Source organism: Trichomycterus rosablanca, chromosome 1 (assembly GCF_030014385.1).
Source record: "Trichomycterus rosablanca isolate fTriRos1 chromosome 1, fTriRos1.hap1, whole genome shotgun sequence".
In the NCBI taxonomy this organism is placed as follows: domain Eukaryota; kingdom Metazoa; phylum Chordata; class Actinopteri; order Siluriformes; family Trichomycteridae; genus Trichomycterus; species Trichomycterus rosablanca.
Genome location: NC_085988.1, coordinates 10,002,914 through 10,075,002, shown reverse-complemented (window position 1 = coordinate 10,075,002; position 72,089 = coordinate 10,002,914). Strand labels below are relative to the sequence as shown.

The 72,089-nt window shown below is 38.9% G+C and overlaps 1 protein-coding gene and 1 long non-coding RNA gene across 5 annotated transcripts; one reads left to right on the top strand and one right to left on the bottom strand.

The window, feature by feature from the left end:
• Positions 1-1,727: 1,727 nt before the first annotated feature.
• LOC134334542 (butyrophilin-like protein 2) lies at positions 1,728-20,652 on the bottom strand. Of its 4 annotated transcripts, XM_063017021.1 has the most exons (9): positions 20,402-20,652; positions 19,604-19,663; positions 19,461-19,501; positions 19,175-19,379; positions 16,840-17,181; positions 14,307-14,351; positions 11,819-12,145; positions 8,908-9,246; positions 7,936-8,153 (listed from the first exon to the last, which is right to left on the bottom strand). In XM_063017021.1, the coding sequence occupies exons 2-9, from the start codon at positions 19,647-19,649 to the stop codon at positions 7,999-8,001; spliced, it is 1,500 nt and encodes a 499-aa protein (XP_062873091.1). In that variant the 5' UTR covers positions 19,650-19,663; positions 20,402-20,652; the 3' UTR covers positions 7,936-7,998. The 4 variants fall into 4 exon arrangements, with proteins under 4 accessions (XP_062873165.1, XP_062873091.1, XP_062873006.1 ...); XM_063017095.1 differs by lacking the exon at positions 7,936-8,153 and adding an exon at positions 1,728-2,583 and having other exon boundaries at positions 19,175-19,501; XM_063016936.1 differs by having other exon boundaries at positions 19,175-19,501.
• Positions 20,653-22,147: 1,495 nt separating this feature from the next.
• Positions 22,148-41,049, top strand: LOC134318748 (uncharacterized). Its single transcript, XR_010013424.1, has 3 exons — positions 22,148-22,273; positions 39,985-40,031; positions 40,768-41,049. It is a non-coding gene; the product is annotated as an uncharacterized LOC134318748 (long non-coding RNA).
• Positions 41,050-72,089: the final 31,040 nt, after the last annotated feature.

Sequence of the window (72,089 nt, the reverse complement as noted above, 5' to 3'; positions counted from 1 at the left end):
TCTTAAAGTTACCCAGCCATGAGCAGACATCAGAGAAAGTGTTTAATGAACTATGTCCCAGTCCAGTTAGCAAATTTATCAGGGCAGCCTTTAAAATGAAGCCTAAAACTTTACTTGCTGAACTGTTCCTGGTTAAAGATGTGTCTGAGACTCTCGTGGAGAGGGACCTGAGTGGTAATAAGTCACAAACTAGAACCAGTCACTAGACGACTAAATCAAAGCTGTGCTGAGTGCTTACTCCATGTCCCCCAGTGTAGATACTGATCCAGACTCACTTCAGTGGTGGAACCAGTACACAGGCTCGTGTTCCTTTCAAGAAACCTGTAAAGAACTTTTTGTGGTTTTGCACTTTTCTTAATGTAAGGAGGTTTTGCTACACATTACTTAAAGTGAGTTTGTGAGCTATGCTTAAAAAAGGATATACCTAATTAAGATTTCTATTTAGTTTTATTTATTGTTAATTATTGTTATATCGTTATTGTTATTAAGTTTAAGTCCCTTGAAAGGATGAGTATAGGTCGTGCTATTAATACTTTTGCATTTCTGCAGTCTTTTAAATTAAAATGCAAAGAAATTGAAAGAACAAACAAACAAAAAAGTCAAATCGCCCCAAGAAATGTGTTGAAATGTGTTGAGTACGAGTCTCTGATAACTATAGGACACTATCCATAAGTCATCCCACCAAGCTCTCTTCATCTGCGATAACCAGTACCAGTTTCTTGCCTTGCCACTGTTCACACTGGTGCAGCTTTTGCCAAAATTACTTAAACACTGATCATGCCATAAATAACACAATCATGTGTATAAAGTGGCGTAAAATCTAAATGAAATAATTGGGTTGTTTTTTACATGTACTGAGAATAACACACAAGTAATTAAAAAATCACTGAAATACAACTGAAAACAGTTAAAATCAATAAAAAATACAATAAAACCTGCACTTTAGTTTAACTTCTTCATTGTTTTCCTCCTAATTGTTGAGATAATTGATCTTGGAACACTGTATTCCTTACCAAGTTCAGTACCGGCGACTGTGCTGTTATTTTCTATGAAGTGTGACGGCGTTGCACAAAACTTAACATGACTTATTATACTAATACAGCGAGTGAGGAATTTTATTAGTGGAGAGACTTATGAACAGTAATAATGAAGAGAAGTTTAGTGCTACTGTCTCCTTCTTTTACTACATTAACCCACATTAAGTTTTATTTTGAACCAGAAGCGTTTTAGACTCTGGGAGAAGCTGATTCTGATTCTCACAGTTACTCAGAAGCTCGAGCTGTAACACAAGTTTAACAGTTTACTGCTTGGCTGTCAGGCCTGTTTTTGTGTGTTTTCTACCTGAAGGAAATGCCGAGTTTTTAAGGCTTTTCATTTAGAGAGTTTATAAGATAAGAGAAAATGTATAGTTTAATATAGTATCAGAAAACAGCTAAATGCCTTGAGGATATTTTACCATGCTTAAATTATTTTAAAAAAAAACTATGAAAAAAATATGTGATAGTTTCAGTGAGTGTAAGTAGGAATGCAGATCTGTAATGTCATTACCAACACACTGTATTTCTGTTGCAAATGTTGTTTACATTTACCATTATAAATTTTTACTAATTCTGATCTGTATTGATTCAAGTTGGAGAGAAAAGAGTCCATGTTGGTCTCCAAAGCTTTCCAACACAAAATAAACAGATTATACTGCAGCCAAAATACGTAAAATGTAATTGTTTGTATTTTATTGTGTCATTATTTAATACATTTGTGCCTTTTTGGCTGTAAAGCTCTGTCCACACACACAAGAAGTTTAAGGGAAACGTCAAGTTTAATGCTACACATTTTTCAATGCAGGGCGAAGTCGAATGTTCTTGAAATTTGGTGTCTTGAGTGGGAAAAAAGTTTAGAAAATTTGTTTAAAAAACAAATGTAAATGCCTTTTTAAAAACTTCACTTTCATGCTACCCTGTGTAGGACCAGAGAGACAATCCTCGTTTATCGGAGAGCTTAATGCCATGAGAGGAGTACAGGAAGTCCTGTCATAAAATAAATACCAACAGTTATAAAATGTAGAGAAGCCTGGCTGCTATCATGAAGCAGCACGACACAGTCAAACTGATCCCATGCACAGTAACTCAATATGCATTAACACTGTCCCGTGTCTTAATTACATTATGAGTAAATACATGCATGGTCTTGTGTATCACACGATACATTGTACACATAGTGTGTAATTATTTACACAATACATAAGTGCATTACTTAAAGAGAACTTTTAAAAGTTTTTTATCTGTTCCCTGAATGGATCAATAAAGTCTTACGTAGAACAATGGCCAGTAGCACATTACTGTCTCACATTAATGCTATTGTATATGGGTGTACCACTCCTCACCCATAAACACCATGTGTTATACTCTCTCTGTTCTCCTGTACTAGCCTCATGCTCTACTAGTCTCTTTAAAAAGCCTTCTGCTTCTCTCCGATCTCAAGAAAATCTGTAATGTGTCCTCAGTTGTATCGGTGTGGCTGGAGATCACACTGAACTCTCCTCTTGTTTCATTTGAGTCGTCCTGGGTTTCTGTAGCCTCTACAATCCTGGGGATCACATATAAGACTGAGATTAACACCGAATCACCTAGTCAAAGACATGAGTCTGATGTTAATGATCAGTGGTCCTGGATAGACTGTCTGATTAACAACTACATACAAGAGAAACAGTATAATAAAGGTACAAAAAGAGAGACAAATCTGGAACTGCTCTGGAACTGACAAACAAAAATGTGTTTATAATGAACAGGAGACTCATAATTAAATATAGTTCAGTGGGTCAGAAATGAGTTGTAGGAAAATGGCCAATAGTGAACGTAGCACTACACTGATCAGCCATAACATTAAAACCACCTCCTTGTTTCTACACTCACTGTCCATTTTATCAGCTCCACTTACCATATAGAAGCACTTTGTAGTTCTACAATTACTGACTGTAGTCTATTTGTTTCTCTGCATGCTTTGTTAGCCCCCTTTCACCCTGTTCTTCAATGGTCAGGACTCCCCACAGAGCAGGTATTATTTAGGTGGTGGATCATTCTCAGCACTGCAGTGACACTGACATGGTGGTGGTGTGTTAGTGTGTGTTGTGCTGGTATGAGTGGATCAGACACAGCAGTGCTGCTGGAGTTTTTAAATACTGTGTCCACTTACTGTCCACTCTATTAGACACTCCTACCTAGTCGGTCCACCTTGTAGATGTAAAGTCAGAGACGATCGCTCATCTATTGCTGCTGTTTGAGTCGGTCATCTTCTAGACCTTCATCAGTGGTGACAGGACGCTGTCCACGGGGTGCTGTTGGCTGGATATATCTTTGGTTGGTGGACTATTCTCAGTCCAGCAGTGACAGTGAGGTGTTTAAAAACTCCAGCAGCGCTGCTGTGTCTGATCCACTCATACCAGCACAACACACACTAACACACCACCACCATGTCAGTGTCACTGCAGTGCTGAGAATGATCCACCACCTAAATAATACCTGCTCTGTGGTGGTCCTGTGGGGGTCCTGACCATAGAAGAACAGGGTGAAAGGGGGCTAACAAAGCATGCAGAGAAACAGATGGACTACAGTCAGTAATTGTAGAACTACAAAGTGCTTCTATATGGTAAGTGGAGCTGATAAAATGGACAGTGAGTGTCCACTGGTTATGGCTGATCAGTGTAACCCTTTAATATATGTTTGTTACTGATTGCTTTATTAGCTGTGAAATGTTAAAGGAAAATAAACATATAAAATATTTTGAGGGGAAAATCTGTTGTTCAAAACCGTTATTAATGTGAACCTGGGGGTCAAACAAACCACAGTTCTGGATTCTACTGTGGTGTCTGGAACTGTGCTGGAGGAACTAAACAATATTCGTGTTTAATAAATAACAGTGAAAAGCTAAATCCTGGTTCCTGCTGTTATAAATTAAAGGTTGTGCATGAATTTGCTTTCTAAGTGCTACTTCGGTCAGATGTTAATTTTTGTGTGTTAACATTTCACTCCCACTTTCACAATAGTACATATCTGACATGCAGGACACTTCTTTAATTAGGTTGAAGGTATGGCTCTCTTCATTTGTAAGTCTGGGAGCTTTTACCTTGAAAAACATATTTGCTCAGGCAAGGTTTCAAAGTAAAACCTGCATTACTACTTGTGTCAGCTACACCTTATTGTCATATTGCTGATTTGCTTTTTGCCTTTTCCTTTTTACATGTATGAATTTGTTTTATCAAAGTGTGATGACCACAAAGTGTCATTTGTATTTATATGTTTTATTTTATTATTATTATTTGATTTAAATCTGACACTTTAATCCTCTTGCGTGTTGATCCAAGATGGCGGCGCGTTAACACGCAGCGGCCGCTCTGGGGTCGAAAAACGGTGTTTTTTTGTTGTTTTCAGAAAAAGTTTGTAAGTTTGTTTAGGACAGTTTTGTTTATAAACGTATGGAAACCACTTTTGACTCAGTTTACAACCGCCAGACACTGCTACAACTGAGGAAACAGTCAGAAACTAACCTGCGGGATGATCTGCGGCGAACTCTGCATGGACTCTGCCTACTTCGCGAACCAGGCCTACAGTCCTCGGTGTTACCTGAAGCAGGTGACCGGGGGAGGGGGCGCCGCAAGCGGTGCTCGAGGAAGCTGAAGCGTGGAAAGCGAGCCGGGGTCCGTGCTAGGCTAAAAGCTAACCCAAGCCGGCCGGCTCTACCATCGTTATTCCTCGCAAATGCATGCTCTCTGGAGAATAAACTGGACTGTATCAGACTTCAGCGAACGACCCAATGTGAGTACAGAGACTGTTGTGTTTTAATTTTCACTGAAACATGGCTTAGCGACAACATTCCAGACAGTGCCATTCAGCTAGACGGGCTAGCATCGTATCGCGCCGATAGAAATGCAGCTCAGTCCGGTAAAACACGAGGAGGAGGCGTTTGTGTTTACATTAACACCGAATGGTGCAAGGACTCTGTGCTTGTTGTGGCGTACTGTTCTCCGATGGTGGAATTTGCTGTTGTTAGATGCAGACCTTTTTATTTACCACGGGAATTCACCAGCGTGCTTATTGTCGCGGTGTATCTCCCACCCAGCGCGAACGCGAAGGAAGCATTAAGCGAACTTTACAGAGCCATCAGCGAACTACAGACCATTCATCCAGACGGACTGTTTATTATCGCTGGGGATTTTAATCATGCAAATCTCAAGTCTGTTCTCCCTAAATTCCATCAGAATGTGGACTTTGCTACGAGAGGAGCGAACACGCTGGATAATGTTTACACGAACATTGCCGGTGCGTACCGGGCGGAGCCCCGCCCCCACCTCGGATACTCAGACCACATCTCTGTAATGCTAATTCCAGCATACAGAGCACTCGTCAGGCGCTCCAGACCTGTACAGAAACAGGTGAAAACCTGGCCAGAAGGATCCATCTCTGCTCTTCAGGACTGTTTTGAGTGCACTGACTGGGACATGTTTAGGGAGGCTGCAACATACGGCGATTACACTGATCTAGAGGAGTACACGACTTCAGTGACCTGCTACATCAGCAAATGCATTGAGGACGTCACTACCACTAGAACCATCACTTCCAGACCCAACCAGAAGCCGTGGATGACTCCAGAGGTGCGTGCACTGCTGAGGGCCCGAGACTCCGCTTTTAAAGCAGGTGACCAGCTGGCTCTGAAAACAGCGAGAGCGAGACTGTCCCGGGCGATCCGAGAAGCAAAGCGCGAACACGGCCAGAACATCCACAGCCACTTCCAGAACAGCGGTGACACACGGCGCTTGTGGCAGGGCATCCAGGCCATCACCAACTACAGGACAACTCCACCCGTCTGTGACAGTGATGCCTCCCTTCCAGATGCGCTGAATGACTTCTACGCTCGGTTTGAGGCGCAGAACAACATGTTGGCGAGGAAGATGATCCCACCTTGTGACGACCAGGTGCTTCGTCTCACCACAGCGGACGTGAGGAGAACTCTGCACAGAGTCAACCCACGGAAAGCTTCTGGACCAGACAACATTCCTGGCCGAGTGCTCAAAGGATGTGCAGACCAGCTGGCAGATGTATTCACTGACATCTTCAACATCTCCCTGAGCAGCGCCATCGATCCAACGTGCCTCAAGATGACCACCATCGTACCCGTGCCAAAGAAGTCATCTGTGTCATGCTTCAATGACTATCGTCCCGTAGCACTCACGCCTATCATCACGAAGTGCTTCGAGAAACTAGTCATGAGGCATATTAAGACCCTACTGCCTCCCACCATGGACCCACTGCAGTTTGCGTACTGTCCTAACCGCTCAACGGACGACGCCATATCCACTACACTCCACCTGGCTTCTACACACCTGGACAGAAAGAACACTTACGTCAGGATGCTGTTCATAGACTTTAGCTCAGCATTCAACACCATCATTCCTCAGCATCTAATTGGAAAGCTGAGCACACTGGGCCTGAACACCTCTCTCTGCAACTGGATCCTGGATTTCTTGACTGAGAGACCTCAGTCCGTCCGGATCGGTAAGAACACCTCCAGCACCACCACCCTGAGCACCGGCGCTCCCCAAGGCTGTGTGCTCAGTCCACTGCTGTTTACTCTGCTTACGCACGACTGTACAGCAATGCACAGCTCGAATTCCATCGTTAAGTTTGCAGACGACACAACTGTGGTGGGACTCATCAGCAACAACGATGAGTCAGCGTACAGAGAGGAGGTACAACATCTAACGGACTGGTGCCAAGTCAACAACCTGTCTCTGAACGTGGATAAAACCAAAGAGATGGTCATTGACTTTAGAAAGACACTAAGGGACCACTCCCCACTGCACATCGACGGCTCATCTGTTGAGATCGTCAAGAGCACCAAATTTCTTGGTGTTCATCTGGAGGAGAATCTCACCTGGACCCTCAACACCAGTTCCATCACCAAGAAAGCCCAGCAGCGTCTCTACTTTTTGAGAAGACTGAGGAAAGCCCATCTGCCACCCCCCATTCTCACTACGTTCTACAGAGGAACAATCGAGAGCATCCTGAGCGGCTGCATCACTGTCTGGTTCGGAAATTGTACTGCGTCGGACCGCAAAACTCTCCAGCGAGTAGTGAGGACAGCTGAAAAGATCATCGGGGTCGCTCTTCCATCTCTCACGGACATTTTTAACACCCGCTGCATCCGCAAAGCTCTCAGCATTGTGGATGATCCAACCCATCCATCACATGGACTTTTTACTCTGCTCCCATCTGGGAGACGATACCGCAGCATCCGGACTAACACAACCAGACTGTCTAACAGTTTTATCCCTCAAGCAATCAGACTCCTCAATTCAGTACTGTAACAATTTCCTCCGGAAATTTTCTGCTGCCACACACTAAACTATGCTATTGTCTGTTACTATGTTACTATGCACAAGTTACTATGCACAAGTTTCTTTAATTTCTGCACCTTACTCACATTTTTGCACCTTATTTAATTTTTAAGCACCTTATCGGCATTGCCGTTTTACGCTGCTAATGTACAACATGTCACTACCTCATGAACCATTGTACCATCTATTCACCATCATGTACTAACACTTGTCTTTAGTCCTGTCTTCTAATTACTTGTTTAGATTAGGGATAATTAGGAATATCTTTTGTAGTTATTTATTATAGGATTTTTGTATTTATTGTTGTATTTACACTGTTTTGTATTTATACTGTTTTGTCTTGCACTTTTTGTACTGTGTTACACCGTGATCCTAGAGGAACGCTGTTTCGTTTCAATATGTACTTGTATGTAGCTGAAATGACAATAAAACCTCTCTGACTCTGACTCTGCTTCCATAGTGAACATTTCATTTTCCAAGTTGCAGTAAACAACAGTCCAAGAACACAAATCTGTTGTCAAGTTTTTTTTGTTTTTGTTTTTATTGAGAAATGGAAAGACGTTAGTAAGTAAGTACAAGTCAGCCTAAGTGTTTCGTAAAACGGTGGGTTTTTAATCGTTTTTTAAAGACAGCAAGAGACTCAGATGTTCGGACAGACAGAAGAAGTTCGTTCCACCACTTGGGTGCCAGTAAAGAGAAGAGCCTTGATTTTCGTCTTCCTTTAGTCCTGGGTGCAGGATCAAGTCGAGCGAATTGTAGAAACGACCTGTTTTGTGTTTGAGGTTAGTTTAGCACTGGAGCTACGAGGCTAATGCTACTTCTAAATAAGAGAAGGTTCAAGCCTCCAGTTTACAGTGTATAAACCATCACACACACTTGTTAAGTAATATTAATCAACCATACTAAATGACCAAAAGTATGTGGACACTAACAATCCATTGCTAACAGATCTCTAAAGTCAGTAAAAGAAAACAGTATGACTGCACCCCTCCTAATCAGAGTTCAGCCACATCCATTTCTAACTGATGGTGTAAAATACTGACAAACGTTTAGTAGATTTCTGGTAGGTTGGTCAGTGAGATGATTTACTACTGTTACAGGTTTTCTGTTTTTGGAGACAGTGGTTCTTACTGTGGTTTGCTGGAGTCCCAGAGCATTTAGATTCTCCTGCAGTAATTTAGCTTGGTGTACCCAGTCATGTACAATTACTGTTTTTATTACACAGGGCCGGATGGTATTATATAATGTTTTATCTCGTCTAACTACACGTGGTATTTATTCAGTTTGTCTTATCTAACAACTGAGTTTTACAAATACACAACAGTAGAGGGAATCAGGAAGGGGCAAATACTTTTATCACTGCACTATATGTAAGGTCTGAGATCTGATTCATTATAACAGCTGTATAATAAAGTGTAAATGTTTATCGGGTGATAACAGTGATCAGTGTTTCTAATGATTGATTATTTTGTTACTGATGATTATTTTCTGTTCTACTGAAAATGTAATACTGTACTTACCATCAACTGAGAGATGAACAATCTGGATCGAACGCAGTTTAAAAGAAGAGATGCCTCTTGCCACCTCATAGCATTTATAGACTTTCTCGTCATTAACATTGACATTTTTCAACACCAGAGAACAGTTTCCTTTATTCAGCTCGTCCTCAGGAACGTCCACACGACCCTCATATCCCTCACCATGATTCGAGATACCAAACAATTGCACAAACACTGTCTCATTATCATTCTTCCACTCAACATGTGGTATTAGATGATACTCTGTGTTACATTCACAAGGCAGAAGAGCTGTGGAACCCACTCTGGCAGTTACGTTGATCTGATCTTTAAGGATGGAGCCTGGAATAAAATAAATAAAATCTAAATAAACTGGAGCTGATAATTAACAAAACTCTTATATCAGAAGAATTCTGTTGGTTGTATTTTATAGAAACTGTTCACTCAGCATTACAGCTCCAGCGTCTCTTATTTAATAGCTTTTATTGTGGACCAGGAAAATTTTAATATTCTGTGTACAGACATTACAAAATAAATAGATAAATAAATTAAACAGTAAATAAAAAAATCACATAATATATAAATACAGTGCAGTAATAGTAAATACAGTATAAATTACATTAAAAGTAATTCACTGCACTGGTTCTGAATAAATAAAAAATGATTTCTAAGAACGCATAAGTCATGTCTAATTGTAAATTACATTTGGTTAACGAGTTGTTTAAGTAACTAAGGGGGCAAGTACTTTTCCCCCACACAGAGCCAGTTGGTATTAAATAATGTTTTTACTTTAATAAAGATAACAATAAATTTAAAACTACACATTGTTTACTCAGCTCATCTTTGTCTAACAACTTAAATGTTACAATTATGCAAACAAAAGAAATCAGGAGCAAAACGAAATCTGTAAAATTTGTACCTGTAAAAAATAAATGTGTAACTGTAAAAAAGATTTGTACCTGTAAAAAATAAATGTGTACTTGTATTTTCGATGTGAGAATAAAAACATTGCAGCACAGTTTCAAATCTGCCCGCCACGAGTTTTGCAACAAATATCTCAGTCAGCGTGTTACACCTGATCTGTACCTGTAGCTGCAGGGGCGGGGCTTAGGGGGCGGGACAACTGGGGAGATAGACGTAATTACCGACCAATCAAAGGAGCTGGTTTTTAGAGCAGCAAGAAGCCTGTCAATCACAAAGTTTCAGTGTAGCTGGATCAGAAGATCATAACTCATAACATTATTAGTGATGCTGTGGGTTTTATGTTGAATGTTGCTTGTGTGTTGTCTGCGTGTTAATGTGTTCATGTGTTTAACTCTGCTAGTTTTATACTGGACATTCACCAGACATTCGAGTTTCTTTCATCTCGTTCTCGGCTACAAAACATTCAAAAGTGAATAAACCTGCACGAACTGACTCTGCAGTAAACAAAGCACAAACTACAATCTAATATGTTTTTAAAAGTCTTTCTGTTTATTTTTATTTAACGCTATTTCGTGGTTGTGAGCTTTATCTGCCTTGAAAAGCCAAGGGAGCCTCTCAAAAGTGCATGAAGCCAGGTTATAGTTCTGTATTACCTAGTGACATGTACCATTCACCACAACTGTATTAAGTCTTACAAACGTACATTTTTATATTTAAAAAAAGGTTGTAGTAGTTACCATGTCACTTGCACTACTTACTACAACTATTTTACACAATAGTCTTACAGCAGTGATAAATCATACAAAGTCCTACAGCATGAGTATAATAATAAAGAATAAAATATAGAAAATTTTCATTGCAATTTACATTGCTTATTACATTAAAATGTACGTTTAGATTTTTTTACATGATGTATTTGACTGTACCGGTACTGTAGGACTTAATACAGGTGTGGTGAATGGTACATGTCACTAGGTAATACAGAACTATAAGAGCTTCATGCACTTTTGAGAGGCTCCCTTGGCTTTTCAAGGCAGATAAAGCTCACAATCACGAAATAGCGTTAAATAAAAATAAACAGAAAGACTTTAAAAACATATTAGATTGTAGTTTGTGCTTTGTTTACTGCAGAGTCAGTTTGTGCAGGTTTATTCGCTTTTGAATGTTTATTAACCGAGAACGAGATGAAAGAAATGTCAGGTGAATGTCCAGTATAAAACTAGCAGAGTTAAACGCATTAACACATTAACTAGCAGACAACACGCAGGCAACATCCAACATAAAACCCACAGCAACACTAATAAGGAAGTTATAACATGAGTTATGATGTTCTGATCCAACTACACTGAAACTTTGTGATTGACAGGCTTCTTGCTGCTCTAAAACCAGCTCCTTTGATTGGTCGGTAATTGTCCCGCCCCCTGCGCCCCTAAGCCCCGCCCCTGCAGCTACAGGTACAGATCAGGTGTAACACGCTGACTGAGATATTTGTTGCAAAACTCGTGGCGGGCAGATTTGAAACTGTGCTGCAATGTTTTTATTCTCACATCGAAAATAAAAGTACAAATGTATTTTTTACAGGTACAAATCTTTTTTACAGTTACAGATTTTTTTACAGTTACAAATTTATTTTTTACAGGTACAAATCTTTTTTACAGTTACAAATTTATTTTTTACAGGTACAAATCTTTTTTACAGTTACAGATTTTTTTTTTACAGGTACAAATCTTTTTTACAGTTACAGATTTATTTTTTACAGGTACAAATTTTACAGATTTCGTTTTCACAGGTGCAAAACTTTTGCTACATATTTACCTCCATACAAATACTTTTATCACTGCACTATATGTAAGGTCTGAGATCTGATTCATTCTAACAGCTGTATAATAAAGTCTAAATGTTTATTGAATGAAATCAGTGATCAGTGTTTCTGACTGATTATTTTGTTTCTGATGATCAGTTTCAGTTCTACTGAAAATTAAACACTTACCAACAACTGAGAGATGAACAGTCTGGATCAACGATCCAAAAAGTCTCTCCGGGTGGTAGCACCTATAGATGTTCTCATCATCAACATTGACATCCTTTAACACCAGAGAACAGTTTCCTTTATTCAGTTCATCTTCAGGAACGTCTACACGACCCTCATATCTCTTACCAGGATACGAGATATCACCCAATCGCTCAAACACTGTCTTAAGATAAATCGCCCACTCAACATGTGGTATTAAATACCCTGTGTTACATTTACAAGGCAGAAGAGCTGTGGAACCCACTCTGGCAATTATGTTGATCTGAGGCTGTTCAGAGAAGGAGTCTGTAAGAAAATAAATAAAATCTAAATAAACTGGAGCTGATAGTAAACAAAACTCTTAAATCAGAAGAATTCTGTTGGTTGTATTTAATAGAAACTGTTTACTCAGCATTACACCTCCAGCATCTCTTATTTAATAGCTTTTAATAGAGATGCATGAGTACTGATACTGGTATCGGGTATTAGCCCGATACCGTGCTCATTAACTTGTACTCATACTCGCAAACGAGGCTCCGATACTAAACATCCAATACCGTGTGCCTAGTGCACGTTGCTGCGTTATGCCTGGTTCACACTACACGATTTTTGCCCTGATTTTCGCTCGGCGACTGGTCAGCGCTAGATTTGCCGGCTCGGGAGCAACTCAGCGTTCGCTCGGCGATCAAAACTCAGTAAATTTTAATATTCTGTGTACAGACATTACAAAACAAATAAATCAATAAATAAAACAAAGTAAATAACAAAACCACATAATATATAAATACAGTGCAGTAATAGTAAATACAGTATAAATTACATTAAAAGTAATTCACTGCACTGGTCCTGAATAAATAAAAAAATCATTCCTAAGAATGCATAAGTCATGTCCAGTTGTAAATTACATTTGGTTAACGGGTTGTTAAAGTAACTAAGGGGGCAATCCCCCCCCCCCCCACACACACACACAGAGCCATTATTCAATAATGTTTTTCCTAATAACAATGATGTTTGGGTCATTCCCGGGATTGACCAGGATATACACTGTGATGTCCAGCCTGTTACGTATTAGGTGATAACTGGGTGGACATTCTGACCGCTCATCCTCCACAGTTATTTTCCCTCCAAACAGATCATGTGAGCTCCAGGAAATGATGTCAGGATGTAAAACAGCTCTTTATTATAAGAGACAGTAGTAAGAAATAACAGGGTGGACAGAAACTTGAGGGACGAGTGAAAAACCCTCATAATCAGCAATAACATCAAACTCATAAAGAAAATAAATACAGAGTTTAGAGGAACTGAATCAAACCTGTTAAACAGTATTGAAGAACTGAGATATTTTCATGATTAAAGCTCATACATCATCACTAAATCAGAATGTACAGCACTGGGGATCATGGGAAATCCTGCTATCTAACAGATAAAAACAGTGTGTATGAAGTTAATTTATTGGGGGGGGGGGGGGGGGGGGTAGAAAACATTGTGTTTGGTATTTAAACACTAAAGTGTTTATTATTTCAGTAAGATGTTTAGAAAATTGTATTGTTTAAAATGTTATTTCCTGCTGCAGCTCCATAAAGACGTTGTTTGATAAGTTCAGAGTGGAACCAGTGGCTGACCTGAATGATCTTAGCCTTGATTAGCACAAAGCTAACCACAGCTGTAACAGAACGTTCACGTATTTAACACACAGTGTGTTGGACTTTAGCAGGGTCTCCCTCAATTTAAAAATGGATTTTGGCAGCAGATGATCCTCAGTTTCTCTTCCACATCACCAACTACACAGTATTTAAGTAGAGTCTGCCATGTTTTCATTTGTGAGTAATATTCACTTCTGTTATTTAAAGTTTTAATGATTGTGTTTCATCGTTTCTTCCTGATATTTTTACCTTGTTTGTGTTTGTAATGAGAACAGTGAAATATTTCACCAGAGCATCTTTAACACATGATGAACACAAAATGATACAAACTGTGTTCATGTTCTGCCAACACAAAAAGTAGAAAGATCTGATCATTTTATATCAATGTAAAACATATAAAAAAATTAAATAAAGTAAACTGAGATTTTTCAACCTGTCCATAAACCTCTTGATAGACTCATTAGGAATTACATTGTACAGTGTGATCACTGGTTCTACTGTGCACATGACAATAATAGTCTTGAATTATAAATCTAATTTAAAACCATCCAAGAAAACCTGAATAAACAGAACCAGTGAAGCTTCTCTTTTTTATTATTATTTATTCATTATTTATTAGTTGTATTTCTTTCTGTCTTTTCCTGTCTTCTGCTGTAACAAGTTAATTTCACTAAGCAGATCAATAAAGTCTGATCTTATCTTATTTAAAAGCTTTAAATTCAGACCAGAGACATTTTTATATTCTGTGTTCAGACGTATGTAAGAAGTGATTACTGAACATTCAACTTGTAGCAAAGAAAAAAATCACTTTAATATTCACTCACCTCTGGTAGAGTCTGAGTCTGAACTCTGTGTTGTCGTTTCTTTGGCTAAAACAGAGAAATCTGTATTAATTTTACAGTCTTAGCATCATCATAGCTCTCCTTTCTGTAACAATACTAAATAAACTTTTAATTATAATTATACTTTTACTTTTAATTATAATTATGTTTGGGTCATTCCCGGGATTGACCAGGATATACACTGTGACGTCCAGCCTGTTACGTATTAGGTGGTAACAGGGTGGACCATAACAGGGTGGACATTCTGACATAAAATTAGCCATTAGCTAGCAAGTGAGCAAAACCATGCTAGCATAAAAGTGAATACAGACAAAGAATTCTCTTCTTTTTAGTGTGATTATTTTTAAAATGATTAAATTGTTGCCACTGTTGGGCCCTTAAGCAAGGCCCTTAACCCTCAACTGCTTATATTGTACATTGTACATTTACATTTTCTGCATTTAGCAGACACTCTCATCCAGAGCGACTTACAGAAGTGCTTCCATAGTGAACATTTCATTTTCCTAGTTGCAGTAAACAGTCCAAGAACACAAATCTGTTGTCAAGTTTTTTTTGTTTTTGTTTTTATTGAGAAATGGAAAGACGTTAGTAAGTAAGTACAAGTCAGCCTAAGTGTTTCGTAAAACGGTGGGTTTTTAATCGTTTTTTAAAGACAGCAAGAGACTCAGATGTTCGGACAGACAGAAGAAGTTCGTTCCACCACCTGGGTGCCAGTAAAGAGAAGAGCCTTGATTTTCGTCTTCCTTTAGTCCTGGGTGCAGGATCAAGTCGAGCGAATTGTAGAAACGACCTGTTTTGTGTTTGAGGTTAGTTTAGCACTGGAGCTACGAGGCTAATGCAACTTCTAAATAAGAGAAGGTTCAAGCCTCCAGTTTACAGTGTATAAACCATCACACACACTTGTTAAGTAATATTAATCAACCATACTAAATGACCAAAAGTATGTGGACACTAACAATCCATTGCTAACAGATCTCTAAAGTCAGTAAAAGAAAACAGTATGACTGCACCCCTCCTAATCAGAGTTCAGCCACATCCATTTCTAACAGATGGTGTAAAATACTGACAAATGTTTAGTAGATTTTTGGTAGGTTGGTCAGTGAGATGATTTACTACTGTTACAGGTTTTCTGTTTTTGGAGACAGTGGCTCTTACTGTGGTTTGCTGGAGTCCCGGAGCATTTAGATTCTCCTGCAGTAATTTAGCTTGGTGTACCCAGTCATGTACAATTAAGCAATAGAACACGAGAGGGAGTGTGTTATCACTAATAATATCACGGCTGTGATTCGGTCGCAGATCATCGTAGATCATCACAGCCGTGATGTTATTCATGATAACACACAATCTCAAGTGTTCTATTGCTTTTATACAAGTTTTTACAAAATAAAGAAAGAAAATAAATTAAAGAAGACCTGAATTTCATAATAAATATGCTTTAATATTGACAATACCTTCCGCCAAAAAGTAGTTCCACAACGAATATAAAGTTTAACACTACAAAGCAGACATCCCAAGTTGCAAAAACTCATTTCAGGGAGGTAAGAACAACTACAAGAAAAAGGTAAGAACCTCAGAAGGGAAAAATAAATAAATAAAAAACCTCTTGCACACAACAAAGGATTATGGGTGATAAGAGAACTCTTAGAAGCTGCTAACTGAGCTATTATACTAACTGTTCGCGTCACAAACACATTAAAGTTCCCTACGTAGTGCACTAGACTGTGTATCAGATCATGAGTTTATGTTCGCTACATAGTGCACTAGATAGTGAATTAGGCCATTGGTTATGTTCCCTATACAGTGCGATAGATTGTATATCAGATGACGGATTTAAAACGTGATCGGGAGCTGTGTCGCCTGCGTGCACGTTTGTGTGTGAAGTATTATTAAAAAGAAATACAGGAGATAAACTGTTCAGTAGAGCTTTGTTTTATTGCATCCTTAAACTGAACCCACGCATGCGTATACGGCCTCAAGCGTAACTCCGTATTCTGTGTTAACCCTTTAACGTCTTAAAGGCAAATTACAACAGTGTGCATGAAGCTTGACGTTACTGGCAACGCGTCAGCGGAGTAATACCTTTATTGTGTGAAAAGGCCGTGCGGTTATCACCAATATCAGCACAGTTAGAACGCTTCTCAACCAATCAGATTGTAAGGTCGGAACTACCTGTTGTATAATTACTTTATTATTACACAGGGCCGGATGGTATTATATAATGTTTTATCCCGTCTAACTACACATTGTATTTATTCAGTTTGTCTTATCTAACAACTGAGTTTTACAAATACACAACAATAGAGGGAATCAGGAAGGGGCAAATACTTTTATCACTGCACTATATGTAAGGTCTGAGATTTGATTCATTATAACAGCTTATAATAAAGTGTAAATGTTTATTCGGTGATAACAGTGATCAGTGTTTCTAATGACTTATTAGATATTATTAGAATAATGATTATTTTGTTACTGATGATTATTTTCTGTTCAACTGAAAATGTAATACTGTACTTACCATCAACTGAGAGATGAACAGTCTGGATCAAAAGCGGTTTAAGAGGATAGATGTTGTTTCCCACCTCATAGCATTTATAAACATCCTCATCATTAACTGTGACATTCTTCAACACCAGAGAACAGTTTCCTTTATTCAGCTCGTCCTCAGGAACGTCCACACGACCCTCATATCCCTCACCATGATTCGAGATACCAAACAATTGCTCAAACACTGTCTCATTATCATTCTTCCACTCAACATGTGGTATTAGATGATACTCTGTGTTACATTTACAAGGTAGAAGAGCTGTGGAACCCACTCTGGCAGTTATGTTGATCTGAGGCTGTTCAGGAAAGGAGCCTGGAATAAAATAAGCAAAATCTAAATAAACTGGAGCTGATAGTAAACAAAACTCTTATATCAGAAGAATTCTGTTTGTTGTACAGTCATGACCGAAAGTGTTGGCACCCCTGAAAGTATTTCTCCCAGAAAAGTTATGTTATACACATGTTTATTTCCTTTGTGTGTATTGAAACAACACAAAAACAGGGGCAAAAAGGCAAATTTAACATAATTTCACACAAAACTCCAAAAATGGGTCGGACAAAGTTATTGGCACAAATTGTGGATAAATAACTTCGTTTCAAGCAAGTGATGCTCGTTTAAACTCCTGTGGCACGTAACAGGTGTGGGCAATATAAAAATCACACCTAAAACCAGATAAAAAGGAGAGAAGTTGACTCAATCTTTGCATTGTGTGTCTAAGCATGGGGAACAGAAAGAAGAGAACAGAACTGTCTGAGGACTTGTGGAACCAAAATTGACGTGGACGGAAGAGAAATCCTGATGAAAGGTTGCAACGCCGGATAGACTGGATAGTGGATAGGCAGCCCCAATCAAGTTCCAAAGAAATTCAAGCTGTCCTGCAGGCTCAGGGTGCATCATTGTCCGTCGACATTTGAATGGAATGAAACGCTATGGCAGGAGACCCAGGAGGACCACACTGCTGACACAGAGACATAAAAAAGCTAGACTGCAGTTTGCCAAAATCCTTCTGGGAAAACGTCTTGTGGACAGATGAGACCAAGATAGAGCTTTCTGGTAAAGCACATCATTCTACTGTTTACTGAAAACAGAATGAGAAAAGAACACAGTACCTACAGTCAAATATGGTGGAGGATCAAAGATGTTTTGGGGTTGTTTTGCTGCCTCTGTGCAAGGCATCATGAAATCTAAAGATTACCAAAGGATTTTGGGTTGCAATGTAGGGCCCAGTGTCAGAAAGCCCAGCGTAGGGCCCAGCGTCCTAGGTCATGGGTCTTCCAGCAAACATACTTTAAAAAGCACCCAGAAATGGGTGGAAACAAAGCGCTGGAGAGTTTTGAAGTGACCAGCAATGAGTCTGGATCTAAATCCCATTAAACACCTGTGGAGAGATCTTAAATTGCTGTTGGGAGAAGCACCCTTCAAATATGAGAGGCCTGGAGCAGTTTGCAAAAGAAGAGTGCTCCAAAATTCCAGTTGAGAGGTGTAAGAAGCTTGTTGATGGTTATAGGAAGCCATTGATTGCAGTGTGCAACCAAATATTAAGTTGAGGGTGCCAATAATTTTGTCTGGCCCATTTTCATAATTTTGCGTGAAATTATATCCATTTTGTTTTTTTTCTCTGCACACAAAGGATATTGCAATAATTTTCTGGGGTGCCAACACTTGTCACAACTGTATTTTATAGAAACTGTTCACTCAGCATTACAGCTCCAGCGTCTCTTATTTAATAGCTTTTAATGTGGACCAGGGAAATTTTTATATTCTGTGTACAGACATTACAAAATAAATAAATTAAATAAAAAAATCACATAATATATAAATACAGTGCAGTAACAATAAATACAGTATAAATTACATTAAAAATAATTCACTGCACTGGTCCTGAATGAATAAAAAATTATTTCTAAGAATGCATAAGTCATGTCGAGTTGTAAATTACATTTGGTTAACGGGTTGTTTAAGTAAGTAAGGGGGGTTTAAGTAACTTTTTTCCCCCACACAGAGCCAGTTGGTATTAAATAATGTTTTTACTTTAATAAAGATAACATTAAATTTAAAACTACACATTGTTTACTCAGCTCATCTTTGTCTAACAACTTAAATGTTACAATTATGCAAACACAAAAGAAATCAGGAGCAAATACTTTTATCACTGCACTATATGTAAGGTCAGAGATCTGATTCATTATAACAGCTCTATAATAAAGTCTAAATGTTTACTGAATGAAATCAGTGATCAGTGTTTCTGACTGATTATTTTGTTACTGATGATCAGTTTCTGTTCTACTGAAAATTAAACACTTACCAACAACTGAGAGATGAACAGTCTGGATCAAAGATCCAAAAAGTCTCTCCGGGTGGTAGCACCTATAGATGTTCTCATCATTAACTGTGACATTCTTCAACACCAGAGAACAGTTTCCTTTATTCATCTCGTCCTCAGGAACGTCCACACGACCCTCATATCTCTTACCAGGATACGAGATATCACCCAATCGCTCAAACACTGTCTTAAAATAAATCGCCCACTCAACATGTGGTATTAAATACTCTGTGTTACATTTACAAGGCAGAAGAGCTGTGGAACCCACTCTGGCAATTATGTTGATCTGAGGCTGTTCAGAGAAGGAGTCTGTAAGAAAATAAATGAAATCTAAATAAAATGGAGCTCATAGTAAACAAAACTCTTAAATCAGAAGAATTGTGGTTGATTTTATATAAACTGCTCACTCACCATCACAGCTAACAAACTGCAAAATGCAGATGTACAGGAGAAACATCTGGATGTTTATGACTGTCAAGAAGAATGAACAAATAATGACTTTAACAAAAGTGATGTTCATGTTTTATAGTTGGTCACACTGAGCCCTATTTAAAGGTTTCATATTCAAGATTTTGTTTTTAACTGTAAATAACTGAACACTGCAGGGGTCTTGAATAGATGGACTACAGTCAGTAATTGTAGAACTACAAAGTGCTTCTATATGGTAAGTGGAGCTGATAAAATAAACAGTAAGTGTAGAAACAGGGAGGTGGTTTTAATGTTATGGCTGATCAGTGTAGATAACATTTGTATTTAATGAACTGTTGATTCTGTAGATAAAGGATCAGGTGTGACTGAACAGCATTTTCCTTTTGTGTTACTTTGATCTGTTTGATATTAAATGTAGTTTAATGATCTGAATCGTGTAAATTTGTGTCAGTGCTTGTATGTCCATGTCCATCAGTTAAAAGATACAATAAACAACTGCAGGACCATAACGAAATCATGTGTTTGTATTCAAAACAACTCAACAATGGACAAATGTAATTTAAAACCTAAGCACATTTCATTAAAACATAAAAGTAACAAATACTTATTTTTTCCTCTGTAGACTTACTAATTACTATTTATTACAATTAAAACCTTAGGCCAAACACGTTACTATATTTAGCGATCAGACTACATAGTCACATGTACATAAACTATTGGTTAATATATAATATACTGGTTTAATGGTAATTAGATGGATTATATAGAGTTTACACTCACCTTAGAATGAAGAACTGTAATACAAGAACTAAAGTTAGTTTTGTTTTGAACACTCGCCTGACATTCGAGTTTCTTTCTTCTTGTTCTCGGCCAGTACTGATCAAATATGACTAAAACAGCATAAACTTACTCTGAAGTAAACAAGGAACAAACTACTTAAACGTTCTTTTGTTGATATTTAGTTAACGGTGTCTTAAAATAAAATGCGAAGTTTATCTGTGTTAGAGGAGCGTCTAATAAGTCAAGCTGGGCGGTTCCTGAATCAACCGAGTTAATGATTCGAATCTTCGTACTGAATCAGGAATCACGAGTCCGAGGTCTTAATAAATGCCTAGTAGAGCTGGGCGGTTCCTGAATCACCCGAGTTAATGATTCGAATCTTTGTACTGAATCAGGAATCACGAGTCAGAGGTCTCAGTTTACCCTGATTCCATGAGCTGCTGCTAGTGGTGTGCGATACTGTCAAATGTGGTATCGACCCGATATTACCCGAATATTACATTACATCACTATTACATCAGACAGATGACTTTATAGCGCCTTTTATTAAGCCTATTCTGCTCAAAGCTCTCTTCTACACACATCATGTCAGTCTGGACATCTGGGCATGCGCACATGATTTGAGACCGTTATCTCAACCAAGCGTCTCGAGCTCAGTGTTGCCAACTTAGCGACTTTTCAGACCCCTCTAGCGACTTTTTTTTTTTTTCAAAAAAGCGACTAGCGACAAATCTAGCGACTTTTTCTGGTGTTATTGGAGACTTTTGGAGACTCGAACGTGAAAACACACATATTGTTCTGCACTCACAAGCGGTCAGCGGCACAGTCAGGGTTGGCAGATTGGGCGTTTTTCCACCAAAATAAGAGGATTTTGTTGGAAATTGGCAGGGAAAAACACACTTTGGCAGGTGGACAAATTTTGTTCTGGTTTGTATCATTTTGGCGGCTTCAAATGTAAATAAAAAAACGATTGCTTTCTAAAGCAGGTGGAATATAAATAGGTGTACCTTCTCCCACCACATCCAACCTGTTGTCAAAACTGTGATTGGCAGGTTATTCTTTCCAGTCCAAGACACTGTTGCCATGCCCATCAATACACTGATTCATGTTAGACAAGTGATTTGAGTTGAATATGAAGGTAAGCAAGTCTCATATGTACGAGAGGTTAAACTTTCATTGCTTGCAAGTTTATTTTTATTTACATGCAAAGGGTCGTGTGTCCTATCATCAATAATGCATTTTAAACACTTGGTAGGCTACTTCAAAGACATGCGAGCAAAAATAATTTGTCCGTTATAATGTATAATTACTGATCTGTACCTTTTAAGATATTAATTTGTACATCATGATGGTTTAACTGGTTTATTATTTGTGAAATGCTAAACATCATCTGCTTATCCTGTGTTTTTACATGCATTTTGGCTGAAGATTACTGTCGCAATCTGGCAACCCTGCCCAGAGTAGCTCAGTGTTGTCTTAAAAAACAAAAACAGAAGAAGGTTCATTTGTAGTTCTAAACATATTTAGGGTGGTTTTTTTACCCACTTTGTAAATCCCACGATGTTATTCCTCTCTTCTACAGCGTCAATTACACGCAAATGGACCTTATGCAAATTAGGCGATGACGTCATTTAGCGACTTCTAGCGACTTTTAGGACAGCCAATAGCTGCTTTCCTTACTGAGGAGTTGGCAACACTGCTCGAGCTTCCTGCCACATGTGTTATTGAGTCAGAACTTATTAAAGGACAAGAATCTGACGACGGAATGATCTCGTCAACGGCTAAACTGTTACCTGGACAGTGAGAAATGGATAAAAAGACGTTGGTGAAGCCGCACCGCCATGCTAACATGCTAAACCCTGAAGTTCGATGGTAAGTCATAAACTTAAACAGTTTATAATAATGAGCAATAATATCTTTACTATGCCTGAAATGTTGTTAAAAATAAGTGGCCATTTTAGAAAGCCGAAAATAACCCAGGTCTCAGGATTCTATGTCTTTTAAATTAGTTACTTGGGACTAGGGGTGGGCGATATGGCCCTAAAATAATATCACGATATTTTAGGTTATTTTTGCGATAACGATATTTTTGGCAATATAACAAAACACTGAAAAATATTTTATTTATTTCGAGAAAACACTATTGCAAAAAAAAAATAATGATTAGGTTTTATTTAGAATTAATATAAGTTAACACATTGTAAAAAAATGTTTATGTGGTCACTAATTTATTTACCTATACAGGCAGTGAGTGCCATGTAGAATTACATCACGACCTGACCTGCATACTAATAATAATAAGCTTTTTTTCTCTTTCTATTTTCCCTGACAAGTAAAAAAATATATATAGCAACCATTATGAGGAAGAATTTCAAAGATATTCCTTTGCAATACTTTATCATTTGGCTGCTAACTTGTGTGTAATGATGACACTCAGTTGAACCCCAGAACATGCCAGTGGGAATGCATGGAAAAATATTTTTCTTTCAACAATATGATACAGACTGACCAACACTATTAAGCCAAATCAGCATTAAAATTGACTTTACTTTTAATAACCTTCTTCAATGCTGGAGCTTCTTAAAACGGAATATTTCCTTTTTAATAGAAGTGTTATTTACCTGCTATTTAATAGTTTGGTGGATAACCGCCCAACCTGGCAACACTGGAACGTGCAGAGCCCGGTGGGTCTTTACTCGTAGCGCGCCACAATTACTACTAAGTACAGTAGTAGTATTAGTACTAAGTGTAAGCAGGTGTTTTATTCCCGCCCAGTAGGGGATGAATTGACAGTACTTAACCGAGGAAGTGACAGGATCTGTGTCCCCACCCCCGATACTTTTAATCTCGATACTCACCTCTGTGTGTATGTTGTTACCTATTCTGCTGCAGTGAACTCTTAGATTAAATGCTTAAGATGTGGTGAGGTGGGCTTCAGGAAAAGAACTGGGAAAATCACGGTAGCCCCCCTGAAGTATGAAATGTAAGCCTAACATATAGAGATGTAATGCCTACTCCCACCCTCCCCAAATCTAGCAGAAAAGGAGAGATGCCCCTACTCCTAGGCCAGTAAATAACTATAATAGGCAGTAGTCAAAGGTATAACAAATGTAGTTGTTTATTATTTAGAATTCAATTAATATAATAAAATTTGCATCTAGGGTTATCGTTTCAATTTAGTTCAAATATCAACACATTCACTTCAACGTTAATATTGTACAATTAATATAAACACACAAAAAAAACACAAGTGTTTAACTTAATCAATTACTCATGTACTATATAATTACAGTCTGTGTTTTCCCTTAAAACGTTTAGGCTGTATTACCACAGCTCACCTTCCTGAATTGTCATTTACAATAAACTGAAAATGGCTTAAATTATCAAATACTACATAAGTAACATAGAACATTCAACAGCACAAATCACTTCAATAAACAACAATTATCGGCTTTTAATTGTGGGAAGCCCACTAAAGGATGTCTGCATGGCAGGGTACATTGTGTTAGAACTGGTAGAGGAGAAGCAAAGAGAAGTGGGTCCACGCGGCCTCACATACAACTACGTACACACCCACGCACACGCTGAAAATGGCGCGGTACAGTTCGAAGCACTCTGTCCGCTAACACACGAGATGAAGACTCCCGGTGTTCTGTCGATTTGTCCTACCCTATCGAAACTTCCTACCGTAGTGCAGATTTATAGATCTATCTGTCGATTTGTCCTACCCTATCGAAACTTCCTACGGTAGCGCAGATTTATAGATTTATCTGTCGATTTGTCCTACCCTATCGAAATGTATTCCTGTAGTAAATATTTAAGTTTTATTGATCTATTTTTATTAGAATTATGTTTATCTTATTACAAACTATAGGTAGCACATCTTGATAGCTTTATATCTTATTATAAACTATAGGTAGCACATCTTGATAGCTCTATATATTATTATAATTAGTGGTAGCACATCTCGATAGCTCTGTATATTATTATAAACTACAGGTAGCACATCTCGATAGCTCTGTATATTATTATAATTAGTGGTAGCACATCTCTATAGGTCTGTATATTATTATAAACTACAGGTAGCACATCTCGATAGCTCTGTATATTATTATAAACTACAGGTAGCACATCTCGATAGGTCTGTATATTATTATAATTAGTGGTAGCACATCTCTATAGGTCTGTATATTATTATAATTAGTGGTAGCACATCTCTATAGGTCTGTATATTATTATAATTAGTGGTAGCACATCTCTATAGGTCTGTATATTATTATAATTAGTGGTAGCACATCTCTATAGGTCTGTATATTATTATAAACTACAGGTAGCACATCTCTATAGGTCTGTATAATATTATAAACTATAGGTAGGACATCTCTATAGGTCTGTATATTATTATAAACTATAGGTAGCACATCTCGATAGGCTTATATTTTATTACAAATGATGGGTAGCACACTTGATTTATTGACCTGTCTGTCAGACATTTATCTTAATTTTTAATTTATTTATTAGGATTTTAACATGGTTACATCCATTACAGGGCAGGTAGTTACTCATTACACATCTATTCACATCTATAGATTTATTAGTTCACAAATTTAAAATCAAACACAGTCATATGCAGTTTTGTGTCTTCAATGCACCTCACTTGCATGTCTTTGGACTGTGGAAGAAAACTAAAGCACCCAGAAAAAACACACATAGACATGGGGAGAACATGCAAACTCCTCACAGAAAGAATCCACCTGTAAATGGAGCCCAGGACCTTCTTGCTGTGAATCAACAAGGCTACCCACTAAGCCACTATACAGCCCATACATCTCAAATAATTGTGTAATATTTAAACTAGTTTATTAACAACAACAACAACAACAAATTTTGGGTGTGATTTGTTAAATTCTGCACATTAAAATGTACCCATGTAATGTCACACTGCACCTGAGTAAAATAGGTAACAATGCTGTACAAATCAGTAAATAATGTTCACAATAACTTTTTAATAATAAAGGTAAAATTTGATAAAAATCTGTATAATATAGCTGCTCTAAATATCTATCATTTCAATCATGCTCTTGTCAGCTCTGTCTTGTAATCAGTAATCCTCTGCATTTTCTTAAATCACCACTCAGCCCTGCTGTCATGAAGTTCACTTGGCTTTATAATTCCTATTAATTAATGGAGACAGTGGCAAAATCTGGTTTAGCAAAATTCTAACTATTTTAAAATGTTCAATAACAATATTACCTCCAGCTTTGTTATTTATACATGCATATGAACTTGGGTTCATCCTAAAAAACTTACTATGTATAAGCATTCTGTAGTTCTACAATTACTAACTTTAGCCCATCTGTTTCTCAACATACTTTTTAACCTGCTTTCACCCTGTTCTTCAGTGGTCAGACCCCCCACAGGACCACCACAGAGCAGGTATAATTTGGGTGGTGGATCATTCTCATCACTGCAGTGACACTGACATGGTGGTGTGTTAGTGTGTGTTGCGCTGGTATGAATGGATCAGACACAGCAGTGCTAATTTTTTAAACACATCACTGCTGGACTGAGTGGTCCACCAACCAAAAATATCCAGCCTACAGCACCCTGTGGGCAGTGTCCCGTGACCACTGATGAAGGTCTAGAAGATGAAGCGATCATCTCTGACTTTACATCTACAAGGTGGACCAACTAGGTAGGAATGTCTAATACAGTGGACATTGTATTTTAAAAGTTCAGCAGCACTTCTCATACCATCACAACATTTACATTTACATCACAACACACAATAACACACCACCACCATGGTAGTGTCACTGAAGTGCTGAGAATGATCCACCACCTAAATAATACCTGTCCTGTGGGGGTCCTGACCATTGAAGAACAGCATGAAGGGGAAACATGTAGAAAAAAAGAGATGGACTACAGTCAGTAATTGTAGAACTACAAGCGAGTTCTTTTGTCTATGTAGTGTGTATTATTTATATATATATATATATATATATATATATATATATATATATATATATATATATATATGATATATATATATATATACATATATATATATATATATGTATATATATACATATACACACACACACACACACACACATACAGTGTATCACAAAAGTGAGTACACCCCTCACATTTCTGCAAATATTTCATTATATCTTTTCATGGGACAACACTATAGAAATAAAACTTGGATATAAGTTAGAGTAGTCAGTGTACAACTTGTATAGCAGTGTAGATTTACTGTCTTCTGAAAATAACTCAACACACAGCCATTAATGTCTAAATAGCTGGCAACATAAGTGAGTACACCCCACAGTGAACATGTCCAAATTGTGCCCAAAGTGTCAATATTTTGTGTGACCACCATTATCATCCAGCACTGTCTTAACCCTCCTGGGCATGGAATTCACCAGAGCTGCACTGGTTGCTACTGGAATCCTCTTCCACTCCTCCATGATGACATCATGGAGCTGGTGGATGTTAGACACCTTGAACTCCTCCACCTTCCACTTGAGGATGCGTCACAGGTGCTCAATTGGGTTTAGTCCATCACCTTTACATTCAGCTTCCTCAGCAAGGCAGTTGTCATCTTGGAGGTTGTGTTTGGGGTCGTTATCCTGTTGGAAAACTGCCATGAGGCCCAGTTTTCGAAGGGAGGGGATCATGCTCTGTTTCAGAATGTCACAGTACATGTTGGAATTCATGTTTCCCTCAATGAACTGCAGCTCCCCAGTGCCAGCAACACTCATGCAGCCCAAGACCATGATGCTACCACCACCATGCTTGACTGTAGGCAAGATACAGTTGTCTTTGGCGCCGCCACACATGCTGGACACCATCTGAGCCAAACAAGTTTATCTTGGTCTCGTCAGACCACAGGGCATTCCAGTAATCCATGTTCTTGGACTGCTTGTCTTCAGCAAACTGTTTGCGGGCTTTCTTGTGCGTCAGCTTCATTCTGGGATGACGACCATGCAGACCGAGTTGATGCAGTGTGCGGCGTATGGTCTGAGCACTGACAGGCTGACCTCCCACGTCTTCAACCTCTGCAGCAATGCTGGCAGCACTCATGTGTCTATTTTTTAAAGCCAACCTCTGGATATGACGCCGAACACGTGGACTCAACTTCTTTGGTCGACCCTGGCGAAGCCTGTTCCGAGTGGAACCTGTCCTGGAAAACCGCTGTATGACCTTGTCCACCATGCTGTAGCTCAGTTTCAGGGTGTTAGCAATCTTCTTATAGCCCAGGCCATCTTTGTGGAGAGCAACAATTCTATTTCTCACATCCTCAGAGAGTTCTTTGCCATGAGGTGCCATGTTGAATATCCAGTGGCCAGTATGAGAGAATTGTACCCAAAACACCAAATTTAACAGCCCTGCTCCCCATTTACACCTGGGACCTTGACACATGAGGGACAACGACACATTTGGGCACAATTTGGACATGTTCACTGTGGGGTGTACTCACTTATGTTGCCAGCCATTTAGACATTAATGGCTGTGTGTTGAGTTATTTTCAGAAGACAGTAAATCTACACTGCTATACAAGCTGTACAATGACTACTCTAAGTTATATCCAAGTTTCATGTCTATAGTGTTGTCCCATGAAAAGATATAATGAAATATTTGCAGAAATGTGAGGGGTGTACTCACTTTTGTGATACACTGTATATATATATATATATATATATATATATATAATATATATTTATATATCTATTATATATATATATTTATATATTTATATATATATACAGTGTATCACAAAAGTGAGTACACCCCTCACATTTCTGCAAATATTTCATTATATCTTTTCATGGGACAACACTATAGACATGAAACTTGGATATAACTAAGAGTAGTCAGTGTACAACTTGTATAGCAGTGTAGATTTACTGTCTTCTGAAAATAACTCAACACACAGCCATTAATGTCTAAATGGCTGCCAACATAAGTGAGTACACCCCACAGTGAACATGTCCAAATTGTGCCTAAAGTGTCAATATTTTGTGTGACCACCATTATTATCACTGCCTTAACCCTCCTGGGCATGGAATTCACCAGAGCTGCACAGGTTGCTACTGGAATCCTCTTCCACTCCTCCATGATGACATCACGGAGCTGGTGGATGTTAGACACCTTGAACTCCTCCACCTTCCACTTGAGGATGCGCCACAGGTGCTCAATTGGGTTTAGTCCATCACCTTTACCTTCAGCTTCCTCAGCAAGGCAGTTGTCATCTTGGAGGTTGTGTTTGGGGTCGTTATCCTGTTGGAAAACTGCCATGAGGCCCAGTTTTCGAAGGGAGGGGATCATGCTCTGTTTCAGAATGTCACAGTACATGTTGGAATTCATGTTTCCCTCAATGAACTGCAGCTCCCCAGTGCCAGCAACACTCATGCAGCCCAAGACCATGATGCTACCACCACCATGCTTGACTGTAGGCAAGATACAGTTGTCTTGGTACTTCTCACCAGGGCGCCGCCACACATGCTGGACACCATCTGAGCCAAACAAGTTTATCTTGGTCTCGTCAGACCACAGGGCATTCCAGTAATCCATGTTCTTGGACTGCTTGTCCTCAGCAAACTGTTTGCTGGCTTTCTTGTGCGTCAGCTTCCTTCTGGGATGACGACCATGCAGACCGAGTTGATGCAGTATGCGGTGTATGGTCTGAGCACTGACAGGCTGACCTCCCACGTCTTCAACCTCTGCAGCAATGCTGGCAGCACTCATGTGTCTATTTTTTAAAGCCAACCTCTGGATATGACGCCGAACACGTGGACTCAACTTCTTTGGTCGACCCTGGCGAAGCCTGTTCCGAGTGGAACCTGTCCTGGAAAACCGCTGTATGACCTTGGCCACCATGCTGTAGCTCAGTTTCAGGGTGTTAGCAATCTTCTTATAGCCCAGGCCATCTTTGTGGAGAGCAACAATTCTATTTCTCACATCCTCAGAGAGTTCTTTGCCATGAGGTGCCATGTTGAATATCCAGTGGCCAGTATGAGAGAATTGTACCCAAAACACCAAATTTAACAGCCCTGCTCCCCATTTACACCTGGGACCTTGACACATGACACCAGGGAGGGACAACGACACATTTGGGCACAATTTGGACATGTTCACTGTGGGGTGTACTCACTTATGTTGCCAGCTATTTAGACATTAATGGCTGTGTGTTGAGTTATTTTCAGAAGACAGTAAATCTACACTGCTATACAAGCTGTACACTGACTACTCTAAGTTATATCCAAGTTTCATGTCTATAGTGTTGTCCCATGAAAAGATATAATGAAATATTTGCAGAAATGTGAGGGGTGTACTCACTTTTGTGATACACTGTATGTGTGTGTGTGTGCAAGTGTAGTGTGTATATGTGTGTAATTGTAGTGTGTATATGTTTGTGTGTAAGTGTAGTTTGTATGTGTGTGTAAGTGTAGTGTTTATATGTTTGTGTGTAAGTGTATTGTGTATGTGTGTAAGTGTAGTGTGTGTATGTGTGTGTAAGTGTATGTGTGTAAGTGTAGTGTATATGTGTGTGTAAGTAAATGTGTGTAAGTGCAGTGTATATGTGTGTGCAAGTGTACTGTTTATATGTTTGTGTGTCAGTGTATTGTGTATGTGTGTATGTAGTGTGTGTATGTGTGTGTAAGTGTATGTGTGTAAGTGTAGTGTATGTGTGTGTGTAAGTAAATGTGTGTAAGTGCAGTGTATATGTGTGTGTAAGTGTAGTGTGTATATGTTTGTGGAAGTGTAGTGTATATGTGTGTGTATAAGTGTAGTGTTTATATGTTTGTGTGTAAGTGTAGTGTGTATGAGTGTATAAGTATAGTGTGTATATGTTTGTGTGTAAGTGTATTGTGTGTGTAAGTGTAGTGTGTATATGTGTGTGTAAGTGTAGTGTGTATATGTGTGTAAGTGTAGTGTGTATATGTGTGTGTAAGTGTAGTGTATTTGTGTGTGTATAAGTGTAGTGTATATGTGTGTGTATAAGTGTAGTGTTTATATGTTTGTGTGTGTAAGTGTAAGTGTAGTGTGTCTGAGTGTATAAGTATAGTGTGTATATGTTTGTGTGTAAGTGTAGTGTGTGTAAGTGTAGTGTGTATATGTGTGTGTAAGTGTAGTGTTTATATATATATTTGTGTGTGTAAGTGTAGTGTGTATGTGTGTGTAAGTGTAGTGTTTACATATATATATATATATATATATGTGAGTAAGTGTAGTGTGTGTAAGTGTAGTGTGTATATGTGTGTGTAAGTGTAGTGATTATATATATATATATATATATATCTGTGTGTGTAAGTGTAGTGTGTATATGTGTGTGTAAGTGTAGTGTGTGTGTGTTTAAGTGTAGTGTGTATATGTGTGTGCGTGTAAGTGTAGTGTGTATATATGTGTGTGTAAGTGTAATGTGTAAGTGTAGTGTGTATGTGTGTAGGTGTAGCATGTGTGAGTGTAGTGTATATGTGTGTAAGTGTTTGTGTGTAAGTGCAGTGTATATGTGTGTGTAATTGTAGTGTGTATATGTGTGTGTAAGTGCAGTGTGTATGTGTGTGTGTATAAGTATAGTGTTTATATGTTTGTGTGTAAGTGTAGTGTGCATATGTGTAAGTGTAGTCTGTATGTGTGTGTAAGTGTAGTGTGTATATCTATGTGTGTGTAAGTGTAGTGTGTTTGTGTGTATACGTATAGTGTGTATGTGTGTATACGTATAGTGTGTATATGTTTTTGTGTAAGTGTAGTGTGCATGTGTGTGTAAGTGTAGTGTGTATGTGTGTGTAACTATAGTTTATGTGTGTGTATAAGTGTAGCGTTTATGTTTGTGTGTGTAAGTGTAGTGTGTATATGTGTGTGTAAGTGTAGTGTGTATGTGTGTGTAAGTGTAGTGTATATGTGTGTGTATAAGTGTAGTGTGTATGTGTGTGTAACTATAGTTTATGTGTGTGTATAAGTGTAGCGTTTATGTTTGTGTGTGTAAGTGTAGTGTGTATATGTGTGTGTAAGTGTAGTGTTTATATGATTATGTTTAAATGTATTGTGTGTAAGTGTAGTGTGTATATGTGTGTGTGTAAGTGTAGTGTGTATGTGTGTAAGTGTAGTGTTTATATATTTGTGTGTAAGTGTAGTGTGTGTGTAAGTGTAGTGTTTATGTTTGTGTGTTTAAGTGTATTGTGTGTAAGTGTAGTGTGTGTAAGTGTAGTGTGTATATATGTGTGTGTGTTTACGTTTAGTGTGTATATATGTGTGTGTAAGTGTAGTGTGTATATATGTGTGTGTGTGTGCAAGTGTAGTGTGTATATGTGTGTGTGTTTACGTGTAGTGTGTATATGTGTGTGCGTGTAAGTGTAGTGTGTATATGTGCGTGTAAGTGAAGTGTGTATATGTGTGTGTAAGTGTAGTGTGTATATATGTGTGTGTGTGCAAGTGTAGTGTGTATGTGTGTGCGTGTAAGTGTAGTGTGTATATGTGCGTGTAAGTGAAGTGTGTATATGTGTGTGTAAGTGTAGTGTGTATATATGTGTGTGTGTGCAAGTGTAGTGTGTATATTTGTGTAATTGTAGTGTGTATATGTTTGTGTGTGTAAGTGTAGTGTGTGTGTAAGTGTGGTGTGTAGAAATATATGTGTGTAAGTGTAGTGTGTTTATGTGTGTGTGTGTGTAAGTGTAGTGTGTATATGTATGTGTGTGTAAGTGTGGTGTGTATAAGTATATGTGTGTAAGTGTAGTGTGTTTATGTGTGTGTGTGTGTAAGTGTGGTGTGTATATGTGTGTAAGTGTAGTGTGTTTATGTGTGTGTAATTGTGTGTTCATGTGTTTGTGTGTAAGTGTAGTCTGTATATGTCGGTGTGTGCAAGTGTAGAGTCTTTATCTGTGTGTGTAAGTGTAGTGTGTTTGTGTGTGTAAATGTGGTGTGTATGTTTGTGTGTGTGTGTAAGTTTAGTCTGTGTGTGTAAGTGTAATGTGTTTGTGTGTGTAAGTGTAGTGTTTTTATGTGTAAGTGTAGTGTGTATATATGTGTAAGTGTAGTGTGTATATGTGTGTGTAAGTGTAATGTGTATATATGTATGTGTGTGTAAGTGTAGTGTGTCTATGTGTGTGTAAGTGTACTGTGTATGTGTGTGTAAGTGTAGTGTGTGTAAGTGTAATGTGTTTATGTGTGTGTAAGTGTACTGTGTATGTGTGTGTAAGTGTAGTGTGTCTATGTGTGTGTAAGTGTACTGTGTATGTGTGTGTAAGTGTAGTGTGTGTAAGTGTAGTGTGTTTATGTGTAAGTGTAGTGTGTATATATGTGTAAGTGTAGTGTGCATATGTGTGTGTAAGTGTAATGTGTATATATATGTGTGTAAGTGTAGTGTGTATATGTGTGTGTAAGTGTACTGTGTATGTGTGTGTAAGTGTAGTGTGTGTAAGTGTAATGTGTTTATGTGTGTGTAAATGTAGTGTGTTTGTGTGTGTGTAAGTGTAGTCTGTAAGTGTGGTGTGTTTATTTTTGTGTGTGTAAGTGTAGTGTGTATGTGTAAGTGTAGTGTGTTTATGTGTGTGTGTATAAGTGTAGTGTGTATATGTGTGTGTAAGTGTAATGTGTATATATGTGTAAGTGAAGTGTGTATATGTGTGTGTAAGTGTAGTGTGTATATGTGTGTGTAAGTGTAGTGTGTTTATGTGTGTGTGTGTGTAAGTGTAGTGTGTATATGTGTGTGTAAGTGTAGTGTGTTTATGTGTGTGTGTAAGTGTAGTGTGTAAATGTGTATGTAAGTGTAGTGTGTATATATGTGTAAGTGTAGTGTGTATATGTGTGTGTATGTGTGTAAGTGTAGTGTGTATATGTGTGTGTAAGTGTAGTGTGCATATGTGTGTGTGTAAGTGTAGTATATGTGTGTAAGTGTAGTGTGTATATGTGTGTTTGCAAGTGTAGTGTGTTTGTGTGTGTAAGTGTAGTGTGTGTAAATGTATTTGGATGGATCACCCCTTTTGATCCACAGCCACCTTGATGCCTTTTCAGCTGCATCAGTGATGTTTTTGGTGGCTTTCCTCTCCTGCTCATTATGGTATGGGTGTGTCCAACATGATCAACAGTCCCACCGACCTGATCGATGTTTAACTGGTTTATCCAACAAGTCTTTCTCCTCTAATGTCTACCTGTGTTTAATCCCACTCACATCATCTGTGACTGTGTCTATCAGCTAAACCAGCAGTTCTGTACAGAAGATGGATAAGATTAATAATACAGAGGATCTATCAGGAGTGCTGATGGTGGAAGTAAAGTGTACTGCTACACATAAACTGGGTTAAACAGAGTTCTGATGTACTGTAGTAAAATAAACACTGCAGATTATTTTGTTAGGGATATAAATATATTCTAATTTGAAACACACAGTAGTTTGTTGTTTTGCTGTTTTGTTGCTGAAGTCTGTTGTGAGTGACCAAGCAAGAAAACGGAAGAAATAAAAAGCTGTTCTTCAATGTACTGCCAGTAATAAACCACATGGTCTGTACAGGAAGTAACACTGTGTTAGAGAGAGAAGCCATTTTTAAAAAATGTGTTTAACTGTCAACTGACCACACTTTATTAAAGTTCTCTCTTTTTATTTAACACAATATATTCAATAAAAAAAAACTTACATTGTCTCTGAACTGGTAATTTTAAACTCTTGTAGTCTCGTTTTGGACTGATAAGAATGCATCTATTGGCAACTCAGCCCAAAACACATAAACTAGCTGAATACGGGGCCAGTGATAGCTCAGTGGTTAAGGTACTGGACTAGTAAACAGAAGGTTGCCGGTTCAAGCCCCGCCACCACCAAGTTACCACTGTTGGGTCCCTGAGCAAGGCCCTTAACCCTCAATTGCTCATCGTGTTCAGCTCATTGTGTAAGTCGCTTTGGATAAAAGCGTCTGCTAAATGCTGTAAAGTCATTAGTGTCATTTAAAAGAAACCAATCAGGTCCAAATAGTGTTACCATGCCAACTAATTCTATTAACTCTACTACAAAAGCTCTTTGTAGTAGCTATTCAAAGCTAGCTCTGCTTAATATTAGATCTCTAGCCAACAAATCATTTTTAGTGAATGACATAATTCTATCCTACAGTTTAGATTTTCTGTTTCTAACTGAAACATGGTTAGCAGAAGGCAGCAGTGCCACTGTTCTTAATGAAACAGCACCAGCAAACTTCAGTTCTATGAATGTGTGTCGAAGTGGTAGGAAAGGTGGAGGAGTAGCTGCCTTATTTAAAGATGTGTTCCAGTGCAAAGAGACTGTACTTGGCAATTTTATGTCTTTTGAATACCTATGTTTTATTTTGAAGGGTACTCCCAAAATTTTATTTTTAACCATTTATAAACCTCCAAGATACTCTGCACATTTTATAGATGAATTTGCTGAACTACTCTCAGTTATCTCCACTGAGTACAGCTTTTTAATCATAACTGGGGATTTTAACATCCACTTAGATAATAACAAGGACAATAACACTTTTTTACACGTTTGGTCTATTGCAACATGTGAAAGGGCCTACATATACTCGAGGGCACACTCTGGATCTAGTTATTTCTAAAGGTCTTAACATTTCTTCTGTTATGGTCAAGGACTTGGCCCTCTCTGATCATTTTTGTGTCTTCTTTGAAATGCTGATCACTCCAGATGCTCAAACTAGCTCTGTTTCTTTTAAGAAAAGGTGCATCAATGAAAGTAATAGTTCTCAGTTTATGGGGGCCATAGCTACTGTATATCACCAACTTTAATTGCAGAGTCAGTTGATGAACTCCTGGATAACTTTAACGTGAAAATATTGACTGTCATGGATGTGGTTGCCCCGGTAAAAGTCATGAAAACGTTGAGCAAACAGAAAGCACCATGGCGTAACACAATGATGGTAATAGCTCTGAAAAGAGAATGCAGGAGAGCTGAAGGTAAGTGGAGGAACTAAACTTCAAATCCACTATGATCTCTATAAGCAAAGCCTTTGTAGTTTTAACTCGGAGTTATGCAGGGATAGACAGCTGCACTTCTCTAAGATCATTAACAGGAACATCAACAACACCCGCACTTTATTCAACGTGGTCGACAAGCTTACAAATCCTCCAAAACAGATCACACCAGAACTTCTGTCCACAGAGAAATGTAATGAGTTTGCTCATTTCTTCTGTGAAAAAATCAAAACTATTAGACTGACCATCAACGCCACTCAGTCAAACGATGAAACCATGCCGCCCCTACAGACACCTAGAAATAACATGACTATTATGTCACAATTTAATACAATAGACCAAAACACTCTGGAGAAAACAGTTCAGCATCTTAAATCATCGACATGTTGTCTCGACATGCTGCCATCTGAATTTTTCAAAACTATTTTTAACTCTGTAAAAACTGATTTGCAACAAATAGTTAATGGCTCACTAGCATCAGGCGTTTTCCCAAAGTCACTGAAAACAGCTGCCATTAAGCCACTCCTAAAAAAGAGAACTCTGGATTCGTCTGTGTTAAACAACTACAGGCCGGTCTCAAATCTTCCTTTCATAGCTAAGATCATTGAGAAAGTTGTTTACAGTCAAGTCAGCAGTTTTTTGAATTCCAGTGGTTATTTTGACAAATTTCAGTCAGGCTTTCGAACTCACCACAGCACTGAAACGGCTCTCATAAAAGTGTTAAATGATTTACGGCTGAATACTGACTCGGGTAAAATATCAGTTCTGGTTTTACTGGATCTTAGTGCTGCCTTTGACACTGTAGATCATAGAATACTGCTGGACAGGTTGGAAAACTGGGTTGGACTTTCCGGAACAGTCCTTAATTGGTTCAGGTCTTATTTAGAAGACCGGAGTTATTTTGTCACTATTGGCAGCTGTGAATCTGACAGAGTGGCTATGACATGTGGAATCCCCCAGGGATCAGTTCTCGGACCTCTTCTGTTCAATCTTTATATGCTGCCATTAGGCCAAATGCTACAGGCTAACAACATTGATTACCATAGTTATGCAGATGACACACAGATATATCTGGCTCTCTCACCAGATGATTACAGCCCAATAGATTCACTGTGTCAGTGTCTGGAGGACATCAATAACTGGATGAGCCAGAATTTTTTACAGTTAATTAAGGACAAAACAGAGATTGTTGTGTTTGGCAGCAAAGAAAAGAGGACCAGTGTCAGTGAGCACCTCAGTTCCCGGGCTCTAAAAACCAAAGACCAAGTCCGAAATCTTGGCGTTCTAATAGACTCAGATCTCACATTCACCAGCCATATTAAAACCATCACCAAAACAGCCTTCTACCATCTTAGAAATATAGCCAAAATCAAGGGTCTAGTGTGCCAACAAGACCTAGAGAAGCTGATCCATGCTTTTATCTCCAGTAGGGTGGACTATTGTAATGGTCTCTTAACTGGACTTCCCAAAAAGACTATTAAACAGTTACAGCTCATTCAGAATGCTGCTGCTAGAGTTTTAACTAAGACGAAGAGAACTGAGCACATCACTCCAGTTCTAAAATCTCTACACTGGCTTCCAGTTAGTTACAGAATAGAATTTAAAGTGCTGCTACTGGTCTATAAATCATTGAATAGGTTCGGCCCAGAATACATCTCAGAAATGTTTAGAGAATATAAACCCAGTAGATCTCTTAGATCCATGGACTCAGGTCAGCTAGTTGAGCCCAGAGTCCAAACTAAACATGGAGAAGCAGCATTTAGCTGTTGGGCTGCATAGAACTGGAACAGACTGCCAGGAGATATTAGATGTTCCTCAAATGTAGAAATCTTTAAATCCAGGTTAAAAACTTTTCTTTTTTCTTGTGCCTATGATTGAGCTCAACATTTTTGCTATTACCCTCATTTTACCATATTTCTTTTAGTTTTTCATGCTCTTAATAATTCCTTTTATAGAGTAGTGTACATTTTAAATTGTAGGGTATATTTTACTATATTTTCTTTTAGTTTTCATGTTTTAATTGCTTATCTCTCTTGTTTTAATTTCGTATTTCCCAAATTGTAGGGTATATTTTACAATATTTTCTTTTAATTTTTCATGTTCTTAATTTTTTATCTCTCTTGTTTGAATTTCATGTTGTCTTAATTGTAACTAAATGTTTGCAAGAAGTCTTTCTGAGGTTCTAGATCTCAGGAATGTTTTAATGCTTTTAATAAATTTTTTTCCTTATGTAAAGCACTTTGAATTGCCACTGTGTATGAAAGGTGCTACACAAATAAACTTGCCTTGCCTTGCCTCAGCAACGAGGGATAGCCAATAGTATGCAGTAATAACGTGTTTGATTGTTTTAGTGTTTGTTTGTTTGATTAGGATTTTAATGTCATGTTTTACACCATTCAGTTACATCCACGACAGGTGGTTACTGGTTACACAAGACTCATCAGTTCACAAGATTATATCAAACACAGTCATGGACAATTTAGTGTCTCCAGTTCACCTCACTTGCACGTCTTTGGACTGTGGGAGGAAACCGGAGCACCCGGAGGAAACCCACACAGACACAGGGAGAACATGCAAACTTCACACAGAAAGGACCCGGACCGCCCCACCTGTGGATTGAACCCAGAATCTTCTTGCTGTGAGGTGACAGTGCTACCCACTTAGCCACCGTGCCGCCCGAACCTGATAGGAGAAAATGATCATGTGTGTATTGGCTATTTAAGGATCCTAAATTGTTATGACCACAAGGTGGCTCTAGGGGTAAATGGATACACCAACGTTTATTGTCAACTTGTGTAAAGGACTTACATAACTAACAAAGAAAATTGCAACAAATGATTATATTTTAATATTTATTATATGAGTATGAAAAGAAAAAACAGCTAGGTACAATATTTACAGATCTTCATATTTACAAGCTGGACCATGGGTGACAATAAAGAACACAAAACATGATCAATTTGCCATATGTCTGTTTTTTAAACTTTATCTCTAAAGCAAAACAAACAGAACAGAAAGCCTAACTACACTATTATTCCATATTCAAAAAATAAAATATACACAATATTGCCATTAGTATTCACTCACCCATCCAAATCATTGAATTCAGGTGTTTTAATCACTTTCATGGACACAGGTGTATAAAACCAAGCACCTCGGCATGCAGACTGCTTCTACAAACATTAGTGAAAGAACGGGTCGCTCTCAGGAGCTCAGTGAATTCCAGCGTGGTACCGTGATGCCACCTGTGCAACAAGTCCAGTCATGAAATTTTCTCACTACTAAATATTCCACAGTCGACTGTCAGTGCTATTATAACAAAGTGGAAGTGATTGGGAATGACAGCAACTCGGCCACCAAGTGTTACCACGTAAAATGACAGAGCGGGTCAGCGGATGCTGAGGAACATAGTGCACAGAGGTCACCAACTTTCTGCAGAGTTGATCACTATAGACCTCCAAACCTGATCAGCTGAAGAACAGTGTGTAGAGCTTCATGGAATGGGTTTCCATGGCCGAGCAGCTGCATCCAAGCCTTAAATCACCAAGTGCCATGCACAGCGTCGGATGCAGTGGTGGTGTAAAGCACGCCGCCCTCGGACTCTAGAGCAGTAGAGACGTGTCTCCGTCTGGCAATCTGGTAGACATGTCTGGGTTTAGTGGTTGCCAGGAGAACGGTACCTGTCTGACTGCAAACTGTGATGAATGGGGGATTATGGTGTGGGGGGTGTTTTTCAGGAGTTGGGCTCGGCCCCTTAGTTCCAGTGAAAGGAACTTTTAATGATTCAGCACACCAAGAGATTTTGGACAATTTCATGCTCCCAACTTTGTGGGAACAGTTTGGGGATGGTCCCCTTCTGTTCCAACATGACTGCACACCAGTGCACAAAGCACAAACTCCATAAAGACGTGGATGAGTCAGTTTGGTGTGGAAGAACTTGACTGGCCTGCACAGAGTCCTGACCTCAACCTGATAGAACAGCTTTGGGATGAATTAGAGCAGAGACTGTGAGCCAGGCCTTCTCGTCTAACATCAGTGTCTGACCTCACAAATGTGCTTCTGGAAGAATGGTCAAAAATTCCCATAAACACACTCCTAAACCTTGTGGAAAGCCTTTCCAGAAGAGTTGAAGCTGTTATAGCTGCAGAGGGTGGGTCGACATCATATTAAACCCTATGGATTAAGAATGGGATGTGACTCAAGTTCATATGCGTGTGAAAGCAGACAAGCGAATACTTTTGGCAATATAGTGTAGATGTGTAAAGTAGTGTATATGCGCGCCCCTGCTTACCTGCCGGCATGGTACCAATTTTGTTTTGTTTAGGTTAGTTTGGGAGTTTTTTAAAACGTTAGCGTTTATCTTCACTAACAGTGATGACCAGGTACGAGCTGAGTAATTCTATACACAGTTTTAACATGGTCAGAACAGATGAAATCAATTAATTTCATGATCAACAGTCTGAATAAATCTGTAAATAAAGAACAAGTACAGGTGATGAGGACAAGTCAGAACCAAATACTGTACATGCCAGATCTGTTTGGAAAAGAGAACCGTTCTAGATTAATTTTATTACTGAAATATGTATGAATATTCTAATATGTCATTTATTAGTATGGTTTAATTTTTTACTTTTTAGGTTCACAAAAGGACGTCTGTTGATTCCGGTAAATGCTGGACTATCAGGTAAAGCTTGAGTAGATCACATGGGTGAATTCAGACTCATTTTCCCGGTCCTGCAGAGAAAAACAGTTTAAATGATAAAGTTAATCTCATCTGAGTCAGTAACATTATTAAAATATTTTCATAATCTGGACAAATCTCAAAACGGCAAATCAAAAAGACTAAATATTAAATGGCTGTGAGCTTCAATCCCTAAGAGAGCAGTGCAATAAAAATCAGTATGTTTCTGTAATGAGTGTAACCACATCGGTTTGGAAATACTTTGATAAAACCACTTACAACAAAATTGATAAAACCGTCTACAACAAAGTGCTTAATACTTCACTTTGCAGAAATGTTGCTTCTCTGTGCTCAAGTTCATCTAAGACTGACTGATTCTAAGTGAATATGTGTGTACAGTCGACCCTTGAGTTACGAACAGTTTACGATACAAACATTTTAAGTTACAAATGCTCGTTTTTAACTTAACATATGCACAAATTTCGAACCGTCTCTCTCTGTGTATTTATATACAGTGAGTGAACATGTGAACAGCGGACTGTGTTTTTTCAGTATTTTCTTTATATTTTGTAAAATTCTATATTAAAATGGCCAAAAAGAAGCTGCAGAGAAAGCGTTGTTGTTGTTGTATAATTACTCCTGCCAGTAGGTGTCTGTTACGACTGTGGACACTCTAGTGTGTTTGTTGTATGTGTGTGTGTGTGTGTTTGTTGTGTGTGTGTGTGTGTGTGTGTTTCAGGTACCGGCATTATTTGCCAGCGTATAAAAGGCTGGAAAGTGAGGACCGGAAGGAGAGGGGGCGTGTCGTTTGCACGTTGTGCTTTGTTCAAGCGTGTGTGTGTTTGAAGTTTGGAAACGGTCTCTGTTTGATAGAGATTGTGTGTTTTCTTTAGGTTAGATTGTTGTGTAATTTGATATACTTTATCGGTCTAATCGTTTTCGTTCTTTTTTACAGAGTTTGCTTAGAAATGGTTTTCTTTTTTGTTGTGGTTTTCGTAATGATTCTAATTTCTATCAATAAATAGCGTGTTTTGGATAGATTGTTTTCCTTGTTATTATTTAATTATTTTTAAGTATTATAATGTTACATCCACTGTCACCTCTAGATCGCTACAGGTCGTAACAGTGTCACTGTATATCAGTGGGGACAGTGAGTGAGAGAGAAGAAATATTTTTTCATGCAATAGACCACTGAAGTCGTGCATCATTTTGTAGACCCGGGTCCATGTTCAGAACCCTGTACGTTTTGTCCTGTGTACATTTTCCTCCTGTACATCACTGGATCCTCTGAATTACGAGGTTGTTAAAGGCTCGTAATACTAATAATGCTACACGAAAGCTAATGCTACTGCACATTAATTAGACGTCACTGAACTACACCAATCAAATCAACAGAACGAGCGGCCCGAGTTTGGTGAGTACAACCAAAGGTGTAACACCCGACCATCATTGCTTTCTACTTTAATGTAGCCAGCTACTAAAAATATAAAGTAAAACTTGTAAATATCACTGCACTGTTACACTGGTGAATCACACTGCTTCAAGCGGTTATTTAAGAGGCTTCCAGTCTAGTGACGTCAATTCAGTGCGCAGTAGCATTAGCTTACATGTAGCAACATTCATATTTTGACTCTTTAACGACTTCATAATTCAGAGGATTCAGTGATAATAGACAGAAGAATCTCCATAAAACAAAATGTAACAGCTTTAGAAAATTTTTTATGACTACAGGATGTGAGAGAGGCAATTTTCTAAATCTCCATTCAAAATTTCTCTTGGACCCGGGTTACCAAATATGGGCATAACAACATGGCATGGACTACAAAATGACGACACGACTTCAGTGGTCTATTGCAGGGTTTTTCAAACTTTTTTCAAGTGACCCACATTTTGTTCATGATTTTTTACCACAACCCAGGCGACACAAATGATGCATCAAAACGAAATATACTAATTAATAAAAGTGATAGGAATCTCGTCCCACTGTGGTTTACAAGGTGTAACATAAAGCTTCCACAAGGTGTGACCATGTCGAAGTTCATGTTGTGTTTGTGCTTGTTAATATTTGTTTATGTAGCCATAGCCTAGTGGTAAGGGTACTGGACTAGTAGAGGCCACTAGTTCAAGCCCCACCACTGCCAGGTTGCTGCTGTTGGGCCCTTGAGCAAGGCCCTTATCCCTCAATTGCTCAGACTGTATAATGTAACTGTAATTTAAGTTACTTTGGATAAAAGCCTCTGCTAAACACCAAAAATGTAAATTAATTATTATTATTTTTCTCTGCGACCGATTTTTTGGGCTTGTGACCCACCCAAGGGTCACGACCCAGGGTCTGAAAAAAACATTACTTTTATAGATTTGCACACTATGAAGCACACTATAGGGTGCATTAGAAAACCTAGCTCTCTCTCTACATAGACACATTTTACATTATCCTACATGCGCTCCCGAGAAGGAGGCTGTTTGAAATCCTAGATGATTTAAAATGTTGTCTACTAAGGCATCGTATTTTGACTGAAGAACAAGGGAGCATCCGACGCTAAATAATCCCTGGATTTATTTTCTTTATGAGTTTGATGTTATTGCTGATTATGAGGGTTTTTCACACGTCCCTCAAGTTTCTGTCCACCCTGTTATTTCTTACTACTGTCTCTTAAAATGAAGAGCTGTTTTACATACTGACATCATTTCCTGGAGCTCACATGATCTTTTTGGAGGGAAAACAACTGTGGAAGATGAGCGGCTTATTAAACTCCTCATTTCAATGTTGTTTTTTCCACATTTTATCTTAAAAGTCTCATAAGGTCAACCATAACATGTCCACCCTGTTATTAGATAGTTGATCTTTTTAAGAATAATAACACTAAAAAGCAGAGAATGATTTGTCTAAATTCACTTTTATGCTAGCATGGTTTTGCTCATTCGCTAGCTAATGGCTAATTTTATGTCAGAATGTCCACCCTGTTATGGTCCACCCTGTTATCACCTAATATGTAACAGGCTGGACGTCACAGTATGAGGTTCTTGACCAATATTAGTTTGGAAAAGTATAACACGTCCTTTTTATAATAAAACATGAAAAACTAATAAAAACAATCTTTCATTTTCAAAACGTGTTAAGGTCCAAAAGGCACCGAATCCCAGGAATGACCCATCTGAGGCCCTATGAAAAGATATCACTTTGGCCCCCACCCCCCAGGCCACACTAACCCTGAAATATATCACACTGTGCAGGCGTGCATGCAAGATTGTTCATTCTCTTCATTCACTATTTGATGCAAGAATGATACTCTGTGTGAGAAAAGTGCTAAGTGCATCTTTTATTGTTTGCAGTTCAAATGCAGTTATGATGGTAAAACTCTCAAATTGAAGTTTATCTTTTTTCCTTGTTAAAACTAAATAACTAAACTAAAAATATTTTTTAGGGTTCCTGTCAGTCTCAGGCTTTCATCCCAACCCCCCTCCATACAGCACCCCTGAACGTAGAGAAAAACTGCTTTTATCAAATCTGAGCTTAATGTTAGTCAGAACTAACTGTTGAATCATTATTTATTAAAGTTTATGTACCTTTTCATTTAAATCACCGGTGATGACACACTTTTCTAAAAAACAAAAACAAAAAAATGCATTCACAAAGAAAATATTCTCAAAAACATAAAATACAAACAACTATTTTTAATATGTGCAAAGTTCAGGGGTGCAGAAATCCTAGAGGAAAAGGATAGATAAGAAAGACTTAAACACACTAAATACACACAGAGGTGCACATCATAGCCTTTGAGCCAATATGTATAACATATAACTCTAATATCTTAAGCACTAGATCATCACTGTCTGTTTACCAATGAAGAATTTATGTAACTTGTTCTGAATAATTCTGTAAATGTAGCAACAGACGCCAAACAAGCCATCAACAGAGATCCTGAGTATTTTACCACCATGTTATCTAAGTATTCTTCAAGTGCACAGAAACACGACACACAACAACTGCAGAGCAGAACTGGGCCGATACCCGCTAATAATCAAGCTGTCCATCGAGACCGGACGCTACAGGAACTCCTGGCTCCCCACAGAACAAAGAGTGTGTACACAGTGCAACACCAACACCACAGAGACTGAGCTGCACTTCTTAACTGAGTGTCCAAAGTACACTCACATACGAGAGGTGTACTACAGAACATTCCAGAAACTCCATTCTGCTCCCTCACCAACACCCAGAAACTCTTCATCATGCTGGGAGAGGAGAAGAAGAGCAGCACTGTAGCAGCTCAGTATGTACAGTGAGGAAAATAAGTATTTGATACACTGCCAAGTTTTCCCACCTACAAAGAATGGAGAGGCCTGTAATTTTTATCGTAGGGACACTTCAACTGTGAGAGACAGAATAAATAAAAAAAATCCAGAAAATCACATTGTATGATTTTTAAATAATTAATTTGCATTTTATTGCATGAAATAAGTATTTGATACAATGGAAAAATAGAACATAATATTTGGTACAGAAACCTTTACAGAGGTCAGACGTTTCCTGTAGTTCTTGACCAAGTTTGCACACACTGCAGCAGGGATTTTGGCCCACTCCTCCATACAGATCTTCTCCAGATCTTTCAGGTTTAGGGGCTGTCGCTGGGCAACATTGAGTTTCAGCTTCCTCCAAAGATTTTCTATTGGGTTCAGGTCTGGAGACTGGCTAGGCCACTCCAAGACCTTGAAATGCTTCTTACGGAGCCACTCCTTAGTTGCCCTGGCTGTGTGTTTCAGGTCATTGTCATGCTGGAAGACCCAGCCACGACCCATCTTCAATGCTCTTACTGAGGGAAGGAGGTTGTTGGCCAAAATCTCACGATACATGACCCCATCCATCCTCCCTTCAATACGGTGCAGTCGTCCTGTCCTCTTTACAGAAAAGCACCCCCAAAGTATGATGTTTCCACCCCCATGCTTCACGGTTAAGATGGTTGTACTCATCCTCCTTCTTCCTCCAACACGGCGAGTGAAGTTGATACCAAAAAGCTCTATTTTGGTCTCATCTGACCACATGACCTTCTCCCATGCCTCCTCTATATCATCCAGATGGTCATTGGTGATCTTCAAACAGGTCTGGACATGTGCTGGTGTGAGCAGGGGGACCTTGCGTGCCCTGCAAGATTTTAATCCATGGCGGCGTAGTGTGTTACTAACGGTAATCTTTGAGACCGTGGTCCCAGCTTTCTTCAGGTCATTGACCAGGTCCTCCCGTGTGGTTCTGGGCTGATTCCTGACCTTTCTCAGGATCATTCTTACCCAACGAGGTGAGATCTTGCATGGAGCAGCAGACCGAGGAAGATTGAGTCATCTTGTGTTTCTTCCATTTTCTAATAATTGCGCCAACAGTTGTTGCCTTCTCACCAAGCTGCTTGCTATTGTCCTGTAGCCCATCCCAGCCTTGTGTAGGTCTACAATTTTGTCCCTGGTGTCCTTAGACTTCTTTGGTCTTGGCCATGGTGAAGAGGTAGGAGTGTGATTGATTGAGTGTGTGGACAGGTGTCTTTTATACAGGTTACGAGTTCAAACAGGTGCAATAAATACAGGTAATGAGTGCAGAATAGGAGGAGCTTCTTAAAGAAAAACTAACAGGTCTGTGAGAGCCAGAATTCTTGCTGGTTGGTAGGTGATCAAATACTTATTTCATGCAATAAAATGTAATTTAATTATTTAAAAATCATACAATGTGATTATTCTGGATATTTTTTTTTAGATTCTGTCTCTCACAGTTGAAGTGTACCTACAATAAAAATTACAGGCCTCTCCATTCTTTGTAGGTGGGAAAACTTGCAAAATCAGCAGTGTATCAAATACTTATTTTCCTCACTGTATCTGCCTGCCACAGTCTGAGAGACACGGACTGATACAACCAAACACAGGAACAAACCTGATGGACCCACTCAGAGACAATGTTTGATTTTTTTATATATTTATTTATTTATTTTTAAATCTGCCTTTTGTAATTTCCTTTTTATGTTTCTTTTTTTTATTTAAAATTTTATTTTTTCCATAAAAATGTTTCTTTAGTTTTGTATATTTATATAAATGTCTCTTCAATGCTTTGGCAATACTGTAACCTTTTCAACAGTCATGCTAATAAAGCTCTTTGAATTGAATTGATTAAGCTCTTTTAAATAAACTGTTATCTTTAATAAATGTAATGATAATGTAGAAAGCTGCACTTTGTGTTTACGTTTGTTGTCTTTATCTTACATTAAAATTACTTGAAATATCAAAACATTTAAATGTGACAAATTAGCAGAAATTTGGAGAAAAGAAAAACACGTGAGGGATGAATACTTTTTCACAGCACAGTACATGTACAGTACCCAAACACACCATACTGTTCAATACAATATTATGGTTTCTACCACACCGGCATCTTAAAATTTGATAGAATTTTTATTTAATGCTGTTTGATTAAATTTAATGGAATAATGATGCAGGAAGTTCTTACCTTGTTTTTTACAGCAGAACACACACGAGCAGATGATGTTCATCAGTACAGAAACTGATGCAATCATAATGATGATCCAGTAGAAACCAGGACCTGCAGAATTACTGGTATCAGGAGGCTCAGTCTTGTTTTCAGACTTTTGATTCTGATGATATGAAATATAAAACCAGGAAGTGAAAGTGCTGAGGAAAATCTGTAGTTTTGGAGAATAAATAATGAAACTAATCAGAACATATTGTTATTTCTTATATTTTTTTTTACAGCTGATGTGTTGATATATGAACTTGCAGCTTGGTGGCCCAGCTGGTACTGAAGGTACTGCAAAGCTCCAGGGTATTTGGGACATTGGTAATCCTGAGCCAGTTTGATTGTCTATCCATGACAAACAATACCACCCGAGGGCTCGATGGTCACCATGGTTTCTGTCCTGCATGTTGTGAGATTTTACATATCTCCTTTAATGTTTTTATGATATTATGAACTGCAGTCTGATAAAGTTCTTTGCAACCTTGTCCTGAGAAACATCCCTAAACTGTTCTATTATCTCCAGAGTTTGGCAAAAAGTGGTGAACCACGACCCATCCTTGCAAAGATCTTATATACTCGATCTTGATTAGCTTACCTGTTAGCAGTTATACTCTTAATTGTGGAACATCCAGAACAGTTGTACTTAGTCCTAATTTGTCTAATTTTCAACTTGTTTTAATTTTTATGCAGGCATCACATATTACTGTTATCATATTTATGAAATACGCGTAAGTTTGTCAGTTAAATAAACTTTCAAGAGCTTCAACAAATGGCACAAAAGGTGGCACAGCGGCTCAGTGGGTAGCGATGTTGCCTCACAGCAAGAAAGTTCTGGTTTTAATTCCAGCAGTTCGGGTCCTATTTGTGCAGTTTGCATGTTCTCCCTGTGTCTGTGTGGGTTTCCTCTGGATGCTGCAGTTTCCTTCCACAGTTCAAAGACATGCAGTCAGGCTAATTTTGAGATGCTAAAGTTCCCCTGGGTGTGAGTGTGTTTATAAAGCTAATGAGAAAGCAATTGTGTGGAAGAAACCCGGGAAAGGAGCATCAAAAAACAGAGTAAACACAAGCTTTACAGTATTTGTAACATTATCATCCTTTAAAACATTATACCTACTTTTTTACCACAAAAATTTAACTCATGCTGCAGAACAGAACAGCAATCCGCTCCTTCATCCACATTTTTCCTCTTTTATTTTTTGCTGCTTATTAGCTCATAAAAACTCTGTTCTGCAACAACTTAAAGACTCCTGATTACAAGAGATTAAGCTGTGTAGCGTGAACTGTACAGTCAGTGGTGGCTGGTCAATAGCCTTAAAATTATTAAGATGTTAAAACAAGCAAATTATATACTGCAAAATAGTTATGAAATTAATTAGTCTGTTTGTCTAATGGTCTAATTAACTGTTTGTCTAATGGTCATGATAGCATTTTTAAAATAAATAAATATTTGTATTGAATTGTTTACTTTGTGCACACGTCCCATGCGCGGGGCGCCGGTCTAATGAGTGTCTATGTACGTGCACGAACTTTTGGCAAGCACGTGGTGTGAGGCTGCTCTTTAATTGGTTGTTTTAAATTTTCCACATGGGCGCAGCTCTCTGCACCCCATATACACCCACTCTTATTAGAAGTGTGTCACTATTGGCTTATTTTTTTTAAACGCCATGTGATTGGACAATCCCCGAGTCGATTCATTAACTGATTCATCAGCTGCGGTTCGTCAAACAGTTAAACACATTAAACAGTTAGTTGCAGATTGGAGCAGCATTTCTTCAATGAGAGATAATTCAGTCTTGTCTTTACAAAAAAACGCTTGCACAAAGCGTTCACTTGAAGAAAAAAAAGGAAAATTCATGTTCAAATAGTGCTACTTTTAAAGGCTTGCAGTGATATTAACACTTTAAAGGTCGTATATGAACTCAGTCATAAGTGACAAAACGGGCCCAATTTTTGAGCATTCCACAATGCTGTGTAATAATAATTTGATGGTTTGAGCTCAGAACTGTGCTGAAGCATCCACCTCAATCTATAATTAAAAATAAATATACTGTACATCATTCTTCTACTGCCATGTCCAATATAAGAATTCTGATGTCTAGTACTAACCCTGTAATTGTGAAGCACATAATGCTAGAAAAACAAAAACTTTTGACATATTTTCACTTTGGTAAAAATAAAAGTAGCTTTAATAACTCTTTTTAAAATGGAATTGTTTTCAATTAATTAAACTGATCTGCACCGCCTGTCCACCAAACACTGATATATCTAAAGAAGAACATTCATATAGTTCTGAGGTAGCAAACTGATATTGTACGAGAATTCGACATCTTTACTTTACAAAACTTGAAGTATTTAAGGTAGGCGATCAGTTATATTTTCAGTGAATGCAGTTTACATTTAAAATGATCTATAATCACAGCAAAAATATTCTATAATTCCATTAACCGTGTACAATCATCCATTGTGATCAGTTTTAAAAGTAAGTGATTGACATGTTACTTAATGTATTTATACTGTATACACTAAATGACCAACCAGGCTGACTGTGAGCTTGTTGGACATCTTATTCCAAAACAAAGTAAATCAATAAGACATTTTTGTCCTCCGTTGTGGCTATACAATTTGTGCCTGTTCAATCAAACGTCATGGCGTTTCCTTTTGTCCTGAACCTTAAACACTAAAAAAAACTTATAAGAAACAGACAAACTTAAATGTGCATTTTAGGTATCAATCTTTTAGGACTGGTCTATTTCATAATACATATAGTAATCATAAAATACATTATAAAAAAACATTTACTTGCTACTGTTCTAATCATTATTCTACAAATATCCACAAATATTTGTACTATTAAGAACCATTAAATATTGACCAGAGCACCTTTACCACATGGTGAACCCAAAATTATGCACAATGTGTTAATATTAAGCCAACAAAATATTTCATTATTTAACACACAGAGATTCTGAGAAAAGCTGCATCTGTGTCTTATTCTATTCATTTTATGTAAAAAAAAACTGATTGTAGGATATCATTAAAGCCACACACACACACACACACACACCAGCATTAATAGAGTTAGCTCACCTGTAAAGTTCAGTCTGATGGGTTTCCCGAACTGAATGTGCTCAGTGTTGTTTCTACCACCACAGTAATAAAATCCTAAATCTGTCTCTCCAACCCCAATAATCAATAATGAACCACTGAATTCAGTTACAGTAAAGTGACTCTCATTCACATTATAACTAATAGTAAAGTCTTTTATTATTTTTTATCTTTGAGCAGAAATCAGCAGTTCCAGCTTCTCAGATCTCAGTCGGTACCATAATATATAATCAGCAGTGATGTTACAGGAATCAGCAGTGATGTTACAGTGCAGGGTGATGTTTTCTTCAGGATGAACAGATCTCACATCAGATGAAGTGATCTGAAGGAAACCCAGTGAAAATAAACCTGAATAAATAAAACAAAATCATGAAAACCTGCAGCTATGTGATTCTTTGTGAATAAAAGTAGATTACATCCAGTTTATAAAAAGTTTTTTACATTAAATGCCATGTTTATCATTTATTTATTTATTTTAATTTGTAAACTTAAATTTAATATGTGTAAACTCACCAAGCAGCAGATGCAGAATAAATGTGGACAGGAGTTTGTTCATTTTTAACAGAGATCCTCCAGTGATGAACTGACTTTTATTCAGTTTAAGCTGCTTTAGCCACAGACCCCGAGCTCGTGTTCTTCTCAACTGTCCAGTGAGCTGCTGCTATATTACACATTACATGTTGGTGCAGCTGTGGGTGGTGCACAGCAACATGGGTATAAAGAACCTGGATTAGCATAAATGATTTCATTCTCTCTGATCACTGCCGGTGAGGATTCACAACATTTTCTGTGTTTGGGTGTTTTTTTTCCCCACCACTCATAAACATGCAGATGGTGGATTAGCTGTGCTGGATTGCTATGAATGAGCTCCGGTTTCCTCCCACATTCCAAAGACGTGCAAGTGAGGTGAACTGGAGGTAATAAATTGTCCATGACTGTGTTTGATATAAACTTGTGAGCTTGTGTAAGCAGTAACTACCGTTTCTGTCATGAATGTAACCAAGTGTGTAAAACTTGACGTTAAAATCCTAATAAATAAATAAAAAACTTCAAGATTGAAACGCTTTGCTCCCCCATTGACTTCTAAAATCAGAAATCCACAATAAATCAGACTATGTTTCCAATATGTTAATTTGCTAAACAATAGCATTTTAATAGCAGTTTGTTCACTGGTATGGATGTGTTTATTTATTATTACTTTATAAAACAGCAGCTTCTTGGCGAGCATGACTTTATCTGTCCTATAGCCATGTTCTGGGTGTGTCCAACAAGATCAACAGTCTCACAGACCTGATCCATGTTTAACTGGTTTATACAACAAAACTTTCTCCTCTACTGTCTACCTGTGTTTAATCCCACTCGTATAATCTGTGACTGTGGGTGTGTTTAAAAAGCTAGTGATCTCTCTACATAGACGCATTTTACGTCATTTTCATTTTCTCCTGTTCGAAATCCTAGATTCCTTAATAAATTGTCTACTAAGGTATCTTAAAATTTCAGTGTTACTTTGACTCAAGAACGAGGGAGCATCGGAAGCGTCCTTAGTGATCAAGGCAATCCCAGAATTAATTACGGCAGCTCTTCTCTCACAGAACAAATAACATGGCTGACGGTGTGGAGATTTATTTAAAATGTAAATAAATTATTATTGATTTTTAACTTGTATAAACTTGTACAAGTGTATTTATTTGCAGGTTCGGGCTTGTCAGCAAATGTAACCGTTTTCAGTACATGGAGGGAGATGTTAGTGCACTGTGCCACCTCATTCCATTGGTTTGAATGGCAAGATGCTAAATGCTAAATGTGAAACCCGATGGAATCGATGTCTGAGTAGCGCATTCAAATAACCTGCCTTATAAGTCATTGACTTATTAGAATCCTCTCTACTGAGGCAGCTGTCTATTTAGGCAGTAAGACAGCAAGGCAGCTCACTAGATTTTTGAACACACCCCGTGTCTTATCAGTTAAACCAGCAGTTATGCACAGATGAAGATTAATAATACAGAGGATCTATCAGGAGCGCTGATGATGGAAGAAAAGTGTATTGCTACATGTAAACTGGGTTAAACAAGAGTTCTGACTGCAGATTATTCTGTTAGGGATATAAATATATTCTAATTTGAAACACACAGTAGTTTGCTGTTTTGCTCTTTTGTTGCTGAGGCCTGTTGTGAGTGACCAAGCAAGAAAACCGTATAAAAAAAGGAATAAAAAGCTGTTGTTCCATTTACTGTTAGTGATAAACCACATGCTCTGTTCAGGAAGTAACACTCACTGTGTTAGAGAGAGAAGCCGTTTTTTAGAATGTGTTTAACTGTCAACTTTATTATGGTTCTCTCTTTTTTAAACAAAAAATAAATTCAATAAAAAAAACTTACATTGTCTCTGAACTGGTCATTTTAAACTTTTGTAAAGTGTTGTTTTAGACTGATAAGAACACATCTAGAGGAAACTCAGCTCAAGACACATAAACTAACCAAATACAGCAGCAGTGTTAATTTCGTTGACAAATGATTTTCGTCATAGTTTTTGTCAACGAACCTTTTTTTCATGACGAAAACGAGACGATGACTAAATAAAAACTACTTAAAAGGATAAAAACTATGACGAAATGAACCGACACTTTCGTCAACGAATAAAAACGAGACGAAAATGTTTGGCAGGGACGACATCCAATCAGAACTGATTTAGTTTTGTGGAAGGTAGGGACAAGTTAGGAAGAGATCTAATCAAAACTACTTTAGCGTATGTGGAGGGGCGGGACAAGCCGATTAGCCATCCAATCAGTACTAATCTTTTGCAGTACCGCGTTAAGAGCACACTCGCACAAGTTTAATCTAAACCCGGGAAGACCAGACTAGCCTGTGAACTATCTTTACTCATGGAACTAAATTAACTCCACAATGTCAACAGGGAGAAAGAGGAGAGTCGATATCTGGACACATTTCTCATTTGACGTCGTGAAAAACAAGACGATGTGTAAACCGATTTAGGGTAAAAACACAACACATCTGAAACATCTGGCACTGCTGGCAGTATAATGGCAACATAATGTCACAGCTGCTTTTACGGTACCCAGGTTTATAAAGAATGTAATATGCAATTTGTTATGAACAATGCATATATGTTTTAAGCAGAGCAGGCCTACTGGTCATTAATATTTTATTATTGTTATGCTCAATAAGCAGGTCAGGTAAATAAAGATGTTGTTTGAAATAAGTTAAATCTGTTTTTGTGTGTATTGCACATTCAAACATTAATAATATTCCATAACTGATTAAAAATGTGTCATTTTGTGTAAGTGTATATAATGACTTAAATAATTTAAGGGAACTGATGAAAAAGCATTTACATTTTACACCCTTTATAATTATTTTAGGGCGGCACGGTGGCTAAGTGGGTAGCACTGTCGCCTCACAGCAAGAAGGTCCTGGGTTCGAACCCCAGGTGGGGCGGTCCGGGTACTTTCTGTGTGGAGTTTGCATGTTCTCCCCGTGTCTGCGTGAGTTTCCTCCGGGTGCTCCGGTTTCCTCCCACAGTCCAAAGACGTGCAAGTGAGGTGAATTGAAGATACTAAATTTGTCCATGACTGTGTTCGATATAAACTTGTGTAATGAATAACTACCGTTCCTGTCATGAATGTAACCAATGTGTAAAAACATGACGTTAAAATCCTAATAAACAAACAAATATGTATTTTAGTCGACTGAATCAACTGTAGATTCAGTCGACTATATTCTTATGATAATTAGTCGACTAAAACTAGACTAAAACTAAAACAATTCAGATGACTAAATTACGACTAAAACTAAATTACATTTTAGTCAAAAGACTATGACTAAAACTAAATCAAAATTTGCTGTCAAAATTAACACTGTACAGCAGTATTAATACAGGCACTAGAGTCATTAGTGTAATTTAAAAGAAACCAATCAGGTCCAAATAGCGTTACCATGCCAACTAATTCTATTAACTGTACTACACTATTAATATTTGTAAAATAACATGTATTTATTTATGTTTATGAAAACAGGTACAGAATCTCTTCACGGCTTTACTCTCATTAAAAATAACAAAAGCAGTCGGATATTCTGCTAGCACACCAGCGCTGGGATTTTGAACTTCCCAGGTTTGAATCTCAGCTCTTCTCCTACCCAGGGGCGTAACTACGGGGGGACAGGTGCACTGGGGGCCACGGTGGGTGAGGGGGGCCCTTCATGACATGAACTCAACCCCCTACGGCACTGCCCCCCCCCCCCCCCCCCATTGGCTGCACTCGCCAGGTTGTTATTATTATATTACAATATTTGACAATATTTTTATTTCAATATTTTTGTTAAATAAAATTAAAATAACTAAAAGACAATGATATTTATGCCGAAGCATTAAGAGTTCCTTTCACTGGAACTAAGGGTCCGAGCCCCCACACCATACTCCCCCTCCACCAAACTTTACACTCGGCACAATGCAGTCAGTACCGTTCTCCCGGCAACCGCCAAACCCAGACTCATCCATCAGATTGCCAGACAGGGAAGCGTGATTCGTCACTCCAGAGAACACGTCTCCACTGCTCTAGAGTCCAGTGGCGGCGTGCTTTACACCACTGCATTAGATGCTTTGCACTGCGCTTGGTGATGTAAGGCTTGGATGCAGCTGCTCGGCCATGGAAACCCGTTCTATGAAGCTCTACACACTGTTCCTGAGCTCATCTGAAGGCCACATGAAGTTTGGAGATCTGTAGTGATCGACTCTGCAGAAAGTTGGTGACCTCTGTGCACTATGTACCTCAGCATCCGCTGACCTGCTCTGTCATTTTACATGGCCCTAACACTTTGTGGCTGAGTTGCTGTCATTCCCAATCGCTTCCACTTTGTTATAATAGCACTGACAGTCGACTGTGGAATATGTAGTAGTGAGGAAATTTCACAACTGGACTTGTTGCACAGGTGGCATCTTATCACGGTACCATGCTGGAATTCACTGAGCTCCTGAGAGCGACCCATTCTTTCACTAATGTGTGTAGAAGCAGTCTGCATGCCGAGGTGCTTGGTTTTATGGACATGAAAATGATTGAAGCACCTGAAATACATAAATATATTAAGTATATTAAGTTATGCCACTGCTTCTACCGGTTGGCGGTCAGCAGCAAAAAATTATTGTCCACTAGTGTGCTGTGTGTGAAAAGCTGGGCTAACAAGCGTGGGGGTCTTCAACGCTGTGTAAGGACCCTGGTTAAGAACTCCACTCTGGACACTCTGTGTATGAGAAAGGCCTCATATACTAATCCACTGAAGTTTGAATGAATAAGAAGGGGTCGGTGGGCCATGCACGCATCAGATATACCCTCCTCGGTTCTGATAAGGGCCCCAAGAGCTACAATAAACTGGGGAAAAGTGGGAAACAGCATGAATAAAGTAGTAAAAAAAATTACATCCGACCATCCAGGCAAATTACTTTTTAGCATAAGGTTGATTTGATCATGGATTTCTTTGGCAAGAGACCACGATTCCATGTACTTTTTAATAGGTGCAGTATAATAGACACAGAGAAGTCACCTCTGGAATATGATGTCACCTGGTCCTGTAAAAATTCCTCAATTCCTTTTTGTTTGTACTTAACCCCCCTGCAGTTTGTACTTTAAGATAACTATAATTATAATCTAGAACAGGGGTGTCAAACTCATTTTCACCGAGGGCCACATCAGCATTATTGTGGCCCTCAAAGGGCCGATTGTAACGTATTCTGCTGTGATTGCAGTCTGCTGTTTTTCTTGGAAGCCAAATTCTGCATTTATATTGTCCTACTTTACCACAGACACGGCCTCATAACACAAGAGACGCACCGGTTTCTCTTCCTGAAGCACAAACTTGTTTTTACTTTCATTAAATTTCCTCCTTCTGCTTAATTTTTTTAAATTATCTTCTTGTACATTTTAGGATCATGTGTAAATATGTGTAACATCATCTACTGGCAGGATGTGTCACTTTGCAGGTCACAAAATCAGCATGCATTTTGGAAGATACAGTTTGTTTAGGATTTTACAGTGTATTTTAAGACAATTGTTCTGCCCTCACTAATAGTTTATCCCCCTTTCCCAGCTAGACAGACAGACAGACAGACAGACAGCTCTCTTCAGAGTACAGTCGGTTTTATTTGCTTCCCAGCTGTGTGATACACTGTGTGCACCAAAATGAAGTTAAATACAAACAATAAAAACAATAAAGAACCTAATACAGTAAAAGCACACAGCTGTAGTCAAGTGTTACATCTGGTACAATATGAGATTTAACCAAATGTAAAATAGCGCTCACGAGCATTTTGTGTAAAGATACTAATTGCTATAGTAACGGTAATGATTGTATTTAATTATGGTAAATTTGTAACTAAAATGCTGTGATATACTCACTAAACATTTACTAACAACTGAGAATATAAACGCCACGACTTACAGACGAAGCTTTGGTATTATACTGAAAGATAATTATTTATATTTATTATTATTGTTTACATTACCACCCGCGTTCTTTTACCGTAAAAGTCACATGGCTACTCAGCGAGGTCAAAGTTAGTTGCCATGACTACGATGTCACGGTTGCCGTTTAAAGGCGCAGGAATCCCATTAAATATAATAAGTGCGTCTCTGTAACGACTCGAACCATCACAACAATTGTACAGTCGTTTAAGCTCTCGCGGGCCACATCGGACGACGTGGCAGGCCGGATCTGGCCCGCGGGCCGTGAGTTTGACACCCCTGATCTAGAAGATCCATGAACTGAAAAGATTCTGCATTTAAAAAGTCTAATGGACTAAAACCAGCACCTGAAATAGAAACACAGAGAAGAACTGTTATAGCTTTGCTATTTAAAGATCTGTTTCATGCTACCAAGAAATAAAACCACAGAGGTGAAGCAGATATTCTTCCATTTGTAAATGATGGTATAAACCACCTGCTCTTTACACTTAGAAATAACACAGGGGAGGAATAGTAAATAGTAGTTACACTTTTTCTTTCCAGAATGCATTTAACTAAAAACTGACCACAGTTTGTTAACATTCTCATTTCATTAATGATTTTTTTAATAAATGAAAAAAGTGTTATGTTGATAATTGAACATTTCAAAGCTTTTATTTCAAAATATGTTTCATGGTTAAACAGAGCTATATCGTATGAAGAAAATACCATGCCAGTCATGAATGAATCTTAATTTTTGACTTTTTGATTATCTTACTGGCTCATCATAAGGTAAACAAAACCAGACTCCCTTTCCAGATACTGGAAACCTTTGATCTCCAGTAGCTCCAGTGATCCAGGTGTTTTCCCCCATTTCTTCATGGGTCACATTTTTTTCCCACCTCCATTAGAGCACAGATCCTGCAATTAGTGTGTATAGGTATGTATGTGTATGTGTGTGTGTGTGTGTGTGTGTGTGTGTGTGTGTCTGTGTGAGTGTAGTATACATTTTTAGACTCGTTCACAGCCACTTAAAACATCTTCAGCACACCTAAAAGAGACTGTCGAGATTCTCTCAGACAAAGTGGTCAGGGTCCACTAACCTGGAGTCAGATCAGCAAGACCGCTTCATCAGTTTTGGATGGCGTCTGTTTTTATACATCAGATTTTTATGATCTGTGAAAAGCTGAAAGTAAAACGTGAAAGCTATTCTATAATAAAATCACAGTTATGCTACTGAATAACTTACTGAATTTATTCAAATTAATAAATTAAAGGAGAGATCTTTAACCATCTGTGGTCAGCTGTCACACATTCTAAAACAGAGCTGCTTCATTTTCACCCCCTTGTGTGGTACTTACTGTACAGACCATGTGGTTTATACCACCACTCGCAAATGTAAATAAGACATTTTTATTTCGTGGTTTCATTTCCTGGTCACTAACAGCAGAACTCAACAACAAAACAACAAAACAACAACTGCTGTGTGTTTCAGATTAACTGAGTTTTTATTATTAATTATATCTTATTAAATGATTAAAACAGAATAATGTGTTCCACTGAAATAGTGCAATCTGTTATTCTACTGCTCTAGAGTCCTCTGGTGGAGTACTTTACATCATACAGGATTCATGTCTGCATACGTTTTGTTATGTAGTGTATTTATGCATGATTATACATATTATCAGGTATTCATTCATTCATTGTCTGTTTTATCCCATTTGGGGTCACGGTGGGTCCGATTCACTGGGCAGAAGGTAGGAAACACCCCGACAGGTTGCCAGTCCATTACAGGCCAAACACACACACACACACACACACACACACTAAGGGCAATTTTGTACCTCCAGTTAACCTGCCTGGACGTCTTTGTACTGTAGGAGAAAACTGGAGCACCCTGAAGAAACCCACACAGACACGGGGAGAACATGCAAACTCCACACAGAAAGGACCTGGACAGCTTCACCTGAGAACCGAACACAGGACCTTAATACACACTTCCTAATAATAGTAATAATAAATAATAAATATCCTTGTATTAAAATGACAGTGTGTTTTGTTCTAGTATGAGTGTATCAGGTGCAGCAGTGTTGTTGGGTTTTTTAAAATGTAGTTTAATCCTACTGGCCTCTTTGGAAGAAGAATGCCTTATTTATTAAATATACAGGTACACGTGCACAGTACAATTAAATTATTTTACCGCTTTGTATGGTGCCGCTGAAGTGACCGCATACCTGCATTTGAACTTTGAATTTCTTCTAACTGATAGACCAAAGCTCCACCCACTAGTCCACCACTGTCCCATTTATTAGGAACACATGCCCTGTTTGCACTGGTTGTAGGTGTACAGTTAGAGAGTAAAGCTGTTTTCTTATTACATGCTCATACATGTTATTAATCTTCATCTTGTCTTCCTCTATCAGTGGACACTTTTCGGTCACATGACGCTGTTGGCTCACACCAGTACAAACTCTGAACATCTGTGTAGTCAGTTATACCACCCACACCCACTCATACCCTGTTACACCTCCTGGGTTCAGAGAAGATTCAAGAGCAGTTACTCCATCTACTGGTTCATATAGGGACAATTCATTATAAACTCTACAGAGGGTGGACAAAATACTAGAAACAGCAGAACCAGTCATCTTATCCTCTTATCCTCAGTCACTATGATCAGAACCACCACCACCAAAAAGTGAACTTTAAAAACACTGTTTATCTGATGTATTTGGTGGCATTTCTGCTCTGTTACACCTGCTGATCAGAGGGACAAGTGATGGTTTATACTGGAGCCAGGGTTGTGAACCCCTGCCTGAGACAAAGGCAAATATTTTTGTGTGGGGGAAAAAGAGGTGCGATGTCCTGGGTCATGTGCACAATGCAGGGCAGAACTAATAGTTTTAGAGTAAAGTTTATGATATTTCTTAAGGTTGCTGTTGTTGCTTTTAACAAATGTGAAGTATGGGTAAGATTTACTCAGTTATTCATTTCACATGCTGATTAATATACATAAGAACATTTTAAACAATTTGTATTGGTTATTTCTACAACCCTCCATAATCATTTTTACAGTGCAGCATCTTTCTACCAATACCTTAAAACTCTGAGTTTCATTTAAAATACTTGGGAAAATATTGTACTGCATAATTCTACCATGTATGTCTAATACGTTCCAAGTAAGAATCTAATTATTAATTTTAATAAAGAGTGGATAAACAGAATCCATAAAGGTTTAATCTGTCTGATTGTCCTTTGTTTCAAACCGAACAACAGGGGATATTAATTGTGTCCTGACATCATTATTATTTTTATAATATATTTATAAAATATATAATATATAATAATTCTTATATATATAAGTTTTTATTTTGTTATTTTTATTATATTCTTTTTGTTTCAGGAGATATTTATGAGATACAGTGTACTCATTATTCAGGGGTGTCAATAATGTTCTCTCCTACTGTATATAATATTAATAATAATAATAATGTAGGCTTTATCATTTAAACATGTTTGTGTCTGCTTCTTAGTTTCAACTTATAATAGTGCAAAATAATAAATAATTATGCATCCAGTTCAGTTGTGTCCAGTTCACTTTCAGTGAACTTCCAGTTTTTTGATTTGGGTTGTACATTCAAGTCATAGATATATCTCAATAACCTACAACCACTGAATTATGGCAGAAAACTCAAGAGAATTGAACAAAACGTGTGGCACTTTTAGCTCTTTAATGGTCTAGTTTAGTTTGAGTCTAAATACTTTGGTAAAAATAAGCTGTATTTAAATAATCTTGTTTGGGACATATCTACTCCTTGGTTCACATGTGTTAACCACTGTGGTTTTAAGAAAACACCATTTCTTTTTTTATATTTTCTTTATGCAGTTTTTCCCTTTTTCTCCCTTTTTAGCGCGTCCAATTGCCCGATAGCATTATGCTTCCTCTACACCAATGCCGATCCCTGCTCTGATTGAGGAGAACAAAGCTAACCCACGCCCCCTCTGACACGTGGGCAGCAGCCGTATGCATCTTATCACCTACACTTTGACGAGTGCAGTGCAGCGTTGTGTATGGAGAGACACACCCTGAGAGCACTCTTTTCTCATCTCTATTCATCATCACTATTTATTTAAGGATTACACTGATCCATAACATTAAAACCACCTCCTTGTTTCTACACTCACTGTCTATTTTATCAGCTCCACTTACCATATAGAAGCACTTTGTAGTTCTACAATTACTGACTGTAGTCCATTTGTTTCTCTACATGCTTTGTTAGCCCCCTTTCACCCTGTTCTTTAATGGTCAGGACTCCCCACAGAGCAGGTATTATTTAGGTGGTGGATCATTCTCAGCACTGCAGTGACACTGACATGGTGGTGGTGTGTTAGTGTGTGTTGTGCTGGTATGAGTGGATCAGACACAGCAGTGCTGCTGGAGTTTTTAAATACTGTGTCCACTTACTGTCCACTCTATTAGACACTCCTACCTAGTTGGTCCACGTTGTAGATGTAAAGTCAGAGATGATCATTCATCTGTTGCTGCTGTTTGAGTCGGTCATCTTCTAGACCTTCATCAGTGGTGACAGGACGCTGTCCACGGGGTGCCGTTGGCTGGATATATTTTTGGTTGGTGGACTATTCTCAGTCCAGCAGTGACAGTGAGGTGTTTAAAAACTCCAGCAGCGCTGCTGTGTCTGATCCACTCATACCAGCACAACACACACTAACACACCACCACCATGTCAGTGTCACTGCAATGCTGAGAATGATCCACCACCTAAATAATACCTGCTCTGTAGTGGTCCTGACCATTAAAGAACAGGGTGAAAGGGGGCTAACAAAGCATGTAGAGTAACAGATGGACTATAGTCAGTAATTGTAGAACTACAAAGTGCTTCTATATGGTAAGTGGAGCTGATAAAATGGACAGTGAGTGTAGAAACAAGGAGGTGGTTTTAATGTTATGGCTGATCAGTGTAATCCTTAAATAAATAGTGATTGCTGTATAAACTGTGAAACAAACCACAGCACTGGATTCTACTGTGGTGTCTGGAACTGTGCTGGAGGAACTAAACACTATCATTTCACTCCCACTTTCACAATAGTACATATCTGACATGCAGGACACTTCTTTAATTAGGTTGAAGGTATGGCTCTCTTCATTTGTAACTCTGGGAGCTTTTACATCATGATGATTTTCCCATACAAAAGATATTTGCTCAGGCAAGGTTTCAAAGTAAAACCTGCATTACTACTTGTGTCAGCTACACCTTATTGTCATATGGCTGATTTGCTTTTTTCCTTTTTTTTTTTCCTTTATGTATTTGTTTTATATTATATTTATTTTAAGTGTGATTACCACAAAGTGTCATTTGTATTTATATGTTTTATTTTATTATTATTATTTGATATATTTAAATCTGACACTTGAATCCTCTTGTCAATACTAAGCTTTTTAAGTGTAAGTACGCCTGCTGTTCCCTGGTGCTACCAGTAGGAGGCAGCATGTAGTCACAATTTCGTCTCAGACCAGAGGGGTCTGCACAGTGCAAACCACTTTCACCTTCTCCACGTTTTATTACATTACAGACTCATTCTATAATAGATTGAGTTCTTTGTTCGTCATAAAATTCTACACAGAATAGCCACAATGACAAAGTAAAAGCAGGTTTTTAGACATTTGTGCTATCATAAAATATCATATGTACACAAGTGTGCACACCCTTTGATATGACACTCAAAAGTGAGCTGAGGTGCACTTAGTTTTCACTGATACTGCTCGAGATGTTTCTACAGTTTAACTGGAGTACACCTGTGGTCAGTTCAATTGACTGGACATGATTGGGGATTGCCAGCACCTGCCTATATAAGGTCCCACAGTTGACAGTGCATATCAGAGCAAACTCTAAGCTACGGGGTCAAAGGAATCATCTACAGGATCGTGTCAGGGCACAGATCAGGGCAAAAAATAACTCAATCTATTATAGAATGTAATGTCTGTAATGTAATAAAATGTGGAGAAGGATTATTTTAATCCTGTTTTCCAGTAGAACAATGTCTTAAAATGCACTAAAATAAGCATAAACTAATTAATACAGCATATAAGTACTTATTTGTACATTTATTTTAACTTTGAGTAGAGGTTAAAATATAAAAATAGTGTTCTTCAATTCTGACGAGGTGAATGAGAATTAAAATTGTGTTTTTATGGTTTTGCCCTTCTAGAGATTTAATAGTGCCAGTTGGCATCTTTCATCATTTTATTGAATTCATTGGCCCAAGCACAGTGACTTAGTGACTCAATCTCCAGGTGGGGCGGTCTGGGTCCTTTCTGTGTGGAGTTTGCATGTTCTCCCCGTGTCTGTGTGGGTTTCCTACGAGTGCTCCGGTTTCCTCCCACAGCACAATAACATGCAAGTGAGGTGAATTTGAGATACAAAATTGGCAATGTTTTACATTTACATTACATTGGACATGAACTGATGAATCATGGGTAATCTGTAACTACGTGTCCTGTCATAACTGGAACCAAAGTGTAAAACATGACGTTAAAATCCTAATAAATAAATATTAGCAGCTAGCAACTGAATGGCTTTGGCATTTCAACTATCTTTGGAAAATCTTTAGCTTATATTAATGTGTTAGTGAAAAGTTAAAAAAAGAATGCAATTACAGTGTATCACAAAAGTGAGTACACCCCTCACATTTCTGCAAATATTTCATTATATATTTTCATGGGACAACACTATAGACATGAAACTTGGATATAACTTAGAGTAGTCAGTGTACAGCTTGTATAGCAGTGTAGATTTACTGTCTTCTGAAAATAACTCAACACACAGCCATTAATGTCTAAATAGCTGGCAACATAAGTGAGTACACCCCACAGTGAACATGTCCAAATTGTGCCCAAATGTGTCGTTGTCCCTCCCTGGTGTCATGTGTCAAGGTCCCAGGTGTAAATGGGGAGCAGGGCTGTTAAATTTGGTGTTTTGGGTACAATTCTCTCATACTGGCCACTGGATATTCAACATGGCACCTCATGGCAAAGAACTCTCTGAGGATGTGAGAAATAGAATTGTTGCTCACCACAAAGATGGCCTGGGCTATAAGAAGATTGCTAACACCCTGAAACTGAGCTACAGCATGGTGGCCAAGGTCATACAGCGGTTTTCCAGGACAGGTTCCACTCGGAACAGGCTTCGCCAGGGTCAACCAAAGAAGTTGAGTCCACGTGTTCGGTGTCATATCCAGAGGTTGGCTTTAAAAAATAGACACATGAGTGCTGCCAGCATTGCTGCAGAGGTTGAAGACGTGGGAGGTCAGCCTGTCAGTGCTCAGACCATACGCCGCACACTGCATCAACTCGGTCTGCATGGTCGTCATCCCAGAAGGAAGATGACGCACAAGAAAGCCCGCAAACAGTTTGCTGAAGACAAGCAGTCCAAGAACATGGATTACTGGAATGCCCTGTGGTCTGACGAGACCAAGATAAACTTGTTTGGCTCAGATGGTGTCCAGCATGTGTGGCGGCGCCCTGGTGAGAAGTACCAAGACAACTGTCTCTTGCCTACAGTCAAGCATGGTGGTGGTAGCATCATGGTCTTGGGCTGCATGAGTGTTGCTGGCACTGGGGAGCTGCAGTTCATTGAGGGAAACATGAATTCCAACATGTACTGTGACATTCTGAAACAGAGCATGATCCCCTCCCTTCAAAAACTGGGCCTCATGGCAGTTTTCCAACAGGATAACGACCCCAAACACAACCTCCAAGATGACAACTGCCATGCTGAGGAAGCTGAAGGTAAAGGTGATGGACTAAACCCAATTGAGCACCTGTGGCGCATCCTCAAGTGGAAGGTGGAGGAGTTCAAGGTGTCTAACATCCACCAGCTCCGTGATGTCATCATGGAGGAGTGGAAGAGGATTCCAGTAGCAACCTGTGCAGCTCTGGTGAATTCCATGCCCAGGAGGGTTAAGGCAGTGCTGGATAATAATGGTGGTCACACAAAATATTGACACATTTGGGCACAATTTGGACATGTTCACTGTGGGGTGTACTCACTTATGTTGCAGCTATTTAGACATTAATGGCTGTGTGTTGAGTTCTTTTCAGAAGACAGTAAATCTACACTGCTATAAAAGCTGTACACTGACTAAGTTATATCCAAGTTTTATTTCTATAGTGTTGTCCCATGAAAAGATATAATAAAATATTTGCAGAAATGTGAGAGGTGTACTCACTTTTGTGATACACTGTATATATGTGTTTTATTTTTTACACCTTTATTGACATATATCTGTATAGTTTGTACAGAATAATTATTTATGCAAGGAACAAACAAAAATGATTTTTATGAAGAGAACTGACAGCATGACTGTGTCCCTGTGCATAAAGCTAACTCTATAAAGACTAACGTGAAAATGATCTTGTGATGAGGATTTTTTCTCTGAATACATTCACTTGGATTTTAGCTTATTTGATAGAAGCTAAATTTCTTATAACTTTGTTTTACTCATCTGTACCAGAGGTGCCAATACTTATTAAGGAAGGGACTGTATAAGCAAGATAAAAACGACAGAGAAAACCAGTCTCTGTAAATCAATCCACACATAAAGAACAAATACATGTGATAAAGACAAACCAGAGCTGAATAACAGCCAGATCCATCTGGGTCCTTCAGGAGAACAGAAACCAGTTTCTGTTTAATTCAATAGTTTATTTCTGAATAATTAAATAGTTCTTATAATTAAACAAGTAAGAACTAATATTTATTTCTGTGTGTTTGTGGTTTTATCTGGCAGTGGGTATCAGATACACAGCAGGATCTGTTGAGTCTGGTATGTTTTCTGAAGCATCAGGTGAAGCTGGTGTAGATCAGATGGGTGAAATCAGACTGTACTGAATTGTAGTTCCACTTCCTGCAGATTTAAATGATAATAATAATCATGAATCTAATTATATATTAGAGAAAAAATAAAATATAATTCATTATGAGAGTTTTTGTACCTTCGCATTTGAGTCACCAGAGGCAGCTCGTTTATCTGAAATAAAAGAGAAAAACTCACAAAGAAAATAATCTCAGAAATATAAAATACAAACAAATGCTTTTTTAGATGGATAAACTTCAGGGGTTCAGAGATCCAACAATAAACTGGATAATCTGATTCTGATTGTGTAAGTTCATGTCAACATGAAAAATCTCTGGAAGAGAACATCTACTAACAACCCAGCAACATTATTTGTTCCATGTAGTACACTTACTATTGGTATTAATTATGCTACAACCATATACAGAACCTATATATACAACATATACACCATACAGTTCAATACAGTATCATTACTTTGTTTATACAGAACATACAGTACATCCCCAAATCAGAAAAAAGTTGGGACAGTATGGAAAATGCAAATAAAATAAAAACAGAGTTTCTTACATTTACTTTGACTTTTATTTGATGTCAGACAGGATGAAGCTGAGATATTTCATGTTTTATCTGCTCAACTTCATTTCATTTATTAATAAACATCCATTCCTGCATTTCAGGCCTGCAACACATTCCAAATAAAGTTGGGACGAGGGCAATTTAGGGCTAGTAATGAGGTGAAAAAAACTAAATAATGATGTGATTCCAAACAGGTGATTTTGGTACAAAAGCAGCATCCAGGAAAGGCTGAGAGTCTCTGATAAGTAAAGATGATGAGAAGATCTCCAGTTTGAACCTCAAAGAAAGATTGGAAGGGATTTGCATGTTCTCCCTCTATAGTGCAGAATTAAATCATTCAAGGAATCAGGAGGAATTTCAGTGTGTAAAAACCAAAGGCACAAGCTTAAGCTGAACACCCGTGATCTTCCATCACAACGACGACCCCGTACTGTTGTGCATCTTAATACGTGTTTGCAGGAAGAACAAAACAAAATAAAAGCTGAAGCACTAAATCACTTGGTCTCATTGATGCCAAAACATATTTTAAGTGATGAAAAGGACGGCAACATTATTAAGTGGTAAATGATTTACTGTCCCAACTTTTTTTGGAATGTGGTGCAGGCCTGAAATGCAGGAATGGATGTTTATTAATACATGAAATGAAGCTGAGCAGATAAAACATGAAATATCTCAGCTTCATCCTGTCTGACATCAAATAAAAGTCAAAGTCAATGTAAGGAACTCTGTGTTTTTTAATATTTGCTGTTTCCATACTGTTTCTAGAATAAAATAGTTGTTCCATTTTTCCAGTGTATTGATCATTAGTGTGACAGTAATACACTTTAGTACACTACAGCATATTAAAGATTAGTAAACTTAAGTCTGTTTTTTTTCACCAGGGGATGCAGGAAACTTTTACCTTGCTCTTTACAGCAGAACACACACGAGCAGATGATGTTCATCAGTACAGAGACTGATGCGATTATAATGATGATCCAGTAGAAACCAGGACCTGAAGACAATTTAAGATCAGGAGGCTCAGTCTTGTTTTCAGATGTTTGATTTTGATGATCTGAAATATAAACAGGAAGTGAAACAGTGTTGAGAAAAATCTGTGATTCTGTACAATAAACAATTAAACACTTCAGAACAACAGATCATTATTTTTTTTTTACAGTGGGGGCACTACAACACTCCAGGATTCTGGTGACCTGGATTCAATCATCACCCCAGTAACTATCAGTGAGGGGTTTAAGATGTTCCTTTCATGTCTGTGTGGGTGTTCTCTGGTCTCTTTGGGTTTCTGGTTGTGAGTTTCTGCCTTGGACTTGTTCCTGAGTGGGCTTTGGACCCACTGTGACAATAAACAGGACAAAGTGTTTGCTAAAAGTGCAAACACTGTTTCGAGAAAGTTGGGACACTTTCTAAAAATGCAATTAATGCATTAAAATGCAAAAAATGCCCTCATGTTGCCTAGCAACACTGTTAATCGAACTACCTTGCATCGTGGAAGAATGCTTTATTGTAAGTTTATACACAATTAATACATTTGTCACGAGTGACTAGATTGGAGGAGTAGCGAGTTAATTGGTGACACCTGGGATGGACGCACTGTTGGAAAGACGATAGGAACGGGCGGACAGCGGAATGATTAAAAAGGATGAGTGGATGAGCCGGAAGAGGAGAGTGGGACACCGGAGAGGGGACGGGACACAGGAGAGGGGACGGGACACAGGAGAGGACGGGACACAGGAGAGGGCGGGACACAGGAAGCCGGGACGGGAGCTGCACGCGGAGAGCTACAAACGAACAGCGCAGAGAAAGGGGGACGCGACGAGAAACAAATTGTTTGGTGAATTGGAGACGTGTGGACTGGTCGTTCATATCGCTGGTTCGAGGGCGAGGTGCACCGACTTCGAGTGGCCTGGGATTGGAGCCAGCAGACAGTGACGCGTATTTGGGATGAGGAAGGGTGAGAACGCTCGCCCTTCCCAAAGTTAAGTGCTTGCTCTCTTATATGTGTGAAGAAATAAGCGCTGTGTTTGTGCAGCGTGTCTCCGTTTCCTGTATTTTAAAGTTTTAAATTTAAACCACCTTATTCGTGACTTTAGAGGTTTTTTAAATGAACTTTTAGCCATAGTAGCTTATGTCTAACGAAGCTTGTACTAGTGGTTAGGTTTTTCCTTTATATTGTTTTGTGGTAGTGTGATTTAATATTTGTTTGTTTGATAGATTGGAGAGTGCATTATTAATTAGTTATTTATGCAAACTGATCCAATTAGTATAGGCTTTTATGTAGGCTCAGGCTCCTATGTGTGCATGTTAGTCCCTGACCTAAGTCGTAGTGTAAGGTGGTAGCTTCCTTTCTGTGATTGTGGAAAGTGTCGCCATTAGGAATGTAAATGTGTTCCCTTCTTTCTCTTTTCTTTGTAGTGGTGGTTTTTATGGAATAAATTGGACTGAGTCTGTCGTGACGTGCAATAGGACTTTGGACAAGCCCACCTTTTCCTGCCCCCCCCACTGGCAGTTCTAAGACTCAAGGGACCGTGATGAACTTGATGTTTTAAGTGTTTTGTTTCTGTGGTAATAAAATTTGTAAACTTTGTAAATTCCTGACTCTGTGCATTACTGACCATTCCGCTGCATCCCCAAGTATAACTATACACTCTTGTGTAAGGTGGCTAGTGGGTTTTTCCTACCACCTGGGTTACATATTTTTGGCGTTGTCGGCAGGATTTATACTTTGGGTTGAGCAGCTGGAATTGTCGGCAGTGGCGGCTGGTCAATACGGGGCGCAGGGGCGCCGCCCCCCTTAAAATTATTAAGATGTTAAAACAAGCAAATTATATACTGCAAAATAGTTATGAAATTAATTAGTCTGTTTATCTAATGGTCCAATTAACTGTTTGTCTAATGGTCATGATAGCATTTTTTAAATAAATAAATATTTGTATGTAATTGTTTACATCGTGCACACGTCCCATGCGCGGGGCGCCGGTCTAATGAGTGTCTATGTGCGTGCATAAACTTTTGACAAGCACGTGGTCTGAGGCTGCTCTTTAATTGGTTGTTTTAAATTTTCCACAGGGGCGCAGCTCTCTGCGCCCCGTATCAACCCACTCTTATTAGAAGTGTGTCACTATTGGCTTATTTTTTTTAAACGCCGTGTGATTGGACAATCCCCGAGTCGATTCATTAACTGATTCATCAGCTGCGGCTCCTCAGCTCGGTTTACGTTAAACAGTTAGTTGCAGATTGGAGCAGCATTTCTTCCAAAATGAGAGATAATTCAGTCTTGTCTTTACAAAAAAACGCTTTCACAAAGCGTTCACTTGAAGAAAAAAAGTAAAAAAGGGCAAAATTCATGTTCAAATAGTGCTACTTTTAAAGGCTTGTTTTTTTATTGTTTTGTTTTTAATTTGTTGTTTTGTTTGCGCCCCCCTCAAATTTTTTAGCACCAGCCGCCACTGATTGTCGGTATGCCGGGTGAGGAATCACAGGCCGCTGGGCCTTTAGGTATGATGCCATTTTTTATGGGAGCTCCCTGGGTGCCCAAGTTTGATGGGTTAGGTACAACTGTGAAACTGGGAGAATGGAAGGCTCAGATTAAGTATATGTTAGGTGTACAGCGGTTGAGTGAACAGCAGCAGGTACAGTTTATTGTTGGGTGGCTGGAGGGAGAGGCACGTCGTGAGGTTTTAGCTGTGGAAGAAAGGGATCGGGATACCGCAAAGAAAATTTTTGACTTGTTAACTGCATTATATGGGGACAGTACACCGATTGCAGCTTTGAGGGCGCAGTTTTTTAATTGTAGACAGGAACCCAGGCAGTCTCAGGTCCTTTGCCTTACACTTGCGTGAGTTGTTCTCTAGGTTAAAGGGTAGAGATAGTACGGGTCTGGAGGAAGGCGATGTATTGTTGCGGGACCAGTTTATTATGGGATTACGAGATGGGCCTATCCGGCAGGAGTTGAGGAAACAAGTTAGGCGGGATCCGGGATTGACCTTTGAGGAGGTAAGGGCAGAAGCTTTAACCTTGGAGGATGAATGTCAAGAACACTGGGAGCCCTCTGCATGTATGACTGCTAGTGTTGGATCACATCCCCCAAGGGCTGCAGGTGACTGGAAATCAGAGTTTCGGAAAGAGATTATGAAGGAAGTCAAGGAGCAGATGTCAGAACTGTCAAAAACCATTCTGGAAGAGTTGCATGGTAATCAGCATCCCCCTCTGGATGGGACCCACCTGGGAGGTAGGTGGAGGAATTCAAGAGTTCCAGCTGAGCCTACTAACAGATTCAAGTGGGACTCACAAGGTCAACCAATTTGTAACTGGTGTGGCGAAGCGGGACATATCAGCCGAAGCTGTCCAGCGACAGGTGCTTCCCAGGGGGATTTTTAGACTCCCCGGTCACTGTGGGTCAAGTGTCCGGATTTCCCTCTAAAGACCCCCCGCCCCGCCCTTGTTTCTCGGGTTACAATAGCAGGCAAGTGCCCTCTTGTGGATATAAAAGTGGATAATATGGATGTTAAATGCTTAGTTGATACTAGCTCACAAGTTACTACGTTTGCAGAGGGCCTTTGCAGAGAACTGTTTCAGGACGAAGAGTTAAGTGGTGTTAAGAAGATACCGTGGCTTACGCTGCAAGCTGCAAATGGATTAAACATCCCATATATTGGCTACTTGGTAGCAGACTTCCAGGTAGGAGGTGTACGAGTGCCGGCTCGAGGGGTGGTTGTGGTGAAGGATGGTTGCTTGGGGAATAATCGGGCTCTCCTGGGAATGAATGTGATTTCTGCTTGTTGGGAGGAACTCTTCTTGAATAACCAAAATAATTTGTCCCCTTCGTTGCAGATCGATCCATTGGGGAAGGAATGGGACAATGTTTTTGTCGATTGTCGTCGTATTAGAGCTAACTTGTTGCAGAGGGAAAAGTGTGATGCCGCCCGGGTGGCCTGTCACTATGCTGTGACTGTTCCGGCGGCTAGCGAAGCCTTGTTGTGGGCGAAGTTGCCAGGCCGGGCTGAATATCAAGGGAGTTGTGTCCTTGTTGAACCTTATGGGGAGTGCCTGAGTGTTGGTAAAGCACGAGCCCTCACCACAGTCCAGCGTGGCCGGGTTCTGGTGAAAGTTTGTAATCTTAACCCTTTCCCTGTGTCTCTTTATCGCCATCAGAAGCTGGCCAGAGTGTCCATGGTGGATCCACATCAGGTGCAGGAACAAAAAGAGGTGGTTCTAACGGAAGTGAGTCCTGGAATCGTGGAAGTGGGCATTGTGCAAGTGGGACAGGGTCTAAGCCCCTTAGGGGGTGAGCTGCCTGAGCAACTCACAGGTCAGTCATTACAGGGTGAAGGGCTGAATGAGAGCCAACAGCTACAATTACAGCAATTGTTGTGCAAGTGGCAGCATGTGTTTGCCTCCCATGAAGAAGATTATGGGTGTTCTGATGTGGTCAAGCATTGCATCCCTACTGGGGAAGCAGTTCCTATTCGAGAAAGGTACAGACCAGTGCCTCCCATGCTCTATAAGGAGATTTGTGGCCTACTACAGGGCATGTTAGAGGGGAACATCATAAGGGAGAGTTGTAGTCCTTGGGCTGCCCCTGTAGTTTTGGTGCAGAAGAAATGTGGGGCATGGCAGTTCTGCGTAGATTATCGAAAATTGAATGGTGTAACCAAGAAGGATGCTTTCCCACTTCCTAGAATAGAGGATTCCTTGACCAGCTTGACCCGGGCAGAGTGGTATTCAACATTGGACTTGGCGAGTGGGTATTGGCAGGTCCAGATGGATGAGCGCGATCGTGAGAAGACTGCTTTTACCACGCCCTTTGGCCTTTATGAGTGGGAGCGTATGCCTTTTGGGCATTGTAATGCGCCTGCGACTTTTCAGAGACTCATTCAGAGGTGTTTAAGTGGCCAGTTGGCAGAATCTACATTGGTATATTTGGATGATGTAATTATTTTTTCAGTGGATTTTGCAGCCCATTTGGCTCATTTGGAAGCAGTGTTCCAATCTTTGGAGTGGTACGGCTTGAAACTTCGGCCTGAGAAGTGTCAGCTATTCCAGCGAGGTTAAGTTCTTGGGACACTGTGTAAGTGGGAAAGGTGTTTTGCCTGATCCTGCAAAGACGTCAGCTGTCCAGGAATGGGCTACCCCAACGACTGTGAGGCAGGTACGGTCCTTTTTAGGATTTGTGGGGTATTATAGGCGTTTTATTAAAGACTTTTCCAAAATTGCCAAGCCGTTGAATGGACTGTTGGGGGGTACAGGTCGCTGCAGGGGGCGGAGTTCTCCGAGCTTTTTGCTCTAAAGTGGGCTGTGACGGAAAAATGTAAAGATTATTTGTGGGGCGCTAAAATAATTGTGGTAACAGATAATAACCCATTGGTTCATTTGAATACAGCTAGACTGGCGGCTGTTGAACAGAGGTGGGTGGCACAGTTGGCCAATTACGATTACCAGATAAAGTATCGACCTGGCCGTAACCATATTAATGCGGATGCTCTTTCGAGGCTCCCTACGGTGACTGATGACCCTGTCCCAGTTGTATCCCTCCAGGATGCCAGTG

What these genes read in the sequence shown, in the direction of transcription:
- LOC134334542 (XM_063016936.1), bottom strand. Translation starts at nt 19,649, where the DNA reads ATGTTTCTCCTGTACATCTGCATTTTGCAGTTTGTTAGCTGTGATG. An exon ending in TGTTCATCTCTCAGTTGATG is followed by an intron (nt 14,352 to 16,839) that starts GTAAGTACAGTA and finishes TCTCTGTTTTAG; the next exon opens with CCAAAGAAACGACAACACAG. An exon ending in TGTTCATCTCTCAGTTGTTG is followed by an intron (nt 9,247 to 11,818) that starts GTAAGTGTTTAA and finishes ATTTTATTCCAG; the next exon opens with GCTCCATCCTTAAAGATCAG.